Source organism: Petaurus breviceps, unplaced genomic scaffold (assembly GCF_028583685.1).
Source record: "Petaurus breviceps papuanus isolate PSGF00001 unplaced genomic scaffold, PetGlider_PUasm1.0 90895, whole genome shotgun sequence".
Lineage (NCBI taxonomy): Eukaryota > Metazoa > Chordata > Mammalia > Diprotodontia > Petauridae > Petaurus > Petaurus breviceps.
The window spans coordinates 27,252,299-27,324,387 of record NW_027187372.1 but is presented as its reverse complement, the minus strand read 5'-3'; the positions used below and the strand labels follow the sequence as shown (position 1 = coordinate 27,324,387).

The following is a 72,089-nucleotide window of genomic DNA, read 5'->3' as shown; positions in this document are numbered from 1 at the left end:
ATCCCATTAACATGACATACTCTCATTAGTTCCCATGGATTTGACCATCTTCTCTATGCTGACAATTCTCAAATCTACCTATCCTGCTCTAACTTCTCTGCAGACCTCCAGTCTCACACCCCTAACTGCCTTTCAGACATCCCAAATTGAATGTCCAGTAGACATCTTAAACTCAATATGTCCAAAAGGGAACCCATTATCTTTCCCCTAAATCCTGTCCTCTTTCAAACATCCCTATTATTGTGAAGGAACCACCAGCGTCACAGTCCCTTGATCATTCAATTCAGGTATCATCCTCAACTATTCCCTTTCTCTGCCCCCTTCCCCTTGCCATATCCAATCTGCCAACAAGGCCTGTTGATTGCACCTTTCCTATATCTCTCAAATATGCCCCCTTCTCTCTTCTGACATGGCACCCTTCTGACTCATCACCTCACACCTGGACTATTGCAATAGCCTTATAGTGGGGCTACAGGTCTCAAATCAGTCTCTGCTCTAAATCCATTCTCCGTTCAAATATCAAAGAGATTTTTCTCAAACATAAGTGCAACCATGCCACCTTCCTACTTAATAAACTCCAGTGGCTCCCTATCACCTCCAGGTTCAAATGCAAAATTATGTTTAGTGTTCAAAGCCCTTCACAACCTAACCCCCCCACCCCCACCGCCATGTCTTCTTATACCTGGCTTCTTACCACATATTCTTCAGCTTAGTGGCTGTTCTATCAACAAGACATTCCATCTCACGGTTCCAGGCATTTCCTTTTGCTGTCCCCCATGCCTGAAACACTCTCCTCATCTCTACCCCCTGCTTTCTGTGGCTTCCTTTAAGTCCCAATTAAAATCTCATCTTCTAAAAGAAATCTTTCCCAACTCCTCTTCATTCTAATGCCTTCCCTCTGTTAATTATTTCCTATTTATCTTGTATGCAGCTTTGCTTATGTATATTTATTTGCTTGTTGACTCCCCCATTAATTGTGAGCTCCATGAGGGCAGGAACTGTCTTTTTGTCTCCCTAATGCCTAACATAGTGCCTGGCACATAGCAAACACTTAATAAATGCTTATTAACTGTTGGACAATTCACTAACTCTTGAAAAAAACCTATTCAAAATGTGAACAACTTTAATTGTTCAAAAATTTTCCATTCCAATGATCCTAGTTCTGCCCTCTAAAGCCAAGCAAAACAAATTTAATCCCTCTTCCATATGACAGCTCTTTAAATTTGGAAGACAGCTCTCCTTCAGGCATGGAGAACTAGAAAAACAGCCTGAAAGGAGCCCTGGATTGTGAAGTAGAACACTGAGTAGGTTGGAGAAGAGAGAAAGCTCCATTCCATCATGCCAGGCTCCTCCTGCCTTTGTGGTGAGGGCAGAGGATACCAATCCAGCTGGCCATTCTACTAACTCTGTGGTGAGGGGAGAGGCCATTCCATTCTATCAAGCCACAGCTCCTGCCTAGTCTCCAGCATCTGGCTGGAAGAGGAGAAACATAGCTAGCCCATCAAGTCTCCAGCATAGCCTCCTTTCTAGAGGAAAGGGGACTAACACAATTCCTTCAGCTCTGGGTGCTTATTCCCTTATGGGAATTGTCTAAGGTCCTGAGAGAATTCCATTCTAAAGTCAAACCTCTATAGACAGTGAAAAATCTATCAAAACTCTTTCCTCAATGATTAACAAACTCCCTCCTGATCATTTCATCCCCATCCCATAGATTCTAAACTCCATTCCCCATGTCCACTATAAATCCTTTATTCCCATTCTCCTTAACTGTTCCCCTTTACCCCCACAGTATTGAACTATAAAATTACCCCCCTTTCCACTGTGCTCTCTGGAATTCTTATTCCATAGGCAACAGATTTGCTTTCATCTTACATCCTTTCCTTTCCCACTCTTTCCATCTACTAGCTCTCATTGAGACCTGGTTCCCTTCTTTTGACAGAGCCTCTCTGGCCATAATGGCCATACTTTCTCTCATTCCCTCATCTTGGGAGAATTAGAACAGTCTTCACTCCCCACTGCTACTTCCAGATTCTCCCTCTACCACTATCATTTAGTAACTTCTCCTCCTTTGAGGTTAGCTCACTCAATCCTTATCTATTGCCCAGTCAAAATAATGGTAGCTGGTGTCTACAGTTCTCCAGTATACTCTCCTTCTTTTTCCAATAAGTTTAATGACTGGCTTACAGTCTTTCTTCCCCGACTCTTGCCATTGAACTAGGGGACTACATCATACATATTTATATGCCCACAAGCACTCTAACCTCATTATTTCTCAACCTACTCATTTCACAAGACCTGTTCCTCCACACTGCCTTGAACACAAAGACCCTCATGCCCTTCTACTTCCATTTTTATTAATTCTGGAATTCCCTCATCTGGTCACCATCTATTGTTATTCCACCTTTCCTTCTGCCTTGCAACCTCTAATCCTGTACTTCCTCTACACAGTGACATCCAGTCCTTCCACCCCTTTCTCTCCCTGGTCGTCACTCTCCTCCTTTCACCCTCTTGACTCCTTGGTAAACCAGTTCCATTCTATACTATCCTCTTGAGTCCCTTGTCCCCTTATTTTGCCATTGATCTTTCTGTGCCAAGTGTCACATTTGAACCACTTTTGCAATTAATTGCCTTTATTCCTATGAATATATGCTGGAAAATCATAAAACTGTGCTGCTGAGTCCATTATAAATTTGTTACATAACCTCAACTGGGTACTCACTTGATACAAGGCAATCCTTTCATACCTCCCTAATCTTTTCATTTCTCCTAAACCCTCCCATAACTCCCCCTCCCCAAACCTCTCAATTAAGAACCTTGCTTCATATTTTACTGAAAACATTGAGGCCTTTTGCTGAGAGGTCCTTCTTTTCCCCTCCTCCTATTTTCACATGACCCAGATACCTTCTGCCACTGTCTACTTCTTCATCCCTATCTCACATGAAGAGGCAACCTTTCTCCTCACCAAAGCAAACATGTCCAAGTGATCCCATTCCAATCTTCTTTTTTGTAGCAGACTTCCCCCTCTCTTGCCCCCACTGTCTCACTTATCTTCAAGTTCCCGCTAACGGCTGTTTCCCACTACCTGAAAACATGCCCATGTCTTCCCCATTCTAAAAAATCCCTCCCAAGATCCATCCATCCCTGCTAATTATCATCCCATATCCCACTTCACTGTTGTGGCTAAACTTGTTGAGAACACCTCCTCCAATAGGTGTCTCCACTTTTTTTCTCCCACTCTATTCTTAACTCTTTGCAATCTGGCTTCCAAATTCATCACTGATGAATTCTTCAAAGCTATGAATGATCTCTTAGTTGCCAAATCTAGTTGCCTTTTCCCAATCCTCATCCTTCTTGACTTCTCTGCAGTCTTTGACACTGTCAATCACCCTCTTCTCCTTGGGATTTTCTCCCCTTTTGATTTTTATGATGCTACTCTCTTGGTTTTCCTCCTGCCTATTTTTCTCTGCTCCTTCTCAGGCTCCTTTGCTGAATCTTCATCCAGGTCATGCCAGCTAACAGCAGGTAGACCACAAGACTCCGTCCTGACCCATCTCTTCTTTCTCCATATTTTTTCATTTAAGAATCTCATCAGTTCCCATGGATTCACTTATTTCTATGCTGATGATTGTTGAATCTACTATCTAGTCCTAATTTCTCTTGATTTCCAGTCTTGCATCTCCAACTACCTACTGAACATCTCATATTGAATATTCTGTAGATATTTTATTATCATTCCTCAACATCCTCTCCCCCACCCAAACTTCCTTGTAACCATTGAGGGTACCACCATACCCCTGGTTCCCTGAGCTTCATAACTTGATTCCTCACTTTCTCCTGTCCCTTATCTAATCTGCTGCTAAAACTTTTCAATTTTACCTTTGTAACATTCCTCACAAATACTTCCCTCTCTCCTCTGAGAGTATAGGATGACATCATCTCATGACTGGACTACGCAATAGACTCCTGGTGGGTCCACCTTCTTCATGACTTGCCCACTCTAATCCATCCTCCATTCAGCCACCAACATCATTTAACTAAAGTATAGATCTGAACATGTAATCCTCCTACTCAATAAAGTTCAGTGACTCCTTATAACCTCCAAGATCAAATATAAAAAAATGTTTTGTTTAGTGTTCGAAGTCTTTCATAATCTGTCCTCACTTGCAATCTTCTTATACCTTACATGTCCTGCTGCCACCACCACATATTCTTCAATCCAGTGGCCAGCCTCCTTCCTTTTCCATAAACAAGACACTCCACCTCCCAACTCTGGGCATTTTCACTGGCTATCTCCCTGGCTTTTCCTCCTCAACTCTATCTCCTGTCTTCCTTCAAGTCCTGGCTAAAATATCACCTTCTATGGGAAGTCTTTCCTGATTTTTCTTAATTCTAGTGCCTTTCTTTTTTCCAGTTACTAGTATTTTACTTTTTTCCAATTATATGTAAAGATAGTTACTAGTATTTTATTTTTTCCAATTTTTCCAATTACATGTAAAGATAGTTTTCAACATTCATTTTTCATAAGATTTTTAGTTCCAAATTTTTCTCCCTTCTCTTCCTTTCCTCTCCCCTCCCCAAAACAGCAAGCAATCTAGGTTATACATGCACAATCACATTAAACATATTTCCACATTAGTTATGTTGTGAAAGAAGAATCAGAATGAAAGGGAAAAAGCACAAGAAAGAAAAAACAAAAAAAAAGTGAAACTAGTATGCTTTGACCTGCAGTCAGACTACATAGTTCCTTCTCTGGATGTGGATGGCATTTTCCATCATGAGTCTTTTGGAATTGTCTTGTGTCATTGTATTGCTGATAAGAGCTAAGTCTATTGTAGCAACAGTGTTGCTGTTACTATGTACAATGTTCTCCTGGATCTGTTCAATTCACTCAGCAACAGTTCATTTAAGTTTTCTCATGTTTTTCTAAAATCTGCCTGCTCAGCATTTCTTATAGAACAATAGTATTCTATTACATTCATATACTACAACTTGTTCAGCCATTCCCCAATTGATAGGCATCCCCTCAGTTTCTAATTCTTTGCCATCACAAAAAGAACTGTTATAAATATTTTCCTACATGTGGGTCCTTTTACCTTTTTTATGATTTCTTTGGGATACAGACCTAGTAGTGGTATTGCTGGATCAAAAGGTATGCACAGTTTTAAAGCCCATTGGGCATAGTTTCAAATTGCTCTCCAGAATGGTTGGATCAGTTCACAACTCCACTAACAATGCATCGATGTCCCAATTATTCCACATCTCCAACATTTATCATTTTTCTTTTCTGACATATTAGCCAATCTGATAGGTGTGAGGTGGTACCTCAGAGTTATTTTGATTTGCATTTCTCTAATCAATAGTGATTTGGAGCATTCTTTCATCTAACTACAGGCAGCTTTAATTTTTTCATGTGTAAACTGCTTGTTTATATTCTGTGACCATTTGTCAATTGTAGAATGACTGGTATTCTTATAAATTTGACTCAGTTCTTTTGAGAAATGAGGTCTTTATCAGGAACACTGACTGTAAAATTTTTGCCCCTGCTTTCTGCTTTCTTTCTACTCTTGGTTGCATTGGTTTTGCTTGTGCAAAACCTTTCTAATTTAATGCAATGAAAATTATCCATTTTGCACTTCATAATATTCTCTATCTCTTATTTGGTCATAAATTCTTCCCTTCTCCATAGGTGACAGGTAAACTATTCCTTGATCTCCTAATTTGCTTATGGTATCACCCTTTGTCTAAATCATGTAATCATTTTGACCTTATCTTGATATACCTTGTGAGATATTGGTCTATGCCTAGTTTCTGTCATAATATTTTCCAGTTTTTTCCAAATGTCTTTGTCAAATAGAGTTCTTATCCCAGAAGTTGGAATCTTTGGGTTTATCAAACAGTATATTGCTATAGTCATTGACTGCTGTCTTATGTACCTAAACTATTTCACTGATCCACCACTCTATTTCTTATCTAGTTCCAAATAATTTTGATGATTGTTACTTTGTAACATAGTTTTTTTTGTTTGTTTTTGCTTTTTGGAGGGCAATTGGGGTTGTGACTTGCCCAAAGTCACATAGCTAGTAAGTGTGTCAAATGTCTGAGGCTGGATTTGAACTCAGGTCCTCCTGACTTCAGGGCCAGTGCTCTATTCACTGTGCCACCTAGCTGCCCCTGTGATATAGTTTTAGATCTGGTATGGCTAGATTACCTTCCTTTGCATTTTTTTTTTCATTAATTCCCTTGATACTCTTGACCATTTGTTCTTCCAGATGAATTTCATTATTTTTTTCTAGCTCTATAAAATAATTTTTTGGTAGTTTGATTGGTATGGCACTGAATAAGTAAATTAATTTAGGTAGAATTGTCATTTTTATTATATTAGCTCAGCCTACCTGTATACCTTCCTAGGCATACAATTAATATTTTTTCCAATTATTTACATCAGACTTTATTTGTGTGAAAAATATTTTGTAATTCTGTTCATCCAGTTCCTGGGTTTGTCTTGGCAGGTAGACTCCCAAATATTTTATATTGTTCACAGTTATCACAATTATTTTAAATGGAATTTAAAATTTCTCTTTCTGTCTCTTGCTACTGGGCTATGTTAGTAATATATAGAAATGCTGATGATTTATGTGGATTTATTTAATATCCTGCAACTTTGCTAAATTTCTCGCTTCAAGTATTCTTTTAATTGATTCCCTAGGATTCTCTAAATATACCTAGTATAATATTAAATAATAGTGGTGATAATGGGCATCCTTGTTTCATACCTAATCTTTTTTTTTTTTTTTGCTTTTTGGAGGGCAACTGGGGTTAAGCGACTTGCCGAAGGTCACATGGCTAATTTTTGTGTTAAGTGTCTGAGGCCAGATTTGAACTCAGGTCCTCCTGACTCCAGGGCCAGTGCTCTATTCAGTGTCACCTAGCCACTTCAATATACCTAATCTTATTGAGAAAGCTTCTAGTTTATCCCCATTACATATAATGCTTGCTGATGGTTTTAGATAGATACTACTTATCATTTTAAGGAAAATTCCATTTATTCCTATGCTCTCTAGTGTTTTTAAAAGTAATGGTTGCTGTATTTACTCAAAATCCTTTTCTGCATCTATTGAGATAATCATTTAGTTTCTGTTAGTTTTGCTATTGGTCCAATATGTGGACAGTTTTCCTAATATTGAACCAGACCTGCATTCCTGGTATAAATTCCATCTGGTCTTGTGATAAATTACTGTGATCTCTTTGATAATATTTTATTTAAAAATTTTTGCATCAATATTCATTAGGGAAATTGATCTATACTTTTCTTTTTTTGTTTTGGTTCTTCCTGGTTTAGGTATCATCATCATATTTGTGTCATAAAAAGAATTTGGGAGGACTTCTACACCTAATCTTCCAAATAGTTTGTATAGTATTGGAATGAATTCTTCTTTAAATGTTTGGTAGAATTCATTTGATTTTTTTCTTATGGTGTTCACTCATGGTTTGTTCAATTTCTTTTTCTAAAGTGAGGTTATTTAAGTATTTTATTTCTTCTTCTGTCAATCTGGGCAATTTATACTTTTATAAACATTGTCCATTTCATTTAGATTGTCAGATTTATTGGCTTACAGTTGAGCAAAACAGCTCCTAATTATTGCTTTAATTTCATCTTCATTTTTGATACCAGTAATTTGTTTTTCTTCTTTCTTTTTTTTAAATCAAATTAACCAGAGGTTTATCTGTTTTGCTGGCTTTTTAATAAAGCCAGCACTTAGTTTTACTTACTAGTTCAATAGTTTTCTTATTGTTTCTATGATTTGTTGTTTGACCTACTTATTCTTTAGGATTAGATTACTTAATTTCTTTTTTTTTATTTGTTTTTCTTTTTGGAGGGGGGAAGATAGGGCAATTAGGGTTAAGTGACTTGCTTAAGATCACATGGCTAGTTTTTGTGTTAAGTATCTGAGGCCAGATTTAAACTCAAGTCCTCCTGACTCCAGGACCAGTGCTCTATTCACTGTGCCACCTAGCAGCCCCAAGATTGCTTTATTTCCAATTAATTTTTAATTTATCTTTCCATGGTATTTTATTACATATAATTTTTATTGCATAATGATCTGAAAAGGATGCATTTAATATTTCTGCCTTTTTGCATTTGATTGTGAGGTTTTTATGCCCTAATACATGGTCAATTTTTATGTAGGTGCAAAGTACCACTGAGAAAAAGTATATTCCTTGCTATACCCATTCAATTTCCTCTAGATCTATCATATCTAACTTTTCTAAAATTCTATTCACCTCCTTAACTTTTTTCTTGTTTATTTTGTCGTTAGATTTATCTAGTTGTGAGAGGGGAAGGTTGTGGTCCTCTACTAATACAGTTTTGCTGTCTATTTCTTCCTGTAACCCACTTAACTTCTCTAAAAATTTGGATGTTATAAATGTTGATAAATAAATGTTTAGTATTGTTATTACTTCATTGTCTATGGTACCTTTTAGCAAGATGTAATTCCCTTCCTTATCTCTTTTAATTAGATCTATTTTTGCTTTTGCTTTGTCTGAGATCAGGATTGCTACCCCTGCTTTTCTTTTTTTTACTTCAGTTGAAGTGTAATATATTCTGCTGCGGCCTTTTATCTTTATTCTTTGTGTATCTCTTTGCTTCAGATGTGTTTCTTGTAAACAACATATTGTAGGATTCTGGCTTTTAATCCACTCCATTATCTGCTTCTGTTTTACTGGAGAGTTCATCCCATTAACATTCACAGTTTTGATTACTAGCTATGTATTTGTAAGGGTTATGGGATTTAAAGATCTTGGGTGGGGGGAATGATGGGGAGCTTGTGCTCAAGCGCCACCCTAAAATATGGTTTTCTGTGTTTATTGTGTGCTATTCTTGTTATATTGTTGTGAAATTTTGTTGACACCAGTTATTCCTACTGTATTTTTGTCAAGTAAGGGACATGAAAGATCTTGGGGCCGAATGTAAGGGTTATGGGATTTAAAGATCTTCCATGCCCCGTAGGACTTGCTGATGTAGCAGGAAGGGGCGGAGCAAGAGGAAGCGGAAGCCAAGCTAGCGTTCCTGCGTTGGCTGGTGGTGGTGGTGACGGCAGCAGCAGCAGAGGCAGTGGCAGCGCGAAGCCCTTTTTGAGTTAGGACTGCTAAGGACTTTCTGCTAAGGACTCCTGCTGAGGACTGCCAGGGGCCGGAGCTGCTGGGAGCGCGCTTCCAGGACGCTGGGTGGTTGCTGTGTGTGGGGAGAGGAGGACCTTTGCCTGAGGTAGCCTGTTCTGTTTTAAAGGCTTGAAAATGTGGGTGCTTTCTACTTTATCTACCTGTGCCAATATCATAACTACTCTGATGGCTTTCACTTTCTGGTTTTGGGACTCAGTCTTTTGGTATCTTAATAAATTTTCTAGTTTATTTCCTCATATGGCAAACATGACGTATTTTGTAATGGATAATTATATCAGCATATTTGTAATCTCTATAGGCATTGTGAATATGGCATTGCTGATACAGTATTTCCCTCCTAACTATTTTCCCCGTTTACACTTTTCTCTCTCCTTTCATGTTATCCTTCCTGACCAGTGTTTTGCTTCTGATCACCATCTCCCTCACTCTGCCCTCCCTTCTATCACTCTGCCCCCCCCTTTCTTTCCCATTTCCCATCCTATTTCCCTAGAGGGTAAAATAAATTCCTGTACCCAACTGAGTGTGTATATCATTCCCTCCCTGAGCCATATTCAGTGAGAATAAGGTTCAAACAATGCTCACCTCCTCCTTTTTTTCCCTCTGCTGTGATAGATCTTTTGCACCTCTTCATGTGATATAATTTACCCTATTCTGCCTCCCTCTTTTCTCTTCTCCCACTACAATCCTTTTTTCACCCCTTAACATTTTTTTACATTATCACATCAAAATCAACTTATAACCACACTCTCTATGTATATTCCTTCTAACTTTTCTAAGAAAAATACAGTTCTCAAGAGTTACACATATCATCTTCCCACGTAGGGATGTAAACACTTTAACCTTATTGAGTAATATGGGGTTTTTTCCCCCTATTTGCTTTTTTATGTTTCTCTTGAGTCTTGTATTTGAAGATCAAATTTTCTGTTCAGTTCTAGTCTTTTCATCAGGAAAGTTTGAAAGTCCCCTATTTCATTGAATATCCACCTTTTCCCTTGAAAGATTATATTAATTTTTGCTGGTTAGTTGATTCTTGGTTGTTATTCAAGTTCCTTTGACTCCTAGAATATCACATTCCAAGCCCTCCAATTCTTTAATGTTAAAGCTGCCAAGTCCTGTGTAATTCTGACTATGGCTCCTTGATATTTGAATTGTTTATTTCTGGCTGCTTGTAGTATTTTCTCCTTGACCTAATAGTTCTGGAATTTGTTTACAGTATCCCTTGGAATCTATATTTTGGTATCTCAGGAAGTAATCAGTGGATTCTTTTGGTTACTATTTTACCCTCTGGTTCTAGGATATCAGGGCAGTTTTCCTTGATAATTTCTTGAAAGATGCTATCCAGGCTCTTTTTTTTTTTATCATGGCTTTCAGGTAGTTTAATAATTCTTAAATTATCTCTCCTGGATCTAGTTACCAGATCACTTGTTTTGCCAATAAAGTATTTCACATTTTCTTCTATTTTTTCATTCTTTTGACTTATTTGACTGACTTTTGATGTCTCATAGAGTCATTAGCTTCCACTTGCCCAATTCTAATTTTTAAGGAATTATTTTCTTGGGCGGCTAGGTGGCCCAGTCAATAGAACACTGGCCCTGGAGTCAGGAGGACCTGAGTTCAAATGTGACCTCAGACACTTAACACAAGAACTAGCCATGTGACCTTGCGCAAGTCACTTAACCCCAACTGCCCTCCAAAAAAAAAAAGGGAATTATTTTCTTCAGTTAGTTTTTATACCTCCTTTTCCATTTGGTCAATACTATTTTTTAAGGAATTTTTTTCTTCAGTTAATTTTTGTCCTTCCTTTTCCAAGCTGTTGACTCTCTCTTGCATTACTCTCATTTTTTCCCCCAATTTTTCTCCTGCTTCTCTTATTTGTTTTTAAAAAAATCTTTTTTGAGCTCTTTCAAGGAGGCTTTTTGAGCTTGAGACCAATTCATCTTCCCTGTTGAGGCTTCACATGTAGGCAATCTGATGTTGTTGTCATCTTCTGAGTTTTCACCAGCTTTCTGATCTGGGGCCTTGGGTGCTGGTGACTTGCACAGTGTGCTGCAGTACCCTGGCCTAGTCTCACCCATCATGCCAGGGTTCTCAGATTGGCAGTTTGTCTTCTGTGCTGGGGCTGGAGGCCTCACAGCTGCCTGTTCTGCCACTAACCTGCTGAGCCAGGACTAAAGGGCCTCAGTTGCTTATCTGTGCTGTGGTTAAGAGCCTCCCCCAGGCTTGCCTGAACATAGTCTGTGCTGGGATATACATCCCAAATGAGACAGACCTTTCCTAAAGTCCTTCTAAGTTATCTTACTCTGGAAAATTGTTTCACTCTCTCTTTTTGTAGGTTCTGCTGTTCAAGAATCCTTTTAGAGGCTTGATTTAACATTGTTTCTGAGAGAAACTGGGAAGAGCTCAGGCAACTTCCTGGCTTTTCTCTGCCATCTTCTCTAGTGCCCTTCTTCTATTAATTTTTTTCTAATTTATCCTCTACCAAGCTTATTTACATGTAGTTCTTAGCACATTGCCTGGCACCTAGTAAGAGCTTAATAAATATTGATTGACTTTCTGACTTGACTGTCTCATTTGGTATATACTGGTTGTATGACCTTGGTCATATCACCTCATCTCTCTGATAGGATCATAGCTTCAAGGGACCTTAGAGGTCATTTAGTCCACCCTTTCATTTTACGGAAGAGGCCACTGAGGCTCAGAGAGGTTATGACTTACCCAAAATTATATGTACAGTAAATTTTCTCCTGGGCACTCTCTCCTTTCTAGGTCTTCATGCCATTAGTCTCTCCTGGTTCTCCTACCTATGTGATTGCTCCTTCTCAGTCTTCTTTGCTGGATTTTCATCTAAGTCCTAACTTCCTCCTAACTGTACACTAATCACGGGTGTCCCACAAGGATCTGTCCTTCTCCCTTGATATGATTTTATTTAGTGATCTCATTAGCTCCTATGGGTTCATTTATCTTCTTGATATAAAAGATTCACAAATCTATTTGTCTAACTTCTCTCCTGAGCTCTGCTTTCATATCACCAACTGCCTCTTGGGCATCTCAGGCTAGATGTCCATAGCCATCTCAAATTCAACATGTACAAAATAGAATTCATTATCTTTCTCTCAAAATCTTTCCTTCTCCCAAATTTCCCTATCACTATTGAATGAATGAATGAAACATGTATTAAGTGCTTCCTATGTGGAAATCACTGTACTAAGTATTAGGGATACTAAAAGAAAAATAAGACAGTCCTTGATCTCAAAGATCCCACACCCCATTGGAGGAGACAACACATATGGTAGACTCCAACCATCCTACCATCCAAGCCTACAGCCTAGGGGTCAATATTGGCTTTGGACTCACACTTATATATCCAGTCTTTTTGCCAAATCTTGTAGTTTCTATCTTCATAACATTTCTTAATAAAATTATATTAATAATTTAAATATAATATAATTTGATTTATAATGTTAATATTATCATAATATACTGTGTAATATATTAGTAATAAAATTATATTAATAATTAATTTAAAATTTCTTAATTTCCTCTTCTCTTCATTCACACAGGTACTTAGTCACCACTCTGGTAAAGGCCCCATCACCTCACACTTGGACAGTTGGAATAGCCTTCTGGTTGCTCTCCCTGCCTCAAATATCTCCCCCCTTTAGTCCATCCTTCACTCAGCTGCTAAACTAATCTTCCTAAAGTGTAGGTCTGACTATGTCTCTTCTCCCTTTCTCTTTCCTCCTTGAAGGCAGGGAGGAATGTTCATTTTTGTCTTTGTATATACTCAGAGCCTAATACAGTCCCTGACTGGGATAAAGATTTCTAGTACTAATGTACTAGACCTGTGATTTCACTAATATAGGGAACTCCTAGATGAAAAACTCTACCAACTCAGGTTCTTCATAACCTTCTTCATAACTTGTAGTCTTAAAAGTTGCCTAGAGCACTGAAAGTTAAATGACTTACCCAGGGTCACACAGCCAGCATATGATAGAGTGGGATACAGGTCTTTGTAGCCTCTCTATCCATTATGCCAATAGTAATTTTAAGAATTATTTTTATTTCAATGGATCAATCAGTCAACATGAATCTCTTTATTAAGAGCCTATTGTATTAGGCTTTGGAGATTCAAAGATGAAGACAAGCAATTCCTGCCCTCAAGGAGGTTACATTCTATCTGGGAAAACAAGTATACACAGAAATAGACATAAAGTACACACTGAGGAATAATTTCAGATGGAGAAAGGGAGGTACTAGCAGCTCAGGGGAATCATTAGCCCTCCATTTTAGATATCAGGAAACTGAGGGCTTGAGAGGTAAAGTGACTTGCCCAGGAACATAAGATAATAAGAAGAAAAACTAGAATTTGAACTCAGATTCTTCGACTACAGATCTAGCATATTTTTCTACTGTACCATTCAGGAAAGGTCTCCCATGATATACAGCACTTGAGCTGAGCTCTGAAGGGAATCTAAGAGACTTGAAATAATCACCACACCACCCTTAGGGGACCTCATCTCCATTACCTTTTCCACCCTTATCATGTCCTTCGGAGGTTACACCAAGTACTTAAAATTTTGTTTTATTCATATCTTATTTTTTATATCACCTACATTTCCCAATAAATACCCACCCACGCAGACATCCTTTTTAATAACAAATTAAAAAAAGGGGGAAAAAAAGTTAAGCAAAACCAGCCAACACATCAACCAAGTCTGCCATTATGTATAATATTTCATATCCACACTCCCCAGTTCCCACTCTGCAAAGAAGGAAAGGAGGTACAATGTCATAACCTCTTTTTTGGAGCCAAGTTTGGTCATTATAATTTCACAGCATTAAGTTTTGATTGATGTGCTCTTGTTGCTATCTCCTCTACAATTATTGTGGTTATTATGTGTATTGAATTCCTATCTCTGCTTTGTCCCTCTGTGTCTTATAAGTCTTCCCATGTTTTTCTACATTCATCATATTTGTCATTCCTTACAAGTGGTTTTCCATTCCATTCATATATCACAGCTTATTTAGTTATATCCCAATTGATAGGCAAAGAATCTGTTCTTTGCTACTGAAAAATTTACTATAAATATATTGGTGTAGTGCATGTGTGTGTGTGTTTATGTGTGTGTGTATGTGTGTGTGTGTGTAAAATCATCGACCTCCTAGGGGTATATGCCTAATAGTGGGATATCTAGTTCAAAGGGAATGGTCAGTTAATCTGACCATGTTTTTTTTTTAGCATAATTCTAAATTGTTTTCTAAAATGGTTGGGTCATGGGTCACATCAATTGGGGGAGGGCTAAACAAGTGGTGTATCATAGAGATGGAATACAATAATATCATACTATAAGAAGGGATGAGCACAAAAAAAAAGAAATGATGAGCAAGTTGATTTCAGAAAAACCTAGAAAGACTTATAGAACTAATGCAAAGTGAAGTGAGCAGAACCAGGAGAACACTATACACAGTAATAGCAATATTGTTATGATGATCAACTGTGAATGATTTAGTTCTTCTCAGCAATACAATACAAAGAATTCATAACAAAAAAAAAACACTATCCACATCCAGAGAAAGAACTGGTGGAGCCTGAATGCAGATCAAAGCATATGATTTTTCACTTTCCTTATTTTTTCCATGGTTTTGTTTTCTTTTGGTCTGCTTCTTCTTTCATAACACGATTGCACATATGTAACCTATATTAAACTGATTACCATCTTAGGAAGGGTGGAAATGAGGGAGGAAAGGAGAAAATTTGGAACTCAAAAATTTTTTTAATTGAATATTTAAAAATTTAAAATTTAAAAATCTAAAAATTAGGGGCAGCTAGGTGGCACAGTGAATAGAGTACTGGCCCTGGAGTCAGGAGGACCTGAGTTCAAATCTGAGCTTGGACAGTTAACACTTACTACTAGCCATGTGACCTTGCGCAAGTCACTTAACCCCAACTGCCCTGCCTTCCCCCCTCCAAAAAGCAAAAAATAAAAAGAAATTAAAATTAAAAATCTAATTGGGGAAAAATAAAATATTATTAAAAATAAAAATACAATATGAAAAATTTCTTTAAAAAAATAAAATAGTGGTGTAGTTAATTTGTTAACAGTTTGTTAATGTGCTTGTCTTTCCATAGTCTCTTCAACACTGACTATTCCCCTGGAGGCTGATGGAGAAAACATGAGGTCCTGAGGAGAGCAGGCCCAGCCAAGACCTAGAAAACCCAGGGATCTTAGTATCCTGCCAACTGACCTTTTCAACCCAATTCAATTCAACTCAATAACTATCCAATAAGATGATGGATTGGGAGTAGAAAGACAATGTCTAGAAAAGACAAGATAGTTCCATATCATAGAACTTAGAGGTACCATATCAGGTTGGGGGAGAGGGGGGAATTATTCAAATTAAAGTAAATGGATGAACTCTCCTTTACCTGAGCATGTGATTTCTTGGACCTATCATTACCAAGCACTATGCTCTGAGCAGGACCTTCAGCACCGGGATAAGACCCATAATCAGACAAGTACAATACTCCAAATACATGATAATGCCATAGAAAGGTACAAAACAAATTAAAACATACAATTCAAGGAAGGGAAACAGTCCTTAGGGACGAGGGGGGGGCACCCAAACTTCTTACTCTTTCTCTGTGGCCTTGCCCCCAATTAACCCCTTGCTCTTTTGGGTCAGGTGGCATGGGCACAGTTGGGTGACCCTGTCTCACTGGATTGAAGGTCCTCCAGAGGGAAACCAGAAAAGGCTGCTTTTCTGGCTTCCAACTACCCCAGGGCATATTTCCATGAGCATCACTGGGTTCCACACTGGAGCCACCCTAGTAATCTCCCTAATCTAGCCTCCAGTCAACCCTGAGCATTTCTCTCCCAGTAATGACCCCCACCCCACTCCCACCCAAATAACAGTACTTGTACTCACTGACAACATTGCCACCAGTGAGACTGCCTCATTGGCTGCTGGGCTTTGTTGAGGTTCATGACTGGGTGTCTGTTTGCAAAGAGCTGGCACCCAGGGCAGCCAACAGCACTGACGTCTCCCAGGCCCTGCTCCATGGCCTGGCCATAGGCCCACATGTCCCCACACACGTATACTAGTCTGGCTTGGATTCCGCCCAGTTCCTCTATGGTTACCAAAACTGCTGCCTGGGAGATGGGGAAAGGAGAAGCTCACCCCACCCACCCCCTTAGGTGCCTTTGGAGCAACAAATGGCCATTTCTGAGAAGGCTCCAGCCAAGCAGTGGGCCAGGTAGTCATGGAGACCAGGTTCTTGGGGCAGGTCCATTTCCGTCTTCCCAGAATACACTGTATTTGTGTCTCCACTAAAAAGGCTCCTGACTTGTCCTAACCTGCTCTCCCAAGTCTGGCCCCTCAAGGCAGCTTCAGCCTTTCCCTCTCTCCTACCCTAGGTATTGGGTGCCTGCAGGCCACATAGAGCTGAGATCTGGGCTGGGAAAAGTTCTTCCATAATAATAACAAATGAATGCCCAGTCCTTTGTCTTCACTGGGGATCTCCTAGGCAGTTTCTCAAGGAGGGAAGATGGGTTTCATGGGATCCACCCACACTGCTTTACCCAATGGACAGGAATTTGTTTGGTGGCTGCCTGGAGCAAAGGAGACAATCTGTGGCCAGGTTGCTGCAGCCAATGTTATCTTGTTCTGGATATGAAGCTAAGGTTTTAGATGCCTTTAGATGCGATCATAGAAAGAATGCTAGACCTGGAACCAGGAGGCACAGGTCAAATCCAGCCCCTGGCATTTACAAGCAAATCATGGCTTCTAAAACTCCACCTGGCTCTAAATCAATGACTCTGTGAAAGGACAATCTCACTAATCTGTGAAACAGTTAACACCTCTACCCATCACAGGGATGCTGTGCCAATCAAATGAGATGCTATTTGGGCAGTAATGTATAAAGCCTCAAGACACTATAGAGATAACAAAGTGTTATTGAGGGGTGAATAAAAGCTGGATCTAAAGTCAGGTAACTTGGATTCAGTCCTATCTGTGATACTTACTAGTGATGGGGCAAATCGCATCATCTCTCGCTCTTAAAGCCCGGGGTGGTGTGGTCGATAGAGTAGATAGGGTGCTGGGCCTTGAGTCAGGAAGAACTGAGTTCAAATCCCACCTCAGACAGTTACTGGTTCATGACTTTCAGAGTGTTTAGCCCCAGGTTCCTCATCTTAAAAGGAGGATGATAACAGTATCTACCTTGCAGAGTTGGTGCAAGGATCACATAAAATAATTTTTGTAAAGAGCTCAGCTGAGTGCCCAGCACATAGTAGGTGCTATTGTTCCATCCCTTCCTCTATCAATGTCCTCATCTATACAATAAGCAGCTAGATGGATCAGTGGATAGATACAGTGGCGGGTTGGCAGTCAGACAAATTCATCTTCCTGAGTCCAAATTTGACCTCAGACATGTACTAGCTGTGTGACCCTGGGCAAGTCACTTAACCATATTTGTCTCAGTTTCCTCAGAAGTGAAATCAGCTGGAGAAGGGAATGACAAACCACTCCAGTATTTTTGCCAAGAAAACTCAAAATATGGTCACCAAGAGTTGGACACAATTGAAAAAAAATGACTGAACTGATCTACAAAATGAGAATAGTAACTTGAACTATTACCTAATTTTAAAAATGAATATCAAATGAGATGATATGTGTTAATATAGATCAACACTTTTATATAACTATTAAGCACTTTGCAATCTTCTTAACTTTTCATCTTCCTGATGCCAGGAGCTCAGCTGCATATCATCCACTCCACATTTAGCAAAAGTTACATGATCCTGTTAGATGTCTTTTTATACATGTATTTGCTTTGCTAGAGTGAAACATATTATCCAGCTGTTATCCATTTTGTCAGGTTTCTTTTTTGGACTTGTCCCATGATTTCATTGATGTAGGGAGCTCCCAGAGAGAAAACAGATGTAGGTCTGCTCCTTCTCTGCCACTTATAGTCCTACTAGTAAGTCACTGAGGAAGGGGCTGCTAGGTGGCGCAGTGACCCGAGGAGTCAGGAGGACCTCAGTTCAAATTCGGCCTCAGACACTTAACACAAAAAACTAGCTGTGTGATCTTGGGCAAGTTGCTTAACTCCAATTTCCCTATCTTCCCCCCTCCAAAAAGCAAAAAAAAAAAAAAGTCACTGAGGGGCAATGAGAGGTTATGTGACTTTCCCATAGCCCTGTGTCACAGGCAGAACTTGAATCCTGCTCTTTCTGCCATTTCAGATGCCAGCTCTCTATTCACTAAATCACAATACTTCTCATTCATTGTTAGTTATTATTCTATTGTAATCAATCAGCAAACATTTTAAAACACCTACTATATGCCATGTACTATATAGTAGTAGTAGTAGTATGCCATTATACACAGGTCAATAATTATTACAGTATAAGGACTATGAAGACTTTTTACAGGGATAGGAAAATCAGAGAGGGTCTTTCTTCAACATGATGAAACTTACTAAAATCCAATAGGACATAGTATAACAGTGTTTATGATTATACTGTTTTGAGCACACCATGGGTTAAAGGATATTCCTACGATAAAACATGATGGTCCATAGAATGAAAGCCTAATTAGTATGGTCAGCTGGTCCCACACCAATATTAAAAGTGGTTCTACTGTACAAGGATGATCTCAACATGCTATCTTTTCCCCGGGGTAGATTACTGATGGTGAAGACTGCTCTCAAGTGATACCATCCAGCCCCTCTAGGGACAAAAAAGAAGGGTCAACTGAGGTTATATGGACTCTGGAGAGTCTCCAGAGAAATGGAAAGACCTGGGGTAGAGAGAGGGACAACATCAGGAAAATGGAAAAGGACTTCTCAAAGAGAGACTGAAAGAAACATTAAGAGCTAGAGGTCAGGAGCAAGAGACAGGAAAACAGAGAACCCAAGGAGCAGCTAGGTGGTACAGTGAATAGAGCACCAGCCCTGCAGTCAGGAGGACCTGAGTTCAAATGTGGCCTCAGACACTTACACACAAAAAAACTAGCCATGTGACCTTGGGCAAGTCACTTAATCCCAATTGCCCTCCAAAAAGCAAAAAAAAAGTAAAAAAATAAAAAAGAAATAAAACAGAGAGCCCGGTATAGAGAAAGCAAGGGCTGCAGAGACTTAGTCTATATACATCTTGTGGTGGCAAACATCCTGGCAACTATGGCAGCATGATCAGTCTTTGAGCCAGGGACAGCGAGTTTCACAGGCTCAAAAGTCCTCAACCAAGTTCTGCTGTAGCTATAAAGTAGTCAAGGCACACAAAATTAACCAGTCTTCTAATTAGGTTATTTTTAGAATATAATCTACTTGAAGGCAGGAAATATCTGTCATTTTTTTTGTATTCATATTTCCATTCCTTAGTACAGGGACTGGACTTGTGATTTCAATAGTATAGGGAACCCCCAGTGAAGAAACTCTTACTCTTTAAGATAGATTCTTTCCCTGGGACAGTGGTCTAGACTCTAGACTCTACAGCATTTCTTGGCAACAGTAAAAGGTTTCTGAACTTGCAATAACCAAAAATTAATTCAAAATCAAACATGTAATGAATCTGAGGTGTTTCTAGCAGTGCAACTTCACTGCAACCTTGGTTCTGAATACAAAGGGGAGGCTAGGTGGTGCAGTGAATAGAGCACCAGCCCTGCAGTCAGGAGAAGCTGAGTTTAAATTTGGCCTCAGACATTTGACATATTAACTACCGGTAGCATGAGTGACCCTGGGCAAGTCACTTAACACTAATTGCCTTGCCTTCCCCCCTCCAAAAAAAAAAGCTTCTGAATACAAAGCATGTATATGCCCTCAGACCAACCAATACCAACTCACACTGCCAAAATACAAAAAGGGGTCTCAGGTGGAAAGAGTTCAAGAAGCCTTGGTCTAGAGCACTAAGAAATTTAGTGACTTGCCCAGGGTAATAGTCAGTATGTGTCAGAGACAGAGTTTGAACTCAGGTCTTCCTGGCTTCAAAACTAGCTCTGTATTCACTTTACCAAGATGAGCATATGAATAAGAATTTAGGATCATTGTTCCATTCCCTAAAGGCAGGGACTGTGCATAAGCTTTCATTTAATTCAATGCTTGTATTAAATGTCTACTATTTGCAAGGCACTTTGCTTCAAACTGAGGATGTAACAAATGAGTGATTGTCTATCAACTCTTCCTTCTACCCCATTGTGTTTATGAGAGCCTAGACCAGGAGGTGACCTGGGATGAGGCATTATCTGGAGGGAGCCAGGTTTTTATGGGGAGAAGATGAAAAGAGCTGAAAGAAAGAGATTTCAGATGAAGAGAAGTTTGCTAAAAGTAGACCTGAAATTGAGGGAGAGAGGGTTCAAAGGGCTCAGTGGACCAGTGGAGGACAGAGGCCTAGGATGAGGAAGAAATAGGGTGAACTGAACAGGGTTAAGAATGTAGGGAGAGGAAAAGGACCCACAAATATATTTATAGCAGTTCTTTTTGTGGTGGCAAAGAATTAAAAATTGAGGGGATGCCCATCAATTGGGGAATGACTGAACAAGTTGTGGTATATGGATGTAATGGAATACTATTGTGCTATAAGAAATGATGAGCAGGCAGATTTCAGGAAAACCTGGGAAGACTTACATGAACTGATGCAAAGTGAAGTGAGCAGAACCAGGAGAACATTGTACACAGTAACAGCAACATTGTTCAGTGATCAACTATGACAGACTTAGCTCTTCTCAGCAATAATCTACAACAATTCCAAAAGACTTGTGATGTAAAATGCTATCTATATCCATAGAAAGAACTGATGGAGTCTGAATGCAGATTGAAGCATACTATTTTCACTTTTGGGGTTTTTTTTTTGTTTTTTTTTCTCATGGTTTTCCACTTTTGTTCTGATTCTTCTTTTACAACATGACTAATGTGGAAACATGTTTAGCATGATTATACATGTATAATCTATATAACATTGCTTGTTGTCTTGGGAAGGGGAAAGGGAGAAAAATTTAGAACTTAAAAATTTATAAAAATGAATGTTGAAAACTATATTTACATATAATTGGGAAAAAATAAAATACTATTAAGGAGAAAAAAGAATATAGGGATAAGTATCAAGGACACAGAGGATTCACACTACACAGACAACAATTCTGAATCACAGGGATAAGGGGACACAGGATATAGGAGTCTGCTAGGCATAGGACAGGGAAAGCAGATCAGGGTATTCAGGGCTAGAGAAGGAAGTATGCGTGGTCATGGGTGGCCCAGAAGGTTTTGTGAAGGAGGCTGCATCATGCTGGAAGTACAAAATTCAGTCACCTCACTTTGGGGAGAAGAAAACAAGTGTGTTCCCATGTCCCTATGTTCCCTAGTCCAGCTTGTCCCCATATGGCTAGGACTAATGTGCTGAAAATATAGGGAAGCAGATTTGGGTTTTATACAGGGGGCTCAAACTTCTTGGCGCAGTTTTAAGCTAATGTAGTGCTAAAGAGACTAAGACTTCAGGAGGCTAGGTGGCACAGTGAATAGAGTACTGACCCTGGAGTCAGGAGCACTGGAGTTCAAATCCGGCCTCAGAGGCTTGACACACTTACTAGCCATGTGACTTTGGGCAAGTCATTTAACCCCAATTGCCCTCCAAAAATAAAAGAGAGACTAAGACTTTTGGGACACCCTGAAGAAAGACATGATTAGAGCTGTAACTGGTTGCAATGTTTAGGTAACGAACTCCCCATTCACTAGAAGTACCAAACTAGAAGTCACATGAATGAAGTTTTAGGATGTTACAGAGGAGATACTTGCACTAGGTGGGAGCCTGGCTTGGAAAATCTCTAAAGGTCTTTCAATCAATCAAAAAACATTTACTAAGTGCCTACTATGAACCAGGTACTGAGCTAGATCCTGGGATGCAAGGACAAATACACAACAGTCCCCACCCTCGAAGGCCCCTCCAACCCTGAGATTTTAGCATCTTTTATCCTCCAACTCATCCAGCATATCACTGGGCACGCCATAAATATTTGCTGCCTAATTAACTAGAAGTGACTCAGTAAGAAAGATGATGCCAGATGGATAAAAGGTCAGGAGGACACTAGGAACAGACAAGGCAGACAACAGGTCATGGGACTGAGCTTAGTCATCTCTCACTCCTAAAGGGTAGGTGCTATCTTCTCCCATCTATTGGTACCTCTCTTTCTGAACCAAACAGCAATGAGCACCCCAAGGACAACAGATAACTTAAGGACCCAGGATATATTTCTTCCCTTTCTCAGAAAATGAGGTGTTCTTAAGACCCTCCTGCCTCTCTTCAAATTCCACCTCCTCATGCCCCAATTCCATGGCCCCAGCTTCTTCCTGATATCAATCTTCTATATCACACCCCCCCAACCTCAGATCCCTACCCCCCTCTCCTTCCACCGGCCCATCCCAACCAAAATCACTGTCATTCCCCTCTCTAAACAGATGCTACAACTAGAACACGGAAGTGTTGAGGAGCTTGACTTGGGCAATCCAAAGGCAGGATTAATCATAGAACCCCAGCTTCCACATTCAAAATTCAGCCAGAACCATGGAGTGACAAGACATGTAAGGAGTGGCACGGTTAGATTCTGTTCTGTGGGCTTCCCTAACTGTCAAAGAACAACTGGAGAGGTGCCTCAGTTCCTACTCCCCCTCATCCACCCTACGGCTCAGGGAGAGCTGGGATATGTACTCGAGGGCAAAAGGGTCGGACTCAGGACACAAAACTCTAGTGTCGCTGGAACCAGATGAAAATGCAACTGGAAGATCTTCAACAAAATAAATAAATAAAAATATGATACAACATAATGCTAATTTGTGGTTTTCTAAGTCAATTAATCTCCCCAGTCTCCATTTCCTCATCTGTAAAATGGGGATAATAATTAGTACCTATGTCACTGTGAGGGCCCAAAGAAGTTAACATGTAAAGTGCTTTGTAAATTCTAACCAGTTGTATCAATGCCAGTTAATATTCTTAAAAACAGGGGCCCTCCCCCCAAACACCATAAGGTTTTCACTGCTCTATACCCCGGGAATATCTCAGTCACTTTGCACTGGTTGAGAAATCCCTGGTACAAGACTGGCAAGAGTGTAACCCCAGTACCTGCTATGTAAGAGCAGCACAGCTCAATGGTGGGGGACCTGAATCACCTGCCAGGACCGCCCACTCCCTCCTCCCGCCCTCCCAGAGGCTCTGCCCAACCTGTCCAACAGGTGTGCCTGGCTCCAGGCCAACCGTGCCCGACTCATTTACGGGAAAGGGAGGATGTAAACAGAGGCCAAGGGGCCAGTCGAAGGACAAAGGCACTAGGAACACCAAGTCTGAAGGGGCAAACTGCGGTCTTATTTGTGCCTTGGCTCAGCCAGCTGATGAAGAGCAGATAACACTGAAAAGGTCCAGGATCCCCAGAGGCAGAGGGCCCTGGGGTGTGGAGACTCAGGGTGGGCACAAACTGTCCCCATGGCATCTAGATGTCCCTTTTCTGGGCTGCCATGGAGGGGATTTTCAGCTATTTCAATTCAGTTCAACTAATGTTTATTCAAGGATCTCTACTTTGTGCCAGATGTTACAAGCACAGAGATGACAGGGAAAGCCCCTGCCTTCACTGAGCTTACAGTTCCCTCCAACCTGAAATTCTGTGATCTTGTTTCCTCTATAGAAACCCCTGCTGGGCATCTTGTGGGGCCTCTCCTTAAGTCACTGCTCAGCTGACTTGGTCTGTGCCTGAGAAACAGTCAGGGTAGCAAAGAAAGCATGAGCTGAGTCATTAGGCCAGCCTTTGATTTGTGGCAGGAGGCTAGGGAGTTTAGATTTCATTTTCCTGATCTGGGAGTCCAGAGAAAGCAAAGGAGATTGGAGTGGCCATAAAGAAACTAAGCCATACAGAGTTAGTAGTGCCAGCAAGATGCAGAAAAAGCTCTGTGCCAAGAATTGAGGGACTAGAATTTGTGGGTCACTGTAGAAAACACTTCTGTATCTGCCCCCAGGATCTGGGTTCGAGTCCTGGTTATGGAAATCATTTGAATACTCGGCCCTCAGTTTTCTCATATATAAAATGAGGTATTTGGATTTGATGAACGGGAAGGCCCTATCTAGGAAATCTCCGAAATTGTGAAACCAGAACCTCAGGGCTCTGATATTTGCCAGTCATGTAACCCTGGATAAGTAACTTCAACTAGGACTCTGTTTCCTCATCTGCAAAATGGATATAAATATACCTGGCCTGCCTCCCTCCACCAGGCTGTTGTTTTGAAAGCCCTGTAGAAATGTGAATTGCTGGTGGTGTTGTGAGGGTCAGAGGAGCGAGAGATATATGAAAAAGATTTGGAAAACACGAAAGAGATTTGGAAACGGTAAAGCAATATATAGACATTATGATGATTTTTGCCAGGTGAGGCAAATCTAACCAGGCCCCATAGGGCAGTAGGCATTGAAGGGATCGAGGCCTAGGGATTTCTGAGACTTGGGGCCTTAAAAAAACTTTAGACATCTCTTCGTACACTGACCCCTTTCTATCTTTCCACTTTTCTTGTGTGCTGTACCCCTAACTCAGCAATCCAGTTTTTTTCTATTCCTCAAACAAGACACTCAGTTCTAGGGATTTTCACAGCCATCCTCCAGGCCAGGAATTCTCCCCTCTCTTCTCTACTTCCTGGCTTCCTTCAGGTCTCCACTTTCTGCAAGAAGCCTTTTCCAATCCCCTTTTTACTAGTACTTTCTCTCTGTGATTATTTCTAGTTTATCTGATAGTGACCTTGCCTATGCACAACTGTTTGCATGTAGACTCTCCCATTAGACTGTGAGCTCTGTAAGAGCAGAGACTGTCTTTTACCTTCCTTTGCATTTCTAGTTCTTAGCACACAGTGCCTAGCACATAGCAAGTACCTGATAAAAATCCTAGTTGACTGACTGAAAAGTAATGGGCTCTTAGACAAGCACTGTCTTGGGATCTTCATCTTTAGAGTGTGGGATACAACATTCTGTTCTCAATGTTCCTTCCAGCTCTCTAGGGGAAGAATCTCTTGCCCTATTTCAGAAGCAAAGGAATAATTAAACCTCCTGGGCACAGGTGGCCCATGACCTCCAACAAGACCAGAGTCATCAGCTGGGCACACCTCCTTCATTGCCAGCTGTTAACAGTGGTGCCCATGGAAGACATGTCCTCAGCCACAAACTGTCTTAGTCTCAGCACCTGGGCACGCAGCCCAAACTAGTGATTGTAACCTAGTCATCCATTTAAACTGCTTGTCACCCTTCCCTTCCTCTGACTGTTCCTGGGTCCATCCACAGAATCATGGAAGCAGAGGCTTAGATCTGGAAAGGACCTTCAGAGGCGAGCCAATTAATCCAATCCCACCTCTTCATTTAAAGATGAGGAATCTTAGGTTTTAGGGAAAAGAAATGATTTGCCCAGAACTAGTAAGTGCCTGAGGTTGGACCCAAGGCCAAGTCTGCCTGCCTCCAAGTTCAGGGTTCTATCCCATCTATACCATGCTAGTGTCCCTGGGCTGAGGGTCTCTCCGACTAACGAGGGGGCCACATCCCAGGCACCTGAGAGGATGTCTACAAGGAAGCCTCTGATTCTGTTCAGGGGAGGTGAGAGCTAAGAGTCTAGGAGGATACTGCTATCATCACAGGTTCACAGAATTTGAGATGGGAAGATCCTCAGAGATCATCTAGTTCAACTCTCTCCTTAACAGATGTGGAAACTGAGGCTCAGAGGGATGAAGTGGCTTGGGAGGGTTCTCAGAGGTCATTAGCTCCAAGTCCCTTATTTAACAGATGGGGAAACTGAGTCCCAGAGAGATTAAGTGATTTGCCCAAGGTCATACAGGTCAAAGAACTGGGAACCAGCCCAGGTCTGACCCTAAATCTAGCTCCCTTTCTACTTGGCCACCATATCTTTTGATCTCTAATTTTGGGGGATATACTTGACCTCCAGGGTGTGTGCAGCCAGGTCCATGTTACATGGAGAAGGTGGAAGGTGAGCACACTCAAGCCCTCCCAAAGCCTCCCTCTCATCTATCAGTTACTTCTATATTGCAAGACGGGGAGATTCAGCACCATCTGTCAGAAAGAGCCCTGAATTTGGGGTCACAGGATCTAGGCTTTCTTGTCCCAGACTTGAGAGTCGACGGAAGGCAGAAGGGACCGAAGGGACCACAGAAGGTCTTAGCACATGCAGTTGGGTGGGGGCAGCTAGGTGGTGCAGTAAATAGAGGACTGGCCCTGGAGTCAAGAGGACCTGAATTCAAATGCGGCCTCAGACACTTAACACAAAAACCAGCCACGTGACCTTGGGCAAGTCACTTAACCCCAATTGCCCTCCAAAAAGCAAAAAAGACAAACAAACCATGTAGTTGGGTGGAAGTTAATTGTGGCAAAAACCCTGGCCTGAAACTCCTGAGAGCTGAATTTGTATGTCAAAGTAGAAAAGATCACTGGGTCTGGAGATAGAGAATCTAGATTCAAGTACTGACTGCCACCTACTTCAGGTATGATCTTAGATAAGTCACTCCCAGTACCTTTGGGTATGCTTCTTCATCTGCAAAATAAAAGTTAGTAAAAAAAAAAAATTCCCATCCCCCACCCCACCCCTCAGTCCTAAATTCTAAGATGCTGTGAGAGTTGGAGGCTGGTAGGTTTGGAATCCGACTTTAAGTAAATTGGCTTGGAAAACCCCTCAAGTCTCAGCATTCAACATTCAGTAGGTATTTTATTAAGCACCTAGAGTATGCAACAAATCCTATCTCTTGCACCTCAATGATTTTATGAAGCTTGGCCTCAGTAGGTCAAAGGACTTGAACCTGGGTATCTCGGGATTCTAAGTCTGGTGCTTTTTCCACTCTTGCCAATTCATGTCCCTGTGACTGGGCTTCAGGACTTGGCTTCTGACGCTATTAGGATCCGAGGCACTCCTGGTCCACAATTGCTTTCCTCTAGGCCAGGACCCTTTCAAGGGGCTGGGGGCAGAGAGAGGTTGCTGTCTGCCTGGGGTGAGAGCAGAAGCAGCTCCCGCCCATCTGCCTGCTGGCCAGCCTGCCAGGCAGAACAGCGGCTGGTTAAACATTTGCTCAGCTCAGTGAGGTAATCAGATCCTCTGGGGAGAGAGATGAACTGGGCTGGTAAACAAGCCCAGCCTGAACCACCAGAGCTGACATCACCCATCCCCGAGGCTCTCTCCAGGCTACCCCCAGGGGCAGGCTGCCCCCAAGCCTGGTCTGCCTCAGAGCTGGGGGTAAGGAGAAGGGAGAGAGAGAGATGGGGGCAATGCTTTCTCTGTCTAAGTCTCATTCCTGTCCCTTGCCTGTACCTGAATGACTTTTCCAGAGAGCTGGGGGACCAAAAGGAGAAAGGACTTCCTAGTATTCAAAGATCTCCATGATCTGACCTTACTTAAACTTTCTTTTCTAGCCTCATCTTCTACTTTGATGGAGTCAGAACCAGTAATTTCATCAGTGAGGGAGCCCCAAAGTGTAGAAATCCCCTCTGTCAATGCCTATTTATAACTCCTCAGTAACTTCTTATCCAGAGAGTTGTCCAAGGCACTGAGAAGTCATGACTTACTTACTGACACACAACTAGGAGTCAGAGGCAGAATTTGAACCCAGATCACTACTCTTAGGGTAAAGGAGAAGGAACCTTAAAGATCATTCTAGACCAGACCTAGACTATTTTAGAGAGGAAAGACACTGAGTGTCAGAAGGGTAAAGTGATTTGTCTGAGGTCACATGGTCAGCAAGTTAAGAGCTAAGGATGTCCACGGAGGTCCTCACATGCCAAATCCACAATCTCTACATAGGTATTCTATGCTCTAGCCAAACTGGGTTATTCCCCATTTTAGAATTCATTCATTTGTCCACACAGCAACCATTTGGTAAGTACCTACTAGGTGCCAGTTAATGGGCTAGGTACTGGAGTTACAAATACAAAAACAAATTAATCATTGCTCTCAAAGAGCTCATAACACTCCACTGGAGGAAAACAATGGAAACAGAAAGAAAAACAAAATACATGCAAAGTTCTATGATTACAAAGTATTTGGGGGTACTAGTAACTATAGGGATTAGGCCAAGCTTCCTATAGGAGGTGGCCCTTGAGCTGAGCTTTGAAGGAATCCAAGCATTCCACCAGTGTGATGAGGGAAGGCACAGTAGGTATGGGGAGCCAGTCCATGCAAAGAGATGGGAATAGACCAGAGATGGAGAAATAATGTCATTTCAGTGATGGAAAGGAATCCTTAAGAGCTCTGATTAATGAAATGACTACCCAGGATTCCAGGGAACTGATGATGAAACCCTCTGCCCACCTGCTGACAGAGACATAATGAATGGACTGTAGAATGAGCCATATATTTTTTTAGGCATGGCCAAGGCAAGAGTTTGTTTTGTTTGACTATGCATATTTATTGCAAGAGTTTTGTGGGTTTTTTTCAATGAAGGAAAGTAGGAGGGAGAAAAATAGATTTTTGTTCATTCACATAAATTAAATTAAATTGGGAGGGGAAGGAATCAGAGATCATTTAATACAGGGGTGGGAACCTCCTCATTTTACAGAAAGAAATCTGCCTTGAATTTTCCTGACTCTACACCTTTTAGCTTCATGAAATTTCTTCATCCCAGGATGACCATTCCTACCTGTTGAAATGCTACTTATTCCCCAGAGTCCAGTCCAAATGCCACTTCCTCATGAAATCTTCCTGGATTTCACATCCAACTAGAAGCAATTTCCCCCTCCTATGAGCTCTCTATGAACAGTACTTACTGTACTTATGGTACTTATGCCGGATTAATGTGCTAACCAGGGTGGGGTACCTGTGGCCTTCTAGGTCCTCAAGTGTGGTCTTTTGACTGAGTCCAAGTTTTACAGAACAAATCCTTTTATTAAGGGGATTCGATTTGTTCTGTATAGTTTGGATTCAATCAAAAGGTGGCACTTGAGGGCCTAGAGGGCCACATATGGCCTCGAGGCCACAGGTTCTCTCCACCCCTGTAAATTAAACTTTTAAAATAATCCCTGATTTTCCAGATGAGAAAACTAAGACCCAGAAAGATGAGATGATTTCTCTAAGATTGCTTTACAAGAGCAGAATTAGAACCTGAACCCAGCTCCTGACTCTGAATTCCACATTCTTTCCCTCACCCCACACTGCTACTGTTTTATATAATAGTTACATGTTTTGTCTCACTCCTTAGACTAAACTCTTCCTCTTAGTTGCAACCTTCTTTAGTGTAAACCTCTTAGCACCTAGTAGTATACATTATTACATTACACATTGTAGTAAGTGGATAGAATTAAGAAATAGGCAGTAAATCATTTGGGGGGGGAAGCATGAAAATATGGAGAAGACTTAGGGTGGAAGAGAGTTCTCTATGTACAGTTGATGTGGTATGGGCTCTGGGAGCCCCCTCCGAGCTCTCCTTGAGTCCTTGAGGCACAGGCTCTGGGAACCTCCCTTGCACTCTTGATTGAATCATCTCATTTGATGAGGCAGGTCTGTTGCTAGACTTCCCACCCTAGTGGATGGCCTAGCCCACCCAGGTGGCTTCCCACCCTTAATTACTCATTGACCTTATTAACTCCTCCTGAAGACCCTCCCCAAACTCCTCCTCTAGACCACCCCTAGATTCCTTCCACAACCTTCAGTATAGAAGAGCCCATCACACCATGTGGTGTGAGAGAGTCATAGAATGACCTAGCACATACTTATTATGTGTCTAATGCAAGCGAACTTTTAATAAATTTTAATTTTCTTTGGCTGAGAAGACTCGAGTCTAATTCATTCGGCAGGACCCGACGTGTTGGTATTTTGGGGTCTCCAGAACAACCCTAACCCTCTTAGTGGGTAACCTCTTCACAATGATGTTAGACATTCAAAATGTGTAGTAAAAGACGTCAACACAGTCTGAAGACCTGGTTTCTAATCTCACCTGTTCCACTCACAAGTCACAAGTGACCTTGGGCAAAGTCACCTCTCTGAGCCCCAATTTGCCCACTGGCCGAAGGAGGACAAATAATCCTAGCCACATAGACCTAGCGGCGCAGATCAATTGTATTCAGAGGACCTGACTTTGAATGCAGACCCCTCCACAGTGACCTTCAACAAGTTGCTACCACTCAAAGACAGCCTTAGTCTCCACAGACAAAGAATGGGGCAATAATATGTACACTCCCAGTCTAAAGGAGGGGGTGGTTGGGAAGAAAGCACTTATCTAAATGTGATCTCTCTTTATTATGTGAAAACCCTAGACAAAGGTACTATCTAACTTTTATTATGCAAACCAACAGCTCGGGGCCCATAGGACTTGCTGACCTTCCAGCTCTAAATCCTAGAATTCTATGAACTGATTGCCACAGGAAACACTTCCACAGAGCTTCCTTTTCTAGTCCCCAACCTCAGCCTTACCCATCGGCCACAGAATGGGACCAAGGGACCAGTCACCATGAAAAGACCCCAAGTAAACCACAGGGGTTCACCAGGTGTGAGTGTAGGTCGAAGTGGGAGTCGAGTAGGGAGAGAATAATGCATGGTGGGAATTGTAGTTTTCTAGGGCAGTACCTTTCTTTGGGTGCTGGGCCCAGGGGGTGGGGGTGGGGTTTTCAAGTCTCGGTTAAGCAGGTGTTAAGGGGTGGAGCAAACCCAAGCTGAGTCAGGCTGTTCAGGGTGTTGGTTATTGGACGAGTTCCAGAGTTGACATGAAGGTTCCAGTAACGGGCGGTCAAGCTGGGCTAATTGCTGCTCTGGCTACTCTGGGCTGACCTTGCCCCATACTCACTGGAAGCCCAGTAGGGAGGGGAGGGCAGGAGCTAGGGGCACCAGGGAAGAGAAGGGACAACTACCTAGAATCCTTCCGACCACAACTACTGGCCAACACAACTACCCTTCCCCCACATTCCCCACCCCCCTCAGCCATAGTCCAGCTACAATTTAAAATGCAAAGTTGAGTATTCAAACCAATCCTTACATTTTCTAAGGGCTAGCCCTAATTTATTCCTTCTTCCTTAGGATTCCGGGTTGGTTTGGACCTCAGAAATCAACAGGCCCAACCTGTTTATTTTACTATTTTTAAAAATAAATTTATTAAAATTAATATTTTACTATTGAGAAAACAGTGAAGACTCAGAAGTTAAGTAACTGAAGGCCACACAGCTAGTGACAGGGGAAAGATTTGTTTGTTTTGCTTTTTTTTTTGGAGGGCAACTGAGGTTAAGTGACTTGCCCAGGGTCACACCGCTAGTTTTTTTTTGTGTTAAGTGTCTGAGGCCGGATTTGAACTCAGGTCCTCCTGACTCCAGGGCAGGTGCTCTGTGCCACCTAGGGAAAAGATTTGAACCAAGATTTCTGAGTCCAGATACAGTCATCTTTTAGTCACTCCAGCCTTGGCTAGCTAGCTAGCTGGCTTTCAACTAAGATTCCCTTCTAAAATGGTAGCTGGTGTTTAAGGTTGACTCTTTAAAGGACTATGGGCTCCCTCTACCTCTTTCTGAGGATGTGCCCCCAACCATGCTCTTACCATTAGCCCATCCTTGAGCATGTATCCTTCCCCCCCTCCCACACACCCTTTCCCTTGACCCCTGCCCCCCACCCAACTTTCCACCTCTGTTGTTGTTCTGGGAACAACAGCAACCAAATCTACTGGAAACGGTCTGTCATCTGACTTCCCTGGGGGTCCACTCCCCTACCTTGCCATCCCTGGGAACTCCCCAAACCAAAACATCCTAACCGATTTCCTAAAGACTTTCTAGGTATTACCCTCCCACTATAGGAATGCAAACTCCCTGAGGACAGGGGCTATCTTTTCTTTCTGTATTTGTGTCTGGGCATTGTAGTAAGCGCCAACCAACTAGAGAGCCCTTACAAAGTGTTTTTTTTCATCCATCCATTCATTCATTCATCCCAGGTACGAAGCCCTTTCCATTCCCCACCTAAAGCTGGCACCTTCCCTCTGATAATACCTCCAACTTAACCCATACTCATCTGGTTTGTAAATACTGTTTGACTGGTTGTCTCCCCATTAGAGTGTGACTTCTTTGAGGGCAGGGAGTGGTTCTTCCTTTCTTTGTATCCCCAGTGCTCTTCACTGTGCCTGGCACAAAGTGGATATTTAGTAAATAATCTAATAAATAATAAAATAAAATAAATGCGTCATAGTAACAACAAAGTAAAGAAACACTTGTTGACTTGCTTGTAGACCCACAGATGACAATAGAAAAAAAACTTAGGTTATTCTTCTTGGGTTAAAAATGAAAAGGACTGAACCACTGGAAAATGTCAGTGAGTCAGGAGGTCAGTAGTTGAATAAGAAAAGGAAGGATTACTAGCTACACCCAAATCTTCCCATCTTTAGAAAGCCCTCATTGATATATGGTTGTCCCTTAGGCATCTGAAAGTAGATACCTCCAAAACAGAATTCATCATTTCTCCCTCCTTCAAACCCAAATCCTGCCACACCTCCCCCTCGCTACAGGTACCTGCACCTTTCCAGGCACCTAGATTTGCAATCATTCAATGCTTTGTCGACTGTTTGGCTATGGAGATTAAAGAATGAAACGCCCCAGCAGAACAAGGAGAGAAGTGACCCTGAATACTGTGAATTGCAGGAATTTGGTTGGGATAACTGTTTACTTCTAGGACCCTGAAGCTTTTCATACTATGTTTAATCAAATTTTAACAAAATGAAGACTTTGGTTGTTCTTGACTTTACTATTCCCAATCCCCATATCTATCAGTCTCTAGATCATGTTGATTCAACTTCTATAACATCTTTCAAATCCTTTCCATTCTAATAGCCTCTACCTTTTGCCTGGACTATGGCAATAACTTCCTAACTGGACTTCCAGACTCCAGTTTCTTTCCTCTCTGATCAATGCTATATATTACAGCCAAATTGATATCCCTAAAACGTAGATTTTACCTTGTTACCCTCCCTCCCACCCCCCTATCCATACACTGAAAATCATTCCCACCTACATTTCCAGTCAATTCATTACTGTGTCCCTTCATTCTCCAGTCCAACTGACCTCTCAGCCATTCCTCCAATAGAACAGTTCTTCCAGTTGGTCTCCTATGTCTGGAACTCGCTCACTCACTGTTACCTTGAAGAATCCCTAGCTTCCTTCCAAACTCAGTTCAGGTGCGACCTCTCACATCGATCAGTCCTTTCCTGTTTCCTCCCAATTATTGGTATCTTCTGCCTCTTGGAATGACTTTGTATATATTACGAATATACATTTACAATTCCATGTGTTTTGTCTGCTCTTTCTTTACGATACCCTTCCCCCATATAAGCTCCTTGAGGGTAGAAACTGTTTCATATCGGTCTTTGTATACCTGGTCTAGCAGTGCCCTGAACAAAGCAGGCAATGACAAATATGTGTTGAATTGAATCTATTAGTCTGAGGATTTACAAAGCACTTTCCTGACAACAGACTGAGAAGTGGGTTCAAAGGATCTTAGTTTGAATCCTGACTCTGCTACTAATTACCTGGGTGATATCTCTGGGACATTGTTCCTTCTCTACAAAACGAAACCTGCTCCAAATCTATCAATCCTGTGAGTAAGGGTAAAGGGCTTGCCCAAAATCACAACTATCAAATTTTAATAAAACACAGGTGACTAGGTGATGATGCAGTGAATTGAGCACTGGCCCTGGAATCAGTAGGACCTGAGTTCAAATCCAGCTCAAATACTTACTAGCAGTGTGACCCTGGACAAGTCATTTATCCCTTATTGCTTCCCAAAAAAATTTATATTATTAAAATGCAGGATTTTGTTGTTATTGCTGTTGACTTCATAATTCCCACTCCCCATATCCAATCAGTCTCCAGGTCTTGTTGATTCTGCCTCTACAACATCTTTCAAATCCTTTACGTTTTTCCATATCTTAATAGCCTTAAAGGACTTGTCCAAGGTCACAAGCATCAAAATTATGATTTGAACTCAGGTTTCCTGACTACCCCACTGCACAGTTCACAGTCCAGCAATTAAAGTATAAAGGCCAGCAGGTCAGTGAACAGCCAGGGACAATCCATATCAGGCATGTGTGTAAAGGCAGGGAGCAACAGGGCCAGCCCGAACGGCACACCCAAACAAAGAGGCTGCTTGACCGCTCTCTGACCCATATTGCAAGGTAGCGTGACACACAGACAAAAGCAGATAGCACCCAGCAACCCCCGGCTCTCTGTGACATCTCAAACAGTCCAGTGACACCATCAACACCCCCTCTCCTCACTCCCATCCCCCCAGTTCATAGCCCACACCCAGGGCACACCCACATAGCAATCAAAGGAAGGGAAGAAAATGAACTTTATGAGTTTCTTACCTTGTTACCCACCCTGTTTCTGGCAAACAGGGTACAGGGTGGAGGGGCAGCTTCTCCAGTTGGGTGTAGCCTTATTTTTTTTACCAGCCACCTCTTTGGGGTCTTTTCCTCCCTCCCTCTCTCCCTCCCTGCCTCCTTCTCTCTCTTTGGGGAAAAGTTCAATCTGGAACTTCTGGGAGTTGAAAGCGATGAGAGAATCCTCCCTCATAGCTCGTGGGGATCCCTTAGTGACAAATCCTAGACTAAAAGACTGTGTAGGTTTGCTGTGAAAGATGAATAAGAGTGACTGAAGGTTTGTGGGCAGAGTAGATGTTCAGAGGCAGTGTGGGAGTCAAAGGACCTGGGTTCAAATCCAGCTTTTGTTACTATTTGTGTCATCTTGGACCAGTCACTTCATTTTGGAGCTGTTTCCTTATCTGTAAAACCGATTAAGGGGGTATGGGCTTAGAATAGAAAATCTTCATAGAGATCCACAGTGCCCTACTGGAAAGTCAGAGAAGATATGGGGGAGAGCAGATTGGAGGAGGGGATATCCAGTGGGATCGCTATTTTGGGGTGGTGGGTAGGGGAAAAATGGGAAGAAAATTTATAACTCAAAATCTTGTGGAAATGAATGATGTAAACTAGAAGTTAATAAAGCATTTGGTTAAAAAAAAAGAATAGAAAGTCTTTTTTTTTTTTGATTGAAGGGACCAACCCTTGGGCTCACTTCTTTTTTTTTTTCTTTTTGGAGGATAATTGGGATTAAGTGACTCACCCAAGGTCACACGGCTAGTTTTTGTGTTAAGTGTCTGAGGCTGGATTTGAACTCAGGTCCTCCTGACTCCAGAGCCAGTACTCTATTCACTGTGCCACCTAGCTGCCCCCAAGAATAGAAAGTCTTTAAGTCTTATGATCTATGAGCTAGAGGCCACTTTAGGATAGTGTCTGGGATCTGAGACAGTTAAACACCCCTAGCCCCTGGATTGTCCTTCACCTGCTTTCAGACCCCAGATCCCTCTTTTGAGTATCCAGTTGCCTGTCACCCTCCTAGAAACTATCTTCACTGATGGTCCTCAGGCTAGCAAAATAAAGGACCCTCCCTTTTGGGGGGAGAGGGAAGAAGAATCTTATTGTGCAAGGGCAGAAGGGCATACTAGGACAGGCTAGTCAATTATTTGTCATAAAACTAATCTCATATTCTCCCCTTCCTTCTTCCTCAGTTGATTTGTTTCAAATTATTCTCTCTCCAATTATTCCCATCCTCTTAGAGCATCTCTTGGTCCTAAGGACAGCTCCTAACATTCCCTTAACCGTGGAGAAACCAGGAGCCCAAATGCCTATCTGGAGAGAGGCAGATGCTGGGAGCAGTTGTATCTTTTTGGAGTTTTATTCATAGCACCCTAGACTCACCTTCTGGGGTCCTCCATCTCTCATACATCTTCTCCCCTTTTCTGCAAACTTTTAATCAAATACAGATAGTTTGGGTTTTTTTTTCTTTTTGGGGGGGAGGGCAATTGGGGTTAAGTGACTTGCCCAAGGTCATACAACTAGTTTTTGTGTTAAGTGTCTGAGGCCTCGTTTGAACTCAGATCCTCCTGATTCCAGGGCAGGTGGTCTATTCACTGCACCACCTAGCTGCCCCTGCCCCCATACAGATGGTTTTAAGGATGGGGTGTTATCTTCTGTTTTGAAACTTCTCTGGGAAGCAGTCTTCAGCACCTCTTTCCTTTCACTGTCTTCAGCTGTAAAACTCCCCACACCCCAACCCAACCTCCTTCCCAGAGTCCCTTTTGCTCTGTACTGCCTTGGTTCTGAATCCTTTCCATACACTAGTAGGCTGATTGTCACTTTTTCTGGTACAATCAACACAGAGAACTTCAGATTGAAAGAACTGCCAACTGACCAAGTAGAAAGTTCAGCTTCTTTCTATAACTATACACCAAGAGAGAACTCATAACAGTAATGGGAAGGGTCAGCTTCAAAGCACAACTGTATCACATGTTGCAAATACATTACTGTTAGATCATAGGGTCACAGATCTAGAAATCGAAATTTCAGAAGCCATCCACACCAGGCCCTTCATGTCACGAATGAGAAAACAGAGGTCTAGGGAGGTGAATCCACTTGCCCAGGGTTTCACAGGACCAGGCAGAGTGAGGACTTGAACCCAGGTCCTGACTCCAAATCCTGAACTCTTTTCTACCTTCCCATGAAAGTTCAGATTCTAGGGTTCTTGCCCCACTAAGTTGGGTACTCACTTTCTGTTGCCATCTCCTTGACCTTTTTTCTTGACTCCTAGATAGGGAAAATGGAGCCCACATCCTGTATTAAAATGAAGAAATAATCTTTCCACAACACTTCCTTGCCTCTCCCCACCCTGTGATATGGAATTGGTTGCTGGATGGGACAACATGCCTGCTGAGGTGAGGCCCGATTTGAGCAAACATCTTTCAACTGTGTGCCTTCCCCAACAGGGAAGAGGCAGTTTGACACAGAGGGAGGGAAAGTACCATGACAGTAAGCCTCTTTGTACTGTATATTGGAAAGAACACAGGATTTAGGGTCTTTGACTTTGATTTTTGCTACCCAGGGAAATCTTTGGTAAACCACTTCATGAAGGTATTGGAGGAAGAGGAGTTCTTAACTTTTTTGTGTGTTATGGATCCCTGAGGCAGTCTGGTGAAACCTGTGGACCACTTCTCAGAATAATGTATTTTTTTTTTTAAGCAATCAGGGTTAAGTAACTTGCTCAAGGTTACACGGCCAGTTATTTCTGGGTGTGGTGCTGAGTGTCTGAGCCCGGGATTCGATCTCCAAGTCGTCCCAACACTGGAGCCGGTACTCTTACTCGCTGTGCTACCTGGCCGCCCCAGAATAATGTATTTTAAGTGAAATAAAATCCATAAGATTACAAAGGAAACCAATTACATAATATAATTTTTAAAAAATATCATTTCATGGACCACAAATTAATAGCTCCTAGAAATTATCTCTAAGGTCCCTAAGTTTTATGAAGAGTCAAGAGATCCCTATGGGGGAGAAACTCCTGAAATGTAGGGAAAGGACATTGGAGGAAGAATCCTTTAATAAAAGCAAGAAAAATAAATTATTGGGTAGATGCTCTGATTCCTAGCTAGCATGAAGCTGTGATGTATTACCCTGGTAATACCTTCTTTTCCAAAGTTTTTCCTCTCATCTCCAAGGATTTTTTTTTTTTTTTGCCCAGGAGAAAAATTCTATTACATATATGGCAGTTTCATGGGAAAATAAATTCCCATTACCATTGTTCCCCTAGGAATGAAGGTGCCATGGAAAGTCAAAACTCAAGTTTCTTACATGCCATATTCTGGCACCCTCAGGGTTACAGCTTAGAGGTCATTCTATCCACCTTGCTTGTATCATCTCATACCATAGTCATTCAAGTACCAGATTTGAAGTCAGAGAACTTGGGTTCAAATGCTGGTTCTTACTCTGGAAAAATCCATTTTTCTAGATTTGACTTTGCTCATCTGGAAATTGAGAAAACTGAGGCCTGTCACATAGCTCAAGTAATAAGAGTTGAGACCAGGAGTGATGACTTCTTATCTAATGTTCTCATGAATTCCTGGGCACATTTTCTCAAGTCATCCAAAATCATCAATCCATGGACATAGGCAGTTTTTCTAATTAAACTAGTCCAGGGTATTGTATACTCTCAGCTCCCTCTAGGCTGGCTTTCAAATAGGCCCTGCCTTCTACCAACCTACTATGTGCTCAGTGGAATGAAGAGTGCTGATCTGGCAGCTGGGAAGAGAAGTCAAATCCTGGACCTTTAATCTCACTGCTCTAAGGAATTCCCACATGAAGAAACTCCCTCTGCCAACGCAGGTCTTCTAAGCATTGTGCTCAGGATGACACAGACACAGGTGTCAGATGCAGGGCATGAAGCCATCTTCCCAGCTTGGCAGCCAGGCCTGGTAAAATGGGAGTTAATGGTTGTAGGACCGGGTCCCCATAGTGGATCAAATGAAATGCCAGGTATTGTCTTTTTTTTTTGCTTTTTGGAGGGCAACTGGGGTCACACTGCTAGTTTTTGTTAAATGTCTGAGGCCACATTTGAACTCAGGTCTTCCTGACTCCAGGACCGGTGCTCTATTCATTGAGCCATCTAGCCGCCCTGGTATTGTCTTTTCTTATCCTTAAGGGACAAGCTCAGGACAATGACCAGAACAGAAGATGAGGTGGGAAGGACCCCTTAAGCCACAGAGTCCAAGTTCCTCATTATACAGATGAGTATGTGAGGCCAGCCAGTGCCCTAACCGCATTCAAGGTAATACAGGTATTAAGGTGCAATTTGAACCCAGATCTCCTTACTCCAAATCTACTACTCTCCACGTTGTGCTTCAATCCTAGGACCCAGAACTAAAATTTATGGTCAGAAAGCTTTTGCATTCGTTTGTTTTTTGGTCCACAGGGCCCTGTACCTGTCATCTAATACTCATTGAACTGAATTAAATGTTGAACATGATTCTGACAAAGACTGTCTATCCCCCCATTTCAGAGTCCAGTGTGCCTCACCATTCCGATCCCTCCCACCCACTTCCCATCAAGATAGGTGAAATTCATAGCTCCACCCATCTCACCCTTTCTTTGACCATACCTTTCCTCCCTCCCTGGCTATCCTTGTCAATTACCCCCACTCAACCACCACCATCATCATACCCCTGATCGATTGCATCCAATGATAAAAACTCAAGCCTCTCAGTGGACAAAGCCACAGGTTAAAAACAAAAAACCCCAGAAGATGCTTTATTGCAACTTTCTGATCCATTCTGGAGATAAGAGGAGTGACCAGGAGTCATGGGAAACAGTTTCACTGCCCCAGCCCCTGCTGCAGATAGAGCAAAAGGAGCAAATCCATCCTGGTCCAAGGCCATTAGTAACTAGAATAAATGAAGTCTCTGTAGTCACAGGCCTCAGAACAATTGTCTCTGGTCTTTGTCCTCATGCATAGACAGAAGGTCAAAGAGTGTATTAGGGGAGGGGTATCATTGAAAAAATAGATTTCTATGTACATATTACATATTTATACAACATAAATTAGGGAGTGCTCTGACCCACGACCCGCGGAGTCCAAGCATAGGAAAAGGGCAGGCCTGGAGGCAAGGCGCTGTTAGGCCTTCTCTCAATGGCCTTCAAAGGCCACCCATTACCCCCCAAATAGTGCTGGTCCAGGGTTCTTAGGGGAAAGTGTCCTTCGCTCCCATGTGACATCTAGGATCCCAGCTCAGCCACCTCTTGGCTTCAAGTTAGCAGCACCAGGGCTGCCATCCGTTCAGAGGGCTTGTGATTCCAAGAGGAAAAAAGAGTAGGGAGGGGCCCAAGGTCTCCATATCCCATGACAACTGTTGACAACAAACCCTTGGGAGGCCAAAGTTCAGTTCCACTCCACTGGGGCGCACCCACTGGCTTCCAGCGCCAACATGGGCACCCACCCTCCCTGAAAGGGCTTGGAGGGCTAGGGTCCAGGAATGTCCAAACAAGTCTCTGGTCAAGCTCATTGTGTGGCCTGAGTCCCTAGATTGTCCTTCCACTCAGTTCCGGCTCAAGACGACCTCTTCCTCCTCCTTCCAGCCACTTGAGTTCTTGCCAAATTTGTACACTAGTCTCCGGCCATCGACCCGCTCTAAGATTTCTCGTTTGTAGTAATACCTGTTGGGGAGTGGGGATAATGAAATATAGCAAAACACTTGGGGATTCCCTAGAGCTACGCTTGTGTGAGCAGGTTTACTTTGGGCAGGTCCCTTTAACCCCTCCCTAGGCCTGCCTGGTCTCTTCTATAAAAGGAGGATTGGACCAGATAGATATCATCTAATTATCATAGATATCAGGCTTGGGAGGATTTTTAAGAGGTTATCTACTCTAACCCTTCATTTTATAGATAAAAAAAGTATGGCCCAGAAGGGTTAAGTAATTTGCCCAGGGTCACACAGTAGCCAAGATTTGAAGCTAGGGGTCCTTTGTTTCCAAATCCAGTGAGGCATGGGAGTGGTTTGTCTCCCCTCTACTAGAGACTCCCTTCAGTTCCTGAAGCCTTATTCCCATTTCAACATACACCTATACTGTATAGCATATATACACAACCCTCCAATTTCCCATCCTCCTTCCTCTTTTTCCAACTAGCCTCTACTCCTCAAAAATCTAACTCTTCTTCCATCTTCTTTTCTCTCTTTCCCACTGTCCCTCCTCATTCTCCAACCCTAACCTTTCCTCTGCTTCAGGAAGCCTTCCTGAACTAAGCTCACCCAGCTCTGGTCAATGTCATCCATCCCTTTTCCTGCTTATGACCAGTTCTGTCCTTGTTTCTCTTAAAGGTTGTGCCATCGAGAAACCTTGAGTGTGTGTGTTGCTATTGAATTACAAAGATAGAAACAGAAAAGATCTCAATCCAATTTTCCCCTACTCTTGACAGGACACTGAGAAACCCCTTTTCTGGGATCTTAATGACCTAAGGTGTCTAGCAGCTGTATTCAGTGGCAGAAATGAGTGTAGAACCCAGGGCCCCCTGACTTCCCTGTAATATTCTGTCCACTACCCTTTTAAAAATATACCTGAACATTAGCATTGACACCTTGGAAAGGGGACAGGACTTGGCAGTGAGAAGCTCTAGGTTGAAGTCTTGGCTCCAGTATCTATTAGCCGTGACCTTGTACAAGTCATTTGTAAGTGAGTCAGAAGGTTACCTTTCTGAGCCTCTATGTCCTCACCTATAAAATTCTATGAGGTTGGGCACAAATGATCAGTAAGGTCCCTTTCTTCCTTTCAGCATTCAATACTTTATACGAATCAGGAATGGTCCCAAGTCATCTCTATCAACCTAAGAGCTCCACAACCAAATGCTATCCCCACCTCCCCCCCACCCCCAGACTAGGAGCTTCTGGCCCTCTTCCAAACCCAGTCACCCTCCAATAGGCTCACCTCATGGCCCGGCTGAGTTTCTCATAGGTCATACTGTTATTTTTCTTCTTCTGACCCCACAGTTGGGCCACAGCCTCAGATCGGAGGAACTTAAAGACGCCCTCATGCCGGTTCTCCCACTTCATAAGGCCCTCGTTGAGCTCTGGGTGGATGAGGATGTCCCGTATAAACTCCCATAGGTGTGTCCCTCTTGGAGCTGTGAACAAAGAACCAGTCAACCAAAGCACCAAGGAGGACCACCTCTGTGTTCCAAGCCTAATCACTCTCATTGGGAGCATGAAAAGCCCCAGGCTTCTCTTGATTTGACTCAGTGGGGGCCTTTCACTGAGTCTCAGTTTTCCGAAAGGCCAGTGGAGAAACAAGGGCTTGCTTGCTTTCTAGTCTAGTCCAGAGACCCTGCAGCCCACAGTAAGAACCAGCACCGCCTCTGGGTCATTGCTGTGGTCACTCCACATACCTAGCACTCAACTCCTCAACCTGGGCTGGCAGCTTCAGACTATTTCCTTCAGGAAGCCTTTCCTGATTAACTCTTCTTCTCATTCTACTCTCCAATAGCATAATTATTTAATTACCTTTTTTCTCATTTTACTCTAGTAATGGTCATGCTTCCATTTTTTATTTTGGCTATATTCACGTTTGTTTTATCACTTTTAAAGATGGAAGCTATGTTTGTTTTCCTTACCTGGCTCCCCAGGTGCCCATTCCAAGCTCTGCCCCCCAGAAGACTTTCAAAGACTTTTTCAAGGACTGAGATACTGACCCAAAGAACTAACTACTGTGCCACAGCCCACCCTGCAAGCTCAGCTCTGTCTTTTATTTCCTTTTATTTGTTCTATACATATGCATTTTTTCACCCAATTAGAATCTAAGTACCTTGAGGTCAAGGAGTTGTTTCCTTTCTTATCTAAGTACAGTGCAACAACTCTTTAACAAATGCCTATTGATTAATTGGTTGGATGAGAGCTAGGTAGCTAACAATTCCCACCCATCTGCTCTGGAAATCTACAAATCCTGTCTTTTAAATGAGCCCTACCTACTTGGGTTTCTGACCCTCTCTCACAATTCCCTCAAGGATCAGAGAAAAAGACCACAGTAAAAAAAAAAAAGGGGGGGGAGGGGGTGGGAGGAGAACTCATGATAATGATTACTAAGGTATTTAGTCACTCTTATTTTTATCCTCAGAAATGTTATAATGGCAGGACTAGAGAAGTCATTTATCCTTCTGTCCAGTTCTTCCACAAAACAGCTGTGTGACCTTGGGAAAAATATTTTCAATTTAACTATATGAAACTAACTATATTTACTTCACACAGGGTAGGTAGCCTCAGTTATAATTGATAGGTGAGGAAAACTGAGGTTAAATATGAAATTATAAAGCTGAGAAATCTTTGGAAACTATTCGATGAAAGGGACTGTTTAACCCCTTCAACCCCAAAAAAGAAGCAGCCCCTGCCCACTCCTGCTCCGCCTCCCCCCAATGGAGGCAACCATAGTTAAGAGGGGTTCGGTTCTGCTTACCATGTTTGCTTTTCTTGCTCTCCAGGCACTCTCGGGTCTCCTTGCTCAGCTTTCGGGGCCGTCCTCGTTTCCTCTTCCCATATTTCAGGTCCCCTTCTTTGTAGTCAGAGTAGTTGTCTTAGGAGAGAGGAAGGAAGGAAAATAGGAGTAAGTTGGGAGTCCAATTGTTTTCCAGCTTCTCTGGAAATGCATCTGAATGTAGAATGACATCTGTCTTTACTTTCTCCTCCCCCTTCCCCTTAATATCCTCCCCCCCTCCTCCCTCTGTCCACACCTTCTCTAGCCAGGAATCCAAAATCAGGCAGGTTCAAGTTGGTAGTCAACACTTCTAAGGTCCATCACTATTCCTTTCACTCAAATTAAAACCTGTTTTCTCAAACTCCGGGCTTCAGAAGAAGCTCCCCTACCTCCTCTCCCCTTGGTCCAGTCATTTTTTCCCACTTGGCCTCTGGTTCCTTCCCCTGCCAAACTAACAGACAGCCTCCTGGGGTATTCAAAGCACCCATCATTTCCCACTCATTCTCTGATCTCTGACCCTCAACCAGCCCCATACTCCATGCCAGCCCAGACAGGTACTGTCCACTCTGACTTTGATAAAGCTTCACTAGTTGGGTCTTTTCCTCCCCTCTCCAGACAACTGACTGAGTCCCACCAAATATTCCCCTCAAATAGATCAGGGACCGCCCTCCTACACTGAGGAGGGCCACCTCCACACCCTCTCCCCTGGCTTACCACTGGGAAAAGAGAAGAGTTTGTTGTCTGTGGGATCTAAATCCACGTCACTTGCACCAGAGTCTGAGTGGGGACTTTGAGAAGTTCCAGTCCCTAGATCAGGGAAGGAAGGAAACGATGTGAATTCCCCAAGCTAGCAAACAATCTCTTGGCCACCCTCAGCCTGGCTCAGCTGTGTTTCTCCTTAGCTAACCCTGTCCCTTCTTATAGGAGATCTAGTCCTGGTCTCTCTCCCTTAAAGGTCACTCGAGGTTCAGAAGGGCTGAGGGCCTGGGAGTTTCAGGGTTCCAAAACTTGGACTCTTACCTGAAGTAGACACATCTGAGCAGCCTGGAGAAGGAGCCTCTGTCCCATAGCTTCCTGGATAATAGGGACTGGCCAACCTTGAGTCATCCAACAAATCTTGGCTAAAAGGGCTGCCATGATCTGGGGAGAGAAGATAGCAGGCATAAGTACAGCTAGATCGGGAACTGGGTGGGGCTTTCTCAGAGAATAGTCAGGCATATTCTCGATGAGGGTCCGGGAACAAAGTGTTGGTATTTTTCCTGGTAAAGGGGAGGATACTGGCTGGGTCCCAGGGCCCCTGGGGCCAGGGTCTTTCAGGACTTTTGACAGGTCCTAGATTTAGAGCCAGAAGGGTCCTCAGAGATCAGCTTGTTTAATACCCTCACTTCTCTACCCCCTCCCCCCCCATTTCCAATTGATAAAGGAAACTTAAGTCTAAGAGGTTAAATGGTTTTCCTAAAGAGAATTAAGTTACAGAGATTGAAGTCAATCCACTCTAGGCTGATAGGAGGTCATCTGCTTCAAAAGCTCCTGGGGCTAGGTCAAGAAGGTAGAAATTAGGGGAAAGGTAGGACTCTTACCAAAGGTGGAGTCTCCCATGATGTCCTGAGGAATGAGCCCATCCTTCTCTAGAAGCTCAATGATCCAGGTTAGCTCATCACAGGAGCCAGATGCTAGAGAAAAGAAGGAGGGTATGAAGGAAGTGAAAGGGTGGGGAGGAGATGGAGGGGGGGGTACTGTCAAGGTATCAGCAGGGCATATTAGGTAGTCCCCCCCTTTCCTCTTTTACAGAGATCTATGATCCATCTGACTGGTGGCTGGGACTCTAGGCTCCTTGCCATCCAAGGTCCCTAGGGTCAAGGATTCTGCTCTATTTTTGAGGGGAGAGAGGGAGATATGGTCATTTCAACTGGTGGCTTGAACCCTGGGATATGTGGGGAACAGCACCCTTCCTGGCACTCACAGAGGTCTTGCAGCTGGGAAAAGAGCGTATCCCCCAGGGGTCCAAAGACCAGGCCCAGCTCTTCCCGGGGGCAGCTGCACAGTGTGGCGCCGTCCATATTGCATCGGGAAAAGTCAATGGCACTAGCATCATATTTGTTCTTCTCCACCTGATAGCTGATCCACTCTAGGACCTGGGCCTTTGACCACAAATGTGGCAGCATCCCTGACCAGCTGGCTTTGTCTAACAAAGGAAGAGACACTAGGTTAACAGGATGCCTCTCTATTCACACTTTATCCCCATAGACCTTCGGCGCTGCTGCCCTTGTTCTATTAGCTTTTCATGTATCCCACCCCCAGCACTCACTCTCTAAGCTATTCTCGATTCACTGGTCCCAGCTCCCAGGCTCTCTCCCTTTACCACTCTCTCAGGGTGGGGAAGTCTTCTAATCTAGGATTCCCTTCTCCTTTGCCTTCCTGACTTCCAAGCTCTCCAGATGATTACACTCCACTTCTCCAGGTTCCCTGTGCTCCCAGGACCCACCTGTGCCCTCTAGGGGCATCTGTAGATTGCTCCCGGTCAGCACGGGGTTGTCCCCCTCCAAGGTGGCTGATGAGGCCGGAGCTGGGTCTTCTGCCTGGTACATGGCGCTGATATAGTTGCTGAAAATGTTGCTGATCTCACAAGATGCGGCCATGAGGTTCCCTCTCTGTGGTTAAAGTCAAGGAGATGAAAAGCTCCTGTCAGAGATCAGAGACTAAGGCTCCTAGTTGGGGTATTAGGACATCCTTTTGGTTACTGTCCTCAGGACTCCCGAGATTTGGGCAGCACAAAACTCCCCAATACCCCATCTCAATCCTCCCCTTAAGAACTCCCCACAGGAACTAAAGAGTTTCCAATCTGGAAGGAGTTCGATGCCCCCAACTACTCATTTTGTAGATGTACAAAGGGAGGTCTGCAGATAAATTAAGCCTCTCGATCAAGGTCATTCATTTAGTCAGGGATATCAATCAGAGCCTGCCCTCTCTCCATCTCAGGTGGTCCAGGGAGAGCTAGCATCTCCCAAACCCTAGAGACTCTGTGATAAAGAATTCCCAATACAGTCTCAAGAATAGGGCTGAAATTCAAGGTCAAAAAGAAATTACTGATTGGTGTGGGTAGGCAGGTAGGCTAGGATTTAAGTCTTTTGCTACCCAGACCCAACCTTCCCTGGGAATTCCTCTCTAGGTTGAGGTAGGAAGTTATTTCTTTAATGCTGACTTCTTCCTCTTCAGCAACACCACCCCCCCCCCTTTCTCTGGCTCCGATGTTCTGGGGGCAGGTTGGGATGCGGGAGACGTCCCAAAGAATCCCTCAAATCACTGTTCCCGCCCCCTCCCCCCAAGCCTCCCTGAGGATCTTAGAATTCTGATATTGGGACAAGTCAGTAAAAGACCTGAAAATCCCTCCACTGGAGCCTCATGCCCAAGATGGGGGGGGGGGGGGGGAAGCAGGTTCCCCTCCCCAGGTCCTATATAAGTTTTGGGGGAACCCCGTGCTGCCGAGGCATGCTTTCTGTTGGGGTGAGTTGGGAACCTACCAGAGTGTAAACCAGAACACGGAGAGCGCAGGGAAGCCAGCAGCAGCGGGTAATCCAGGTAGCAAATGAACTCCAGCAGGTAAATGTACACAGCATCTAAGTACCTCTGGCTCACCCTCTCTCTCCCTCTCTCTCTCCGCCCTAAATAAAGCCTAAGGCGGACTCCTCCCAGGTCAGAAGCATTTTATAGGCAGCTCCCTGATGTAACCTGAGCGGGTTAGCCTTGAGGCGGGCAGCCTCATTGGACCAAGGGGATTTCCTGGCCTCGAGACCTAGGCTCCCTTCCCCTGGTGATTTGCATATTATGTCCCAGGCTGGCGGGCGGGAGGGTGCTGGGAAGTCAGGATAGGCTGGTTTAATGATTGTCAGTGTCTGTCATCCCTCACCCTCTGAGGTGAACACTGGGGTGGGGGAAGTGGGCAAGAGAGAGGGTGGGCACCCCTTCTGGTACCACCCTCGGACTCAGGAAATTCCCCAGGGGGCTTGGAGAAAGAGGCAGTGGGGTGGGTTGCTGGACTCCTGGCTGTCCCCCAAAGGTGCCTTGGGGTCAGAGTTGGGTGGGGGCTGGTGCTGTGTTTTTGGATTACCCTTTGGAAGGGACCTTAGGGAACATGTACCCCACCACCCTTTATATTACAGGTGAGTCCTGTAAGTGCTTGGAGATCCAAAAATGGGTGGGAGGGGAGGCTGAGAAAGCTGAGAAGCCTGGATAGTCACAATCTGATTTCTCATCCTCCGGCAGCCTCTGCTTGAATTCTGCAGGGATCTTGTGTAGGTCGAGGGGCCTGACGTCTATCTTTTGCCCGATTCATGGCCTGGAAGTCAGAAGGCTTTAACTTTGAATCCAGGTCCTGCCACTTACTGTGTGGCTATGGGCAAGGCACTTAAACCTCTCTGAACCTCAGCTTTCTCATCTGCAAAATGGGCATACGACAGGATTTAATGGGAGTCTCAAATCAGACAATATTTTTTGTTGTTAACAATACACAACATAGGTATGTTACCGGAGGTCATGCTCGCTTCCCCTCCCCCACCCGGCTATCCAGAAAGGCTGGAAACAACCGAGAAAGGGCTGCTTTCCCTTCCCCCCTCTCATCTACTAAGGAATCCATCCTTCACCCCATCCTCCTTCCAACGCCCCAATGATTAACGGATGCTTGCCTGCTGCCCTCTGGTGGTCAAAATTTCCCCAAGAGCCCCTCAGGGGCCTTAACTGCCTGGAAATGCACCCTGGGGCTGGAATGGGCCGGGGAGGCAGGAGAATTCTTGGGCTATGTTTTCTCATTGTGGGACCAGGATTCTATGAGGAGACACCAAACAGGAGAAGGTGGAAACTTGAAGAGAAGGGAAGTAGAAAATACACTGTGGGCTGGGGGTGGACTGTCCTCCCTCCCCACATAGTATATTCATGTGTATATACCCACACATGTATGTATACACATGTACAGATGTGTGTATGTAGATGTGTGTGCACGCTATGTATATATAGCATGTTTTATGTATACATATGCATCTATATTCTCATGTATAGAGAGCACACTGGGTTTCTTAGTACTCCATCCCAATAGTTGGGACCTACTCCAGTAGGACACAATATTTTTTTCAAGTTAAATTTAAAATTGTCGATTAACAAGCTTTTATTTTCTCTCCTCTCTCCCCTAAACAAAAAAAAAAAAGAAAGGAGAAAGCCAACCATTTTGTGAACCCCAAGAGGGCCCTCCCTCCCCTATCCCCCCAGGATTTTGTCTTGGTCTCAGGGATCTCTTCTCTGAAGCTACTGGGAGATGGCATCCAGTAGACAAGGAGTTAATGCCCCAAACCCCACTGGGCCAGGGGGGGCAGAAGCAGCCTGGGGCTCTGGTCATAGGATTTTCCCCAGCCCTTCAGGGGGCCTCCTGCTGGAGCCTGAGGCAGGCACACCCTCCTCCTACGACTCACCCTGGAATGTGGGAGAACCTGCTTGGAGCCTTAGGCACTTGCTCACTTGTCCTTTGCCTGGAGGAGAACCCTGATGGTTGCAGGGAGGGAGAAAGAGCAGAGGGAGAGTCCCTGACTCAGATGGCCAAAGCTGGAAGGAGCCTCAGAAACTGGGTCCAATGCCTTTATTTAACATAGAGGAATCTGAAGCCCCCAGAAAGGAAACCTCTTGCCCAATGTAACATGGGTGGGTCATAAGTAGCAGAGCAGGGATTTGAACCCAGGCTGTGTGACTCCATCTCCAAACCAAGCAGGTATTCTTTCACTATGCCACACACTGCTTCCAGAGATGCTGGATGGGTTCTTTGGACCACAGCACCTCGACTCTCCCATTTATTCGGTCCTACAGGGAGGGAGGAATTGAGGGGAATGAATGAAGAGGGTGTGGGGAGAAAGAGAACAGAAAAGGCAGAAATGATGGAATAATAGAAATTATAATTATTTCTATTCTATTTTTCTATTATTTCTATTATAATTATAGTTAACATTGAACATTAAAAGTTTGCAAAATGCTTTATACACATAGTTCTCACAATAACCCTGGGAGGTATTATCCCCATTTTGCAGATGGGAAAACTGAAGCTGAGAGAGGAACTAAGTGAGTTGCCCAGGCTCACCCAACTACTGTCTCAGGCAAGATTCAAATTCAGGTCTTAATGAATCCCAGTCTGGCAGACACCACCTAGCTGCCCCAAGGAGTATAGCAGACAGAATGGAACAGTGGAGCTCTCCCCTCCATTCCCCCTCTCTAAAGAATGGTTCATTATGTTCCTTTGGGAATTCAGCCTGTCCCGAAGAGACAGGAAGCAGGGCACCATGGAAAAGGGAGAAATTGAAGTATATTGTTGGGGCAGGGAGGAGGGGAGTGTATGGTATTGATTGACTGACATTGGAAAGACCTGGAGGAAGGGCAAGAAAGTGTGACAAGTTTAGCCTTGGTCACTATCTTCTTCTGTGACCATAGGGAATGAGACACAGAAAAGGAGGGAGGGAGAGATGGGAGAGGCAGAGAAAGAGAAATGGAAGAGAGGGAGAGGAAGAGAAGAGGGAGAGAGAAAAGAGAGGAAGAGATAGAGAGAAGCAAAAGAGGAGGAGGGGAAAGAGAGAGAGGGGGGAAGAGACGATGAGATGGCAGAGAGGGAAAGAGAAGACAACAAGAGGGGGAGAAGTGGGGAGAGAGAGAGAAAAAGAGAAAGAGAGAGAGAGAAAGTTTTCGGGGAGGTTTAGCTTGGACAGTCTGAGGCCTCTTGGGCTGGCAGTGTAGGGGATGGATGTCCAGCAGGGATGGTGTACACATGCCTGAGCCCTGGAGCTGGAGGACCTGGGTCTCCTGCTCTAGCCAGCAGACTTACAGCTTGCACACCTTGGGGAGGGCCTGAAGCCTCTCTGGGCCTCTGTTCTCTCACATGTAAGATAACGGAGGCTAGACTAGCTGACTTCCAAGATTCCTTCTTGCTCTGAGTCTACGATTCTAAGACAGAAAAGTTCAGTACAGTCACTCTGGGAAAAAAAGAGGTAACAAGTGTGTTATCCAGACAATAAGTATTTGTTAGATTTGTCATTTCTTAAGTATTATTTACTAATTGTGGCACAGTGTTAATAACGGCTGGGATACAAAGAAAAATGAAAGCAGAGGCCTTGCCCCCATGGAGCTCACATTCTCATGAAGGAGATGATAGCACACCAAAATATCCTACAGGTACCATAAATAGTGGCATGCTAGGTGGCGCCATAGTGCACAGAGCAGCAGGACTGGAGTGCAGAAGACTCATCTTCCTGAGTTCAAATTCAGCCCCAGATACTTACTAGCTGTGTGACCCTGGGCAAGTCACTTCACCCTGTTTGCCTCAGTTTCCTCATCTGTAAAATGAGTTGGAGAAGGAAATGATAAACCACTCCTGTATCTTTGCCAAGAAAACCCCAAAAGGGGCAAGTCAGATGTGACTGAAAGGACTGAAGAACAACAAAACCACATATGGTGAGAATGAAAAGTAATTTCAGAAGAAAAGAGGGGTGAGCAGGGAGGAGATGAAGAAATGCAGGAAAGGTGCCCAGGAGAAGGTGGGATTTGAGCTTGGCTCCTGACATGATTTCACCTTAAAGGTCTTTCTTGGTGATCATTCTATAACTCTTTTTTACCCTACCCAGGGTTTCTCCTGAGAATATAAGAATTCAGCCCATGCCCCTCCTCCAGAGCATCCTTGACTTTTCTTCAAACATTCAGGCCAATGAGACTTTAGATAAAGGAGAGGTTTTATTTAACCCAATAAAAATCTAACTTTCCTCTCTTTTGCAGAAATAGTAGTATAGTAGATAGAGTATTAGAGCAGGAGACAGGAAGACCTGAGTTCAAATTCAACCTTTGATGCTTTCTAGCTATGTAACCATGGACAAGTCATTTAATTTCTTGGAGCCTGTATAAAAATGGGACTGTAATTCCTATCACATGGGGTTTCTACAAGGCTTAAATGCAATCAATATCTTTAACATTCTTTGCAAGCTATAAAAATTTATATTTTCAGTTCAGTTGTTCTTCCATTGTGTTAGATTCTACATGCCTGACATCTTGGGTCCCATTCCTTGACTCATTCTTTTTCTCCCAGTAGATTTCTGTCACTCTGACTTCATTTGACCCCCTGCCCATAGCTGGCTCTGTGTTTCACTATCTTTTGTTGTTGTTCAATTGTTTTCACTCATGTCCGACTCTTAGTTGGAAACCCCCATTGGGGGTTTTCTGGCAAAGATACTGGAGTGCTTTGCCATTTCCTTCTCCTGCTCATTTTACAGATGAAGGAACCAAGGCAAACAGGGTGAAGTGACTTTCACAGGGTTACACAGTGAGTATCTCAGACTGGATTTGAACTCAGGAAGATGAGTCTTCCTGACTTTAGACCTGGCACTCTATGCATTGTGCCACCCAGCTGCCCACAAATCACTATATAAATGTTCATTATAATATAGTCAAATGTACTATAAAACTTGGTGAAAGAATCAGTGTAATTTTCTCCCCCTGGGATTTTCCTTCTTCTTTGGGACCTCAAAGATGCAACAGCCCGTACTATGGTTCTCTGTCCAGATTCAAGTGAAGCTGAACATTTCTGTCTGATCACAAATCATGGCCTTGAAGCTTGAAAGGACCCCAGCAATATTTAGTCTCCTGACTCTCTGGACTTCTTTGTCTACCATGCCACCACACAGGTCACCCCTTGCTTTTATATAATGCCTTCTCCCACTAAAGTGTAAGCTCCTTGAGGACAGCAACTGTCTTTTCTTTTTTCTTCTATTTGTATTCCCAACACTCAACATGGTACCTGGCACATGGTAATCACTTAAAATATGCTGGTTGAATGGACAGCTAGATGGCGCAGTGAATAGAGCACCGGTGCTGAAGTCAGGAGGACCTGAGTTCAAATCCGGCCTCAGACACTTAACACAAAAACTAGCTGTGTGACCTTGGGCAAGTCACTTAACCCCAATTGCCCTCCAAAAAGCAAAGCAAAAAAAAAAATGCTTGTTGACTTGATTTTCCTTCCTTCAGCAATAAATCTCCTAGCCTCTCTCTCTGTTGAACCCCTCATCCCTCTGGTGACCCCCTCATCCCTCTGGTGACAGCTGCCAAATACCACAGACCTCTCTCTAGATCCACCTGTAGCTTAACATCCCTGTTCTTCTCACAGAGAGCTCTGCATCTACCTCTTGGGTGGATAGACTGTGTCTACCTCTGTGTCAGTATCTGAGTCTCTGCTGCTGCTGTCTGTCTGCTCTCTCTTTCTGCCTGCCACCTGTCTGTCTGCTTTCTGTGTTTGCTGCCATGTCTGTGTCTGCCTCTGTAGTTTGCAAAGTCTATGAATTATTTTCCAAAAAAATATATATATATAGAACAATTTTAAAATTAGTTACAGAGGAGTTAGGGCTGATGATTATGGTTGTAGAGTTCATTGGTGAAGTCTGTCAAAGAGTCTTTGAAGGCTGTCTGGGGGGGGGGGGAAGAACCTTCTTCCTCGAGGCCACATGTGGTCCACTAGGTCCTTGAGTGCAGCCTTTTGACTGGTCCAAGTTGTTCAGGACAAATCTTTTTATTAAGGGGATTTGTTCTGTGAAGTTTGGATTCAGTCAAAGGGCTGCACTTGAGTACCTAGAGAGCCATGTGTGGCCTCAAGATCACAGGTTCCTCACTTCTGATAGTCTTAAGTCACTATATAGTGACTTTATATAGTCATAGAAAGCAAATTGGACTGAGCATCAGAAAACCGCTTGTTTCAAGTTCTAGTTTTTGACTCTTGTGGGTTTTTTGGTGGGGGACAAAATCCCCAAGATGGTTTTGGGGATAAAGATTCACAATTTCTCTCAGAATCCCTGATTTTGAATCTTTATCCTTAAAATCATCTTGGGAATTTTGTTTCCTCCCAAAAAAACAAACAAACAAAAAACCAAACCAAATCACTAGCTAGTATTCCTAGCTGTTTAACACTGGGCAAGAAACTTAATCTTTTTGTGATCTCAGTTTTCTCATCTGTAAAATAGATTTGATCAGTAGAGAAGAGGATATTGCTGGGCAGAAAGAAAGATTTGTTGCTAGATAAAATGAAGCACAAAAGTCACAGGCAGGCATGAATAAAGGCAGGAATATGAAACAAAGACCAAGATTGGTGTCTCTGTCTGATTCACTTAGTCTTTTGTTCTTGCTCTTCTCTTAACTTGTATTCCAATCAGGAAGGATCTTAGGAATGAAGAGATCATCCCTTCAACCTCCAAATAACATTTGTGGCTTTTTTGGTGGGGGCACAAAATCCTCAAGATGGTTTTGGGGATAAAGATTCACAATCAGGGACTCTAAGAGGAATGAAGAGGAATTTTCTAACCCCATCTCATAGAGTTATCTGGTACCAGAGGTACCACTAGGAGAAAGGTAGATAAAAGAATAGATTTAGGGGTGGCTAGGTGGCAGAGTAAATAGAGCACCAGCCCTGGAGCCAGGAGGACCTGAGTTCAAATCTGGCCTCAGACACTTAACACTTACTAGCCATGTGACTTTGGGCAAGTCACTTAGTCACTTAACCCCAATTGCCCTGGAGGGGGAGAAGCCCCTACAAAAAGCAAAAAAAGAATTTAAATGTCTTTTGCTTTGAACTGATGTATCCTCTAGTTGGCTAGGAAAAATAAACACATCAGCAAAGGTAATGAATTGTGGTTTTGGTTGAGTTCTGACCTATAAATTGCTCCAACCACTACATTATAAGCAATTTTTTAAAAGAAGAAATGCATATGATCAACAACCAAATGAAATATAATCCAAATCACTAATAGTTGAAGATAGGCAAATCAAAACAACTCTGAGGTTTCACATCATAGGCATATTAATATGGTAGAGCTATGAATTTGTCTATTCTAGAAAGTAATTTGGAATTAAGCAAAAAAAAAAATAACAACAACCAAAAAGCTAAAATGTTCATACCCTTTTACCCAAAGGGTAATGACCCATAGCTAGACTTATACAAGAAGGTCAAAACAGAAAGGTTCCATACATGCCAAAATATTCATAATAGCACTTTTAATGGTAACAGAGAACTAGAAACTGAGTAAATGCCCATTGATTGGGGAATGGGTAAATAAACTGTTGTACAAGAATGTAATGGAATATTACTTCACTGTAAGGAACAATAAAACAATATAAAAAGTAGAAGAAGACTTAGAAACTGGTGCAAAGTGAAGTAAATTGAACAAGGAAAACAACATATACAATGTATTCAGCAATATAAATGGAAATAGCAATTAAGAAAAGAAGATGCTGCACATTGTTAGCCAAACTTGACCTTGAAGAACAGGAGAGACTTTTATGTGGAGGGCAGGTCCAGAGGACCCAAATTAAGAGATGACTTCTCCCTTCCAAGGATTGGCCTAGCTAGAGAGGCTTATTTGCCAGTTGGCTGGCCTCTTTGTGTTGAATTCTTTGGCATGGTAACCTATGAAACAAAGAAAAATACAAAACGGCCCTCCATTTTACATGGCCCCTCCCAGCCCTACAATGATAATTGCAGAGAGTCAGTAAAGAGAAGACATCAAGAATCATCCAGCTTCTAGGCTGCATCCAAACAGTAATATATTTAAAACATTAAATGTAGCTTAAAGAAGCTATGCTTAGAAGAAGAATATTTGAACCAGGATTGGGGAACCTTTGTCCTTGAGGTCACATGTGGCCTTCTAGGTTCTTGGATGCAGCTTTTAACTGTGTCCAAGTTTTACAGAACAAATCCTTTTATTAAGGAAATTTGTTCTGTGAAGTTTGGATTCAGTCCAAGGGCTGCACTAGAGGACCTAGAGGGCCCCATGTGGGCTCAAGGCCATAGGTTCCCCACCCGATTTGAACAAATATCTGTTTCCCAAGGAAGTTTAGCAAAAGGGAAGTGATTGCTACAGGAAGGAGACCAAAAGAGCCTAGTAACTGACTCTCAAATATGGTGGTTTGGGGCAGGATGAGGGATATAGTATCAGGAACACTGCATTTGGAATAAGAGGATCTGGTTGAAACCCTGCTTCTGTCATTATCTCACCTATAAAATCAGTGGAATGGCCTTTAGACTCCCTTCAAGATTTAAAACTATGTTCTTTTGATTTTTAACAAGTGGATAAATATAGTGACCAAAGGGAACACTGGTTTAGAATATAAACTCCTCTATAAAAATTTACAGAGGAATAGAGGGGATGATTATAAAAAACAGCCCCTCATAAAAGGGCAAGAATCAGTAGAGAGAAAAGCAGATTTACCAAAAGCTTTGGGAAGAGAACCAACAGAGTCAAATCATCCAAGGGTGTTTAAGGATGAAACTGGAAGGAAGACAATGAAAAATGGCAAAGTTCTACAAAAATTTCAATAACAAATTCTCCATCAATGAGCTACCACATGTGAATTCTTAGGTTACAGTAGCTGATGTCTTGATGTAGGAAGATGAGGAGGAAAGAAGTTCATGCTGAAGGCAATAGAATTTTAAGGAAATCGTTGTTCAGCAAATATGATAGAGGAGAAGATGCTAAATGCTTGGGAGGGTGGGGGGAAATGCTAAACCAGACCTTGCTATTATCTAAAAAAAGAGTCAAGCAAGAAAATATCAGTAACTACCAATCTATATGCCTTCTTTCTATTTCTATGTATGTGTCAAAGACATCCCTGGTGAAGGTATAAAGGAACAGGTAGTTTCCCCACAAACAGTATTCTATAGTAGACCACAATCTTTATGTCACATACTGTATACAAGATCATTTTGTTCTTATTGTTTATTGGTTATTTTTAAAAAATCATTTATTTGGTAAAGTAAAATACCACCATAAAAGCTTTCTTCCAAAGTATCATGTCAAAATCATACAAAATTCCTTAAAAAAATGTGACAACTGGGGCTGCTAGGTGGCGCAGTGAATAGAGCACCCACTCTGGAGTCAGGAGGACCTGGGTTCGGATCCAGCCTCAGACAAAATGCCTATTATCTAATTATCTCTGTGAGGGAAAGCACTAAATTTTCCAGATTTATATCAAATACCTATAGCTTTGGGATATGAGATTTTTATGGAAATTTGTGATGCAAAGATTTTCTCCAATCCATTACTTTTCTTTCCTTTTCTAACTGCATTGATTTTTTTTTTTCACGAAAAATCTTCTTAATGATGTAGATTTCTCTATTTTGTTTTTTATGATCACTTCTATCTTATCTGGTTACATTTCCTCCCCCTAAACAGAGTTGTGAAGGACACATCCTCCATTCTCTTCTTTTTTTTTTTAATTCTGGAAAACTTTTTATTGTAGGTGGAATGGGACACAGCAAGTTAGATGATTCCAATTTTGTTGGCAACATCTAAAGCTTCATAGTCTGGAGCAAGACGGACATAGGCCTTCTTTTCTCCATCAGGCCACATCAGTGTGTGGACCTTGGCCACATCAATGTCTTTATGGCCTGCTTGATCTGATGCTTGTTGGCTTTGACATCCACAATGAAGACTAGGGTGTTGTTGTCCTCAATCTTCTTCATAGCAGACTCGGTGGTCAAGGGAAACTTAATGATGGCAGAGTGATCGAGCTTGTTTCTTTGGGGGGCACTCTTCCGAGGGTATTTGGGCTGCCTTTGAAGTCTCAGTGTCTTGGGTCGCCGGAAGGTGTGGGATGTTCGGATCTTCTTCTTTTTGTGGCTATGGACACCCTTCAGCACTGCCTTCTTGGCCTTCAAGGCCTTGGACTTGGCTTCTCTCTTGGGGGGGGACAACAGCTTCCTTCTTCGCCTTTGGCGCCATCTTGAGGGAAAGCCCTCCATTCTCTTCTAACTTTTTCTATAATGTGACCTTTCATACTTAGATCATTTGACCACTTGAAATGTATCATGGTATATGGTTGAAGATATTTGTGTAAATCTATTTCTCACCAGACTATTTTCCAATTTCCCCAGATATTCTCATCAAACAGAGTCCCTCCCTCAGTAGTTTATGTCCTTGGGCTTTTTGAACACTAGACTGCTATATTAATTTCTGTCAAAGACCTACTTGTCTATTCTATTTCACTGATCTATTTTTCTTTTTAAAAAATCAGTGCCATAGAATTTTGATACTTACTACTTTATAGCAGCTCTATTTCTTCCAGCAAAGTAATCCTATATGTGTCTTGGTAGTTTCATTCTCAAACATTTTATGCATGTCAAAATCATACCTGATTCCTATAATCTTGTACAACAAGATGTTTTATGCATTTGGGAATAACAAAAGATCAAGAATATCAAGGAAATAATAATTAAAAAAAAACCTTTGTAATCCAGGATGCTTCCCATCGCCAGATCTTAAACCCTTATCTCCTGATCTTTAATCTTCCCCCCCCCCCCCCACACCGGTGTTTTAGCACTCCTTAGAGGCACATTAAAGCTCCAAGAAGACTTTCATGGCAGAACATCACTGAAAGGACCAACAAGAGAACACTGTCTGCTTCTAAGACTAGGAAAAATTAAAAAAAAAAACTGAAATAAATGCATAAAAAGGAGAGCCATGCTGATTGAAGATGGCACAATGGTGAGTGTTAAGACACCAATTAATGAAGCATCTGAGGAAAGGAAAATACCAAAAATGCAGGAAAATAATCTCATGCCCTATCCATCAAAAAGGCAACAAGAGATTAATAATTACAGCTAACATGATGTAGCACTTTAAGGTTTGCAAAGCACTTTTTTTTAAATTTTTACTTTTTGGAGGAGGAAGGCAGGGTAATTGGGGTTAAGTGACTCGCCCAAGGTCACACAGATAGTATGTGTTATGTGTCTGAGACTGAATTTGAACTCAGGTCCTCCTGACTCCAGGGCCAGTTGCTCTATTCACTGCACTACCTAGCTGCCCCTTGCAAAGCACTTTACACATATTATTTGACTTGAACTTTACAGGGACCCTGTGAGGCAAATGCTGATATTTTCCCCATTTTATGGGTGTAAAAACTGAGGCTGTCTTCACTTAGCTGTCTTCTATTGAGAGAAATCAATAATTATCAATTTAGATCCCTATTCTCCTATCTATACAAATCCTTATGAGAGTCCTCTATACCCTAACTGAGGGCATTCTTTTTGGTTTTTTTTGGGGGGGGTAATTGGGGTTAAGGGACTTGCCCAAGGTCATACAGCTAGTTTTTGTGTTAAGTGTCTTGAGGCCGGATTTGAACTCACTGCACCACCTAGCCACCCAACTGAGGGCATTCTTAAAGTTGTTAATAGTAACAAGAAGGCTTTTTTCAAAATATCCAATAATGTACCACATTTTTATCATATTACAATTAACTGAAAGGTATAGGGATTGTAAGATCACACTGTGTTTACTGTTTATTGATTGGGGGAAAACCCCATTTAATCTGGTAGGACAATTTCTTACTTTACAGATGTTTTTATAACAAGGTGTCTACTGCTCCTACTTCAAAATCATTCAAGTTTTGTTGGAAGATGTAGTAACAGAAATAGCCCCCTTCAATGACCTGATATAAATGTAGGGCAAAGCATAAGATAAAGCCCTTGCTTTAAGCTCCCCAAAGGTATTGGCTCCTGGGGTGGAAGAGATCCAAGCCGAAATCCAAGTCAAAGAGGGGATTCCCTGGGGAGGGTGGATGATCCTCATGTTTGTGGGTGACATTACACTGATTTCTTTAAGCCCTAGAACCCTGAACCTCCTGGAAGCCATCTGTAATAGCTTGGAGGAGTCTGTCCTTTCCATCCATGTAGATGTTTATTGCCCAGATTTCAATGTGCATTTGGATGGATGACTTATAGAGCTTGTATGCATTTATCTGGGACAGAGAGTACACATGGATAAGGAGCTGAGTCTAGATTTGATCAAGAGGAGGATAGCAGGAGGAACTTCAAGAAATCACAAATCTCCTCTACTGACCCACAGAAGCAGAGTTTGTTCTTTTAAATACTAACCTACTGGGGATGCTAAATATTGTGAGATATGGAACGCAACTAACTGCTTTTAAAGAACTCTTTTTTAAGCCTTCTTTACAGGGTAAGGGAGAGGCACATGGTGGGTGGGTTACAGGGTATAATCCCTGAGGAGCCTGGAAGAAGAAAAGATGTCAAAGATATCATTAAGGATTATATAATAGGAAAGGAAGATTGGTTGGTCACATGACAAACTAGGCATGAGAGGCAGACAGCTAGTACACCACTGTGCCCTGGCAACGTCAGGAGGAAGTGCGGAAAGCCTCCAGCACCAGGGGTCGATGCTCTGTAGCAGACTTATTGGAGGGCATAGACAAGAGTAGCACAAGACAGGTAGGCATAAATGAGGTGAGATGTATGTCACTGGAGGGAATTCCCCAAACCACTGAGATCAATCACAGATCCTTTTGAGTATCAATTTAGCAGTTTCTTGTATATAAACTAGGTGGTACAGCAGAGAGAGGGGCTGAACATTTCCATAGTGTTTTCAGCAGACTGTCATCAACCAATGCAGAACCATTGACCATATACCTGGGAGGGAGGGGGGGAGTGGAGTCAATCCCTCTTTAGCCAGACTTCCAATTGAAGAAGAGGCTTTGAATGTCATTACTCTTGGCAAAGCAAAGCATGTGGTGCTCATTCTATTTGAGCTGATATCTACAAGGCAGAAAGTCCACTGCTCATACAAAATCTGACTAAGATCTTTGAGGTTATATGGTAAATATTGTCTGTCTCTGTAAAGGAAAAGAAAATAGGTTATCTTGTGACATTCACAGTGTGTTCCCTGTCAGTCATTACTGGAAAGATTTTTGCTGGAGTCCTAATAGACTCATCTTTCACCTGGAAGATGGTCACCTACCCAAGAGCCAGTGTGGCTTCAGAAAGGACCAAGGAATGGTCGATATGGTGTTTGCTGTCTGTCGGACAACTCCAAGAGAAATGCCAGGAGCAGAACAGAGGTCTGAACACAATCTTCCTCCATCTAACCAAGCAAGGCCTTTGGTGTGTCGCTCATGAGGGTTTAAGGAAGATGATGGTGAAATTTGGTTGCTTGGACAAGTCCATCAGAATTGTATGCCAGTTTCAGGACAGCAGAGGTTTTGGATAATTGATGTTGCTTTCATGCTTTCCCAGTCACCAATGGAATGAAGCAGGACTGTGTCTTTGTTCTTATGCTTTAAAGCATGATGCTTTCAGTGAAGTCAGATGCCTTCATGAAGACAAAAAAGACATCAAGATCAGCTACCACACTGACAGTAAAGTAAATTATTTAATTTGATAAGGCTACAAGCCAAGACTAAAATAGACGGAGAGTTGGTGTGTGACTTTTTGTTTGCAAATAACTGAGGCTGAGATGCAACAAAGTGTGGATCAATTCTCTGATACTTGTGCTAATTTTGGCTTGACATTTAACACCAAGAAAACAGGTCTCCACCAGCCAGCACCACACCATCCATATGTGGAACCATTAATTACAGCAAATGAAGTTTTGAATTCTGTGGATAAATTCACTTACCCTGGCAGTATACTTTCCAGGGCTCAGTATTTGGGAGGCTCCCAAAGAAAGTGTGGGAGAGAAGAGGTATGAGGCTGCCTACCAAATTGAAGGTCTAAAGAGATATTGTGCTGACTTCATTGTTGTATGCCTGTGAAACCTGGACAGTATACCAACACCATGCCAGAAAACTGAATCACTTCCATTTGAATTGTCTTAGAAAGATTCTTAAGATCACCTGGCAAGATAAGGTATCTGACACTGAGCACTGAGGTCCTTTCTCTAGCTAAACTGCCAAGCATTCAAACTCTGATGCAAAAAGCACAACTCTAATGGTCTGGCCACATTTTTTACCTAAAAGACTGTTTTATGGAGGATTCACACGAGGCAAACATACACAGAAGTGATACAAGGATACTTTCAAAGTCTCTCTGAAGTACTTTGGAATCAATTGTGAGACATGGGAGACACTGGTACAGGACCATACAACTTGGAGTGCCTACATCAAAGAAGGATTTGTACTCTATGAACAGAACAGAATGTAGTAGCACAAAGGAAACAACAGATGTGCAAATTTAGAGGCATCTCCTTCCCAAATGTTCATAAGGACTATTTGTACCTAACTTGCAGTAGAGCCTTCCAAGTTCATAACAGTGTGATCAGCTGCAGTTGGACATACTGTACCCTGATCCTTTGTGGTGGCAAGCACCCTAGCATACCCAAGATGGCCGCTAGCATAGGTTCTTAGATCTGTTTTTTTAAAGGAAAGCAACTCAAAATGGGTTAACAATCTTACTTTAATCAATCAAACATCAGAGAATACAAACATAAGTTACAACCAGACAGAGACAGATCAGCAGACAGGGCTTCCCACTGTCTGACCATTACATCCATACCTAGTCAGTTACCAGAGAAGGAAGCACCAACATCTGGGTTTTCAAAGCCGGGGGAGCTCAATGGCTGCTCAGAGTCTCATCTGGTCAAATCACACAACTCTTCCCAAAGTGAGCCCCAAAGCAAAACCTCACATCAGGGTATATATAGCCTTCTCCTGGGTCTGAAAATGTCACAGCCCTCATGACCCACTGCCCAATCACAAAGTAACAAGGTGTGGGCATTCCTGAAAAACAAGCCTCCTGCCACAGGCTCCAGGTGACCACATTCAGCCTATTAGGGGGCAGAGTATATTCTCAAATCAAGGAAGATTCATTCAAGCCTATCAAAGGGCCAAGGGGCAGGGAAGATCTTCAGACTCTCATTCCCATAACATCCTTACATAGTGATATCATTTTGGTCTTTGAGAATGAAAGATAACAATAAGGTGTACAAAGCATAAAGCACTGGCCTTGATTCAGGAAGACCTGAGTTCAAATTCTGCCTCAGACACCTACTAGCTGTGTGGCCTGGAGAAATCATTTAACCTCTCTCATTCTGTTTTTGGTTTTATTTTTTTGTTGTTTTTTCAAATGTTTTATTAACTTATGATTTACATCATTCATTTCCACCAGATTTTGAGTTACAAATTTTCTCCCTGTTTTTCCCCAAAATAGCACCGCCCCAAAATAGCAGTCCCACAGGATATCCCCTCCTCCACTCTGCTCTCTGCCATATTTTCTCCCATACCCTTTTCGACTTTTCCAGTACAGCATGGTGGATCTCTATGCCCCAGTGCCTGTATATCTTATTTCCCAATTACCTGTAAAATAGTATTAATAATAGTATATATATATATATATATATATATTTTTTTTTTTTAACATTTGATTTTAAAACTTTGAATTCCAGATTCATTTCCTTCCTCCCTTGTCACTCACCCTTACTGGGAAGATAAGAAGTTCAGTATAGGTTGTACATGTGTAGCTAATGCAAAACAATAACATAGTAGATATATTGTAAAAGACTGACTGTATTTCCCTCCCTCCTATCCCACCTCCCACTTGTTCTATTCTCTATTTTGATCCCGTCCCTTTTCAAAAGTGGGTGCTTCCAACTCCTCCCCCCCAGCCTGCCCTCCCTTCCATCATCGCCTCTCTCATCCCCTTCCCCCCTACTCTCCTGCAGGGTGAGATACCCTATTTAGTGTGTATTTCATTCCCTCCCCAAGCCAAATTCAATGGGAATAAGGTTGACCCATTCCCTTTTGCCTTCCTATTCTTCCCCTCCATTGTAGCCATTTTCCCTTGCCTCTTCTATGTGAGATAAGTTACCCCATTCTATCTCTCCCCATCTCCTCTCATGATATTCCTCTCTCACCTCTTAATTTTTGTCCTTAGCATCTATGTGTTGATAATTCTGGATCGCCAAAGCTGCTGGTGATCTGAAGTCCCTCCAGGCCAGCAGCTGGTCAGGCCAGCCCTAGGGCTAAAACCTCCAGCACAGGAAGGCCTGGGCTGGGCTCCCAGAACTCTGTGCTGGCTGTTTCCTGCCCGCCTGCTGGGGTGTCCTCAGCAGGAGGTTAGCTTCTCTGTGTCATTTTGTGGGTTCTGCAGCTCCAGAGTTTGTACAGAGTCCCCTTTTTACATTGATTGGGGAAGGTGGAAGCTGGAGCTGCCCAGAAGTCCTGCTTCTACTCTGCCATCTTGACTCCGCCCCCAGAGTATATCTCTCATTCTGTTTTTTCAGTCTATAAAATGGGGATAACAATAGCATGTATTTCACAGGATTGTTGTGAGGCTCAAATGAGATGATGTTTATAAAGTGTTTTGCAAACCTTAAAATCTTATATAAATAGCATTATTGTTCTTAAGTTAATTTTGGTCATTTGCATTTTTGAAAATTATTATCCATTTCATTTTAATTCACTAATTTATTAGCCCATAACTGTAGATAATATCCTTTGTTTTTGTTGAGTCATTTTTCAGTCATATCTGACCCCATTTGGGGTTTTCGTGGCAAAGATACTGGAGTGGTTCACCATTTCCATCTCCAGTTCATTTACAGATGAGGAAACTGAGGCAAACAGGGTTAAGTGACTTGCCCAGGGTCACATAGCTAGTAAATGTCTGAGATCAGATTTGAACTCAAGAGGATGAGTCTTGACTCCAAGTCCAGCATTCTATTCACTACGGTGCCACCTAGCTGCCCACACAATAGCCTTCTGATGATATTAATATTTCTCAGGGCTGTGACAACAAAATGTGACATTTCTAAAGTGTAAATCTTAAAGGGATAGACAGAATTCGATTAAGATTTCTCCTTATGAACCTTGATGATTGTTTTCCTCTTCTTTTTTAAATTACTTCCTAATGATTAGCAAATTTTACTTTTCCTCAAAGAAAAACAGCCCTTGGTTTATTAATTCAATTTTTTCCACTTAATACTCTATTAATTGCCATTAACTTTCTTCTTTCATTTCCTCCTGAGTGAATGTAGGGAAAAGAGTACTAGACTTGGAATCAGATCTACGTTCGAAACTTGATCTGGACATTTGTTAGCTGTGTGACCATAAATAAGTCACTTAAAGGAAACTCCATCATCTTTAAAATGGGAAAATAATGTTTTCAAGGAAACTCCATAGGAGGAAACTCTTCCAATGCAGTCAGTATCTTTTATTTTTTTGGTAACCTGGGCAAGAACTTCTCATTGCTCAAGGCAAGTCTCTGAAAAGGTCTTTAAAACCTGATTTAGACTCAGCTAGGTATCACAGTGAATGGAGCATTGGTCCCAGACCTGAGTTCAAAGACACTTGACACTTACTAGCCATGTGACCTTGGGCAAGTTAGTTAACCCCAATTACCTCACCTTCCCCCCTCCAGACAAACAAACAAAAGCCTGATTTAGTTTCCTGATTTTACCGGTTCTTTTGTTTCATTATCTTTGCTTTAAATTCAAAGTTACCTCATTTGATCTGGTAAAAGAAACATTGGTGTGTCTCTTTGAGCTATGGATTTGCACAAATAATTGCCCCCAATGGTACCATGGACCTGAGTATAAATAAAAAAGGGACCAGAGAGAGCTATTCTGGGTGCTACATTTATGTAACAAGAACATTTGTGATAGTGTCTATGACCTCCTCGAAAAGTAGTCAGGACCATGAACAGGGGAAGTTGTCAATCAACCTAATATCCCACCCACACAGCCCATCATCACTTCTGGATCTTTCTTATTAGAAGCATGACTCATTTAATTAACATGTTCATTTCTGTCTCACACTCCTACCTATTTGGCCACTTCTTTTCCTTGGCTTTCCCTTAAAGTCTAGATTACAACTGACAATTTTAGTGGATTAGCAAATTCAGAGTAAAAATAAAGGCTTGTGACATTCTGTTTCATTTCCAGGATAATGCTCCCCTCAAATCAAAAGCTCCATTTAAAGTGCAGTCCCTATCTTTCTCTTCTAGTGGAAACACTGGATGGGGAAGAAAGCTAAGTAGGAATTCCAATGTCATACCGCCATGAGATAGGAGCTAAATACAGTAGTAAATTCAAAACTGAATTAGAAAATGCTGTACAAAATATGGTGCATCTTCTGGCCAAAGCTCCATAGAAAAATAGGACTTCTCTTTGTGGTAGAAGCAATATTTCAAGGTTCCGTGAAAGGCAGTTTTTCCTTAAAATGTATTAAAACTGTCCTTGAGATTTAATTGATTTAAGGGACTAAAATTAAGGCTATTAATGTGGCTTCCTGGTCCCCTAAGTACAAAGAGTTAATAAGGAGCTAAGATTGTAAGCTTGACTGTTGACTGCCAGGAGCCACATGGAGGCCAGGGAACTGAATCAACATGGTGTCCTCAATAAATACCCTAGCTGAATAGTCTTCCAGTGCACAAATCTCATTTGTTAACTGCCAGCTCTTCATGAGTGTTTCATTTTATTCCAACATCCAATCAAAATTACCAGGGGACAAACCCAGGTCAGGGTTTTCCTCCAGTACTTTCCCAATACCCCAGTCTTCAAGGGGGTCCTGATACTGTTTTGGAATCTTCCTGTTTGACCACCCAATCCTAGTACTGAAATGATACTTGGCTAAAGTGCTCCAGAAACTGACCCCAGCATGACTTCATCTTACCCTCCCCAAATGCCCATCATGTGATTCTCTTATTCCCTTTCTTTTTCATCTTCAAAACTTGTCACTGTACTGGGATCTGGATCTCCTGGGGCTAGATATCTATGTAGATACACTGGGTAGACAAAACTACATCAGTATGCCAGCCCTGGCAAGGAGGCTAGGATTTCTTTATTACTTTTAATATCATAGGGACATAGATTTAGAGCTGGAAGGCATTCTAGTGGTCTTCATTTTAACAAATGAGGAAACCAAGGCCTACAGTTCCCTATCCACTAAGCCACAATAAGGCTTGATTTTATTTTTTTGATACAAAAACCTTGCAACAAAACAGGATTATTCACTGATTCTCTCTGGAGAGACAATGGAGCTGTTGGAATTGGTTTGTGTACCCAAATGTAACAAGAAACATCATTTTATGAGATGCTTGGTTATCTTGCTTTGAAATGCATAAGCTAAAGGACCACCATGAAAATAATAGCAGCTCATATGTCAAAATCTGTTGGAAGATGAAGAAGTTGAAGCATTCAATGAAAATATGAAATGATCCTATACATCGAGTCCACTTATACGTTGATTCTTTGGGATTCCTAAGAAAAGGTGAGCACAGGGGAGTACTTCGAAATAAATATGGTTCACAATTAAGAAATGAGACATTTTGACTCCTCTACATGTATGTCACAAATACTTTCTTCAAGGATAGACTTGTAAGACGTTGGGCATGGTTTAGCAGTGAAAGATAGTACTGAAAAATGAAACTTACTGTACCTTGACAGCCAGGAAATAATTGGCTACTGATATTGAAACTTGAGCTAAGTTTTGAAGGAAACCAAGGATTCTAAGATGAGAGGGACTGTGATCTAGTCATGGGAGAGATCTAGGGCTAAGGCACAGAGACAGGAAATGGAGTTCCATATGTGCAGGATAGCAAAAAATGCTATTTTTCTGAAAACTATAGTTTTTAAAAGAGAGTAGTATATAATTAGGATGAAAAAGTAGGTTGAAACCAAGTTGTGAAAAACTTCAGAAAGGGATCTTACTGAATGAATAAAGGAATGGCATGATCGGGCTTGTATTTTAGAAAAATGACATTGGCAATTCCCAAATTGATAAATGGTCAAAAGATATGAATAAATAGTTTTCAGATGAAGAAATTAAAGCTATCTATAATCATAAGAAAAAATTCTCTAAATCACTATTGATGAGAGAGATGCAAATTAAAACAACTCTCAGTACCACCTCACATTTATCAGATTGGTTAATATGATGGAAAAGGAAAATGATAAATGGAGATATGGGAAAATTGGGACACTAATATATTGTTGGTGGAGTTGTGAACTGATCCATTCTGGAGAACAATTTGAAACTATGCCCAAAGAGCTATAAAACTGTGCATACCCTTTGAGATCTGGCAATACCACTACTAGGTCTATATTCCAAAGAGATCATAAAAAAAAGAAAAGGACCCACATATACAAAAACATTTGTAACAGTTCTTTTTGTGGTGGCAAAGAATTGGAAATCGAGGGAATGCCCATTTAGTTGGGGAATGGCTGAACAAGTTGTAGTATATGAATGTAATGGAATACTATTGTGCTATAAGAAATGATGAGCAGGCAGATTTCAGAAAAACATGGGAAGACTTACACTAACTGATGCTAAGTGAAGTGAGGAGAACCAGGAGAGCATTGTACACAGCAATAGCAACATTGTACAATGATCAACTATAATAGACTTAACTCTTCTCAGTGATGCAATGATCTAAGACAATTCCAAAAGACTCATGATAGAAAATGCTATCCACATCCAGAGAAAGAGCTATGGCATCTGAATGCAGATAGAAGCATACTGTTTTCACTTTTTTTCTTTCTCATGGTTCTGATTCTTCTTTCACAACATGACTAATGTGGAAATGTTTAACATACTTGTACATGTATAACTTATAACAGATTGTTTGCTGTCTTAGGGTGGGGAGAGGGAGAAAATTTTGGAACTTAAAATCTTATCAAAATGAATGTTGAAAACTATCTTTAAATGTAATTGGAAAAATAAAATACAATTTACAAAAAAAAAATAAAAGGAAGAAGAAAATGGTGGCTGTATGGAGGATGGATTGGAGAAGAGATTTGGTCCAGAGAGACTAAACAGATTATTGCCAGAGTCCAGGCGAGATGTATTGAGGTCCCAAATTAGGGTGGTGGCTGTTGAGTAGAGAGAAAGGGACAAATTTTGAGAGATGTTGTGATGGGAAGAATCAGATTTGAGATCCCATCTTGTTTGCTATTTGTTGATTTTACAGTTATTTAGTGGGTTAGGACAAACTAAAGTTCTCCCCCAGCAAAATGATCCTCACACATATACTAAGATCACACAAGATTCCCAGACAAATTTGAATGATCCTTTAATGATATGGGGAGACATTTATGGATGTCCTGAGAAAACTCCAGAGAGAATAGGTAGGTATTCCTTGGGGATGGTAAACTTCTTTCTCTAAAGAAATTGACATAAGAAGTCACAGAGGAAAACCCAAATGGCTGCTCTCCCAAGTATGATGTGCAGTTGAAAGTGAGGTCCATTGTGTTCATCCATTAGTACAGATATGGGGATGGGGCTTGCTGACTGATAATGGGCTTGGTCTATATTTGAAAAAGGATGAACACAGGCAGGACCAAAGATTTAGAACTAGAAAACATTGAAGAGGCCACCTAGTCCCATCCCTGCATTTTACAGATGACAACCAGAGAGGTTGATACAGAACAAGTTTGATAGCATTTGGGAAAATGCGAAATGCTTTCAATGATTCCAAGTTGCTTTATGACACACATAACCATCTTTCTAAACATCAAAGGTTTTCGGAGTTTCCCACTAAGAGGATTAGGGTTGCTCTGGAGACCCCAAAATACCTGCTGAATGAATTCGACTGAGTCTTCTCAGACAAAGAAAAGTAAAATTTATTAAAAGTTTGCTTGCATTGGACACAGAATAAGTCTGTGATAGGTCATTCTATGGTGCTCTCACTCTTCCATGGTGCTCTCGTTATTCTATGGCATTCTAAGGCACTCTCACAAACAAGAAGACAGGATGCAGTCTTATATACAGAAGGTTGTAGGAGGAATCTAGGGGTGGTCTAGAGGAGGAGTTTGGGGAGGGTCTTCAGGAGGAGTTAATGAGGTCAATTGATGATTAAAGATTAAGGATGGGAGGCCATCTGGAGATTACAGACTATGGTGGGCTAGGCCAGTTCAAGGGTGGATCGACACTTTGATAGGCTCAAAGGTGGGAAGTCTAGTAACAGAGGCTTGGGCTCAGCCACAATGTAAGGCTTATTGCCTCATGAAAATGCCTCATCAAATGGGATAATTTAATCAAGAGTCCAAGGGAGGTTCCTAGAGCCTGTACCTCAAGGACTCAAGGAGAGCTACAGGGGGCTCCCAGAGCCCATACCTCATTAGTGCTATGTGGCTTTAGATCATAGAATGCCATATTTAAAATGTTTTTATTGATATTTTGTTTCTGGTATCACCATACTATTCCATATTATCTTTCTCCCTCCCCCTTCCATATGACAAATAGTATTTTTAGAAAGGAAATCTTTATGTACTTTTGTATATTCATGTTGTTTCTCCCTATTTGAATATAAGCCCCTTGAGGACAAGGATTGATATTGCTCTTTGTATTTCCTGTGCTTAGCTCAATGCCTGGCACATAGTAGATAAGTAAAGTCTTCATTAGGTGCTTAGTAATGAAGATACTGATGAGGTATGGGCTGTGGGAGCCCCCTCAAGCTCTCCTTGAGTCCTTGAGGTACAGGATCTGGGAACCTCCCTTGGACTCCTGATTGAATCCTCTCATTTGATGAGGCATTTGCATGAAGCAATAAGCCTTACTTAGTGGATGGGCCCAGACCTCTAGCCTAGTTACTAACTGCTAAACTACTAGCCTAGCCCTCCATTGTCCATCTACTTCCCTCGAGCCTATCAAAATATCAATACACCCTAAAACTGGCCTAGCACCACCATGGTGTGTAGCCTCCAGCAACTTCCTACTCTTAATCACTCATTGACCTCATCTGACTCCTGAAGACCCTCCCCAAACTCTAGACCACCCCTAGATTCCTCCCACAACCTTTCTGTATATAAAACCCCATCTTGTCTCCATGTTTGAGAGTACCACAGAATGACCTAGCACAGGCTTACTCTGTGTCCAATACAAGTGAACTTTTAATAAACTACTTTTCTTTGGCTGAGAAGACTTGAGTCGAATTCATTCAGCAGGACCTGGCGTATTGGTATTTTGGGGTCTCCAGAGCAACCCTAACCCTCTTTATGAGTAACCTCTTCAGCTTGTTCAATCCATCTGGAATGCCTCCTCATATTAATTACTCCAGGAGAGCTTTTTAATTATGGGATTTTTGCTGATAAAAATTTGAATTGTTTTTTAAAATTTATTGAAACCTTTTGTTATAACAATCATTTCAACTGGCTCCTCTCACTTTCTTGTGCAAAGAAAAACAAGTAAAAACATTTGATAGTGACCACTCCTGATAATCCATACCTAACTGTGCTACAAAGGAGAAGCAGTGGGCTCCACCCATGTGGATTCTAGTGGGTGGAGGAGTGGGAGGCTGGGAGGCAGACAGAGGAAAGGGAGGAGGGAAGAGTGGAGGATTTGCTTCTTCCAGAAAGCATGGAATGGAATCAGAGAATAAGGGGCCCTCCAGGTTCCCTTATTCAGAGCACGCACAGGTATTTTAGAATTGTTTCATGGTAAAGCTTTCTGGATGTTGGGCCAGGACTGGGTATGCATACAAAAGGTAATCTATGGCCAAATCAAGATCTTTTACTTTGGCAGTAGACACAAGGGCTGCTGAAGGTCTGCACATGGGGAGAAAGTTCACTCTCCACTGGTACCCCAGGTAGAGATGAAACTGAATACACAACACAATATTTTTCTATCACTGTTACTTTATTCTTTCCAGTTCTTAGGTGGATGGGCAGAAGAGATGGAACTATGACCACATGAGCTTCCAAAGGTTGGGAAAGAGTCAAAAGAAGTCCACAAACTGTAGTTAGTCCCTACTAGAGTTTGCTAGCAGCCACAGCTGGTCAGCCCAGCAGCCCCAAGAAGTGACTTAGAGGACCCAGCCTAGCCTTGGATCAACTCGGCTGCTGAGATGCCAAGTTCTGTAAGCAAGGAAACAAACACCTCTACCCACTGGCTATGACACAAGCAATCTCAGCTGTGTAGCTACTGTTCCAAGTTTGAGTCCACTCTCTTGGGGGCTGAGGTGGTAGAAGAGACTGTGCTTGTTTGGGGGGGATGTGTATGTAATTTGGTTGTTACTACATCTTTTCAGTGAATATCTGATTGTTAAAAGGAGGTACCAGCGGGTTAACAAATATTGTTCATGAAATTGGGGTGAAGACACCAGAATGGAGCATTACAAGCTTAGGTCCCTTCAGGGATACCCCAAGATCCCCATCCCAAGGAGATGTAGGAGAGCTCTGGGGCCCCAAGCTGCAAAGCTTAAAGGTGAACTTTATGTGGGCTGCACAGGTACAATATTTGGAACTTGTGGTCTGTCCTCCACCTCTGCCACAAGGGGGAGATGTTTCATTTTCCGTTCTCTGGAACCCTCATTCTTTTTTCCAGAATGGAAGGATGACATTTATTGAATCATTTGTTTTTGCAAACCAAAACAAATAAAAACTAAAGGGCCAAACAAGTTAGAAACTGGGCTTAAGAAAAACAAATGATTGATTCTTGAGTTCCAACAGGAAGGGGTCATTATCACTAAATGATTTTCCCCGCTGAGTCCCAGTTTCTCACACCTTCTCTCACCAGCAAAGGGAAGTTCCATCACAAACCCTCTCACTAGGGCCAAGAGGCACAAAAGCTTCCTGGAAGCTCAGCTAATCCACCAGCACGAGGGCCCAAACACACCTCTGACCTACAGTGGTCTCACCTCCTCTATAATCAATTATGTTTCTGTGCAAGCTGGAAGGATAGAAGGAGGTCAAAACCAGGGAGAGGATATCTCCAGAAACCGTCCTCATGGGACCCCAGACTGCCTCAACAACCCCTCTCTTGCATCTGCTCAGACCCAAGAGAGGGGCTGAGAAAGGCCTCGGTAGCCAAGGATAGAGAGACAGGTTGCAAGTCTGCAGGGAGACACAACAGCAGGATTTGCCCCAGCAGAGGCAGGCAGGTGCTGGATTATTTCTGTGGGTCCATGTCTTTTTGCCATCGTACAACTTGGGGATCTGCTGGGACATCAATGATGCTACTGGCCACTTGGCAATTCTCAGGTTCTGCTGGTGGTTGGTTCAGGTCCTGTCATGTCAGAGCAGCACTCCACGGTAGGCTATCAGACCCAGGAGGTACTATCACCAAGGACCGTCTCTCTGAGGTGGGCCTTGTGACCTGTGACCACATACAGGGGATCAGCTCCCACCACTGTTGGGTTCTGTGGATGATCCATTTCCAATGAAACCTAGATCTTCATTGACTTTTTAATTACTTGCTTCCATAACCTTGGTGTAAACAGCTTCTCTCACCGTAGTATCCCATCAGTTGAAAAATCTTTGTTTCTATCTCCATCGCCATCTCTCCCAGGTGCCCCTTTCAATTCACACCTCTCCCCTGAGTCCTGCAGCCACCT

General features: G+C 42.4%; 1 protein-coding gene, 1 long non-coding RNA gene and 1 pseudogene across 4 annotated transcripts; 1 reads left to right on the top strand and 2 right to left on the bottom strand.

Annotated features, from left to right (window-relative positions):
* The first annotated feature begins 22,209 nt into the window (after positions 1-22,209).
* On the top strand, positions 22,210-23,000 carry LOC138150927 (uncharacterized). Its single transcript, XR_011165692.1, has 2 exons — positions 22,210-22,324; positions 22,631-23,000. It is a non-coding gene; the product is annotated as an uncharacterized lncRNA (long non-coding RNA).
* A 16,252-nt stretch (positions 23,001-39,252) lies between these two features.
* ELF3 (E74 like ETS transcription factor 3) lies at positions 39,253-46,703 on the bottom strand. Of its 3 annotated transcripts, none has more exons than XM_069074564.1 (9): positions 46,507-46,703; positions 45,471-45,636; positions 44,949-45,170; positions 44,566-44,658; positions 44,006-44,125; positions 43,700-43,792; positions 42,968-43,084; positions 41,450-41,645; positions 39,253-40,183 (listed from the first exon to the last, which is right to left on the bottom strand). In XM_069074564.1, exons 1-9 carry the CDS (start codon positions 46,600-46,602, stop codon positions 40,066-40,068), a joined length of 1,221 nt encoding a protein of 406 aa, XP_068930665.1. In that variant the 5' UTR covers positions 46,603-46,703; the 3' UTR covers positions 39,253-40,065. The 3 variants fall into 3 exon arrangements, with proteins under 3 accessions (XP_068930665.1, XP_068930666.1, XP_068930667.1); XM_069074565.1 differs by having other exon boundaries at positions 45,471-45,667; positions 46,507-46,637; XM_069074566.1 differs by lacking the exon at positions 44,949-45,170.
* A 9,037-nt stretch (positions 46,704-55,740) lies between these two features.
* Positions 55,741-57,838, bottom strand: LOC138150926 (large ribosomal subunit protein uL23 pseudogene; annotated as a pseudogene).
* Positions 57,839-72,089: the final 14,251 nt, after the last annotated feature.

What these genes read in the sequence shown, in the direction of transcription:
- ELF3 (XM_069074564.1), bottom strand. Translation starts at nt 46,602, where the DNA reads ATGCTGTGTACATTTACCTGCTGGAGTTCATTTGCTACCTGGATTACC. An exon ending in TTCCCAGCTGCAAGACCTCT is followed by an intron (nt 44,659 to 44,948) that starts GTGAGTGCCAGG and finishes TCTTTTCTCTAG; the next exon opens with CATCTGGCTCCTGTGATGAG. An exon ending in ACTCTTCTCTTTTCCCAGTG is followed by an intron (nt 43,085 to 43,699) that starts GTAAGCCAGGGG and finishes CTCTCTCCTAAG; the next exon opens with ACAACTACTCTGACTACAAA.